The sequence below is a fragment of the Camelina sativa genome, chromosome 11 (assembly GCF_000633955.1).
Source record: "Camelina sativa cultivar DH55 chromosome 11, Cs, whole genome shotgun sequence".
Classification (NCBI taxonomy): domain Eukaryota; kingdom Viridiplantae; phylum Streptophyta; class Magnoliopsida; order Brassicales; family Brassicaceae; genus Camelina; species Camelina sativa.
Window position 1 is genome coordinate 24,095,963 of NC_025695.1, and position 52,543 is coordinate 24,148,505.

General features: G+C 35.6%; 4 protein-coding genes across 6 annotated transcripts; 1 reads left to right on the forward strand and 3 right to left on the reverse strand.

Annotated features, from left to right (window-relative positions):
• On the reverse strand, positions 1,901 to 2,883 carry LOC104728276 (E3 ubiquitin-protein ligase SINA-like 7). The gene is made up of 2 exons (XM_010447279.1): positions 2,737 to 2,883; positions 1,901 to 2,578 (listed from the first exon to the last, which is right to left on the reverse strand). Exons 1-2 carry the CDS (start codon positions 2,881 to 2,883, stop codon positions 1,901 to 1,903), a joined length of 825 nt encoding a protein of 274 aa, XP_010445581.1.
• Positions 10,659 to 11,205, reverse strand: LOC104728277 (uncharacterized protein At4g04775-like). The gene is made up of 2 exons (XM_010447280.1): positions 11,044 to 11,205; positions 10,659 to 10,961 (listed from the first exon to the last, which is right to left on the reverse strand). Exons 1-2 carry the CDS (start codon positions 11,203 to 11,205, stop codon positions 10,659 to 10,661), a joined length of 465 nt encoding a protein of 154 aa, XP_010445582.1.
• LOC104724155 (E3 ubiquitin-protein ligase SINA-like 10) lies at positions 21,411 to 22,474 on the reverse strand. The gene is made up of 2 exons (XM_010442600.2): positions 22,357 to 22,474; positions 21,411 to 22,152 (listed from the first exon to the last, which is right to left on the reverse strand). The coding sequence occupies exon 2, from the start codon at positions 22,051 to 22,053 to the stop codon at positions 21,475 to 21,477; it is 579 nt and encodes a 192-aa protein (XP_010440902.1). The 5' UTR covers positions 22,054 to 22,152; positions 22,357 to 22,474; the 3' UTR covers positions 21,411 to 21,474.
• LOC104724156 (UDP-glycosyltransferase 76E7-like) lies at positions 30,774 to 32,691 on the forward strand. Of its 3 annotated transcripts, XM_010442603.2 has the most exons (3): positions 30,776 to 31,071; positions 31,159 to 31,446; positions 31,519 to 32,691. In XM_010442603.2, the coding sequence occupies exons 1-3, from the start codon at positions 30,963 to 30,965 to the stop codon at positions 32,385 to 32,387; spliced, it is 1,266 nt and encodes a 421-aa protein (XP_010440905.1). In that variant the 5' UTR covers positions 30,776 to 30,962; the 3' UTR covers positions 32,388 to 32,691. The 3 variants fall into 3 exon arrangements, with proteins under 3 accessions (XP_010440904.1, XP_010440905.1, XP_010440903.1); XM_010442602.2 differs by having other exon boundaries at positions 30,774 to 31,446; positions 31,522 to 32,691; XM_010442601.2 differs by having other exon boundaries at positions 30,776 to 31,446.

Below are 52,543 nucleotides of genomic sequence, written 5' to 3' on the forward strand. Positions count from 1 at the left end.
GTTCAGCCCAAGAATCCATGCAATTCTCACTTAAGTTATTATCAGCTTTAATTGTCATCATCCTAGATGCCAATGATAACTTAGAATGCCCTTCTCTACATCCATCGTAGATAGGTTGATTTGCAGCATCTAACATAGTATAAAAACGTTGTGCATCTACGTTGGGTTCTTCCGTATTATTCTCAGGAAATGCAGCAGTAGTTTCATGAAATGCATCATTAACCATATCATGAAATCTATTTTCCTCATTATACCCATAAAAACCAAATTGATCAGATTCTTGATGCCCATAATTACTAGGTTGATCAACAGCATAATTCATACTACTACTTCCAACGTTACTGCTACAACCCTCTCCATGACGAAACCATACATAGTAATTTGGCATAAATCCTCTATTATAAAGATGCTTCTTCACTAGATTAAATTCCAAATAATTATCGTTGAAGCACTTAGGACATGGACAAAATATTGTACCGTTTTGACGAGCAAAGTCTTGGTTTGTCGCCTGGTACATGAAAGCGCGCAACCCATCACAAAACTCTCTCGTCACATCACCGGTCTCCGGATCTCTGTGATTGTACATCCACCGTCGCAATGTGTATATCTCATGCTGCCCGCCTCCAAACATTATTATATAATTTAAAAGTGTTTAGGTTTTTTTTTTAGCCTTTTTTTCTTTCACAATATTTTTTTTCGTATTCAAAGTGTGTTTGTTGGAAGTGTTTTGTGTTGTGGTTTCCATGGATCATAAACTTGCTATTTATAGGCCTACTAAAAATAGTTGCTATGGATTTGCTAGGAAAATTTGCAAGGGATTTGCGAGGGATATTTTAAAATATTATTTTTTTGCAAGGGATTTGCGAGGCTTTTACTGTTTTGCCGACAAAACAGTTACACTCGGGAAAAACGTGGCTGCCGACATCATCGGCCCTTGCAACTCCCTCGCAAATTTGCTACGGAAAATGTCATCGCTAATCCGTCGCAATATGCGAGGGAGTTGCGATGTTTTTGTGAGGATGTTTCGCGGAGTCGCAAATCTGTCGTAAATCCGTCGCAGATTTGCGAGGGATTTCGCCGTCGCAAATTTTGCGAGGGAATTGCAAGTACCCTCGCTAAACTAGCAAACTACTCGGCATTTTGCCATCGCAGATTTCCCTCGCAAATCGACTGTTTTCTTGTAGTGTTTTGTCCTTGGAATTCCGTCGGAAATCTGGACTCTCGGAAATTCGTTGGAAAGCAAATCCCCTTGAAAATCTCTCGGTAATTTGGCGTCCTTGGAAATCTCTTGGAAATAATTCACCCTTGGAAATTCGTTGGAAATTTCCAACGGATTTCAGACGATTTCTAATTTCCGACAAGCGGTTTCCGAAGACTTTTTTTTCTCGGTAAATTGTTAGAAAATGCTGTTTCTAAGGGACTACCGATGATTCTCTCCCTTGAAAATTGGCTGTTTTCTTGTAGTGATTTGTGAGTTGGTTAGTGAAATTTATACCCTTGATCAAACGAGGCCGGAGTTTGAAAAGAGAAAAAGAGCTAAATATATATATATTTTTTTTGGTTAAATAGAGATAGAGCCATGGATTTTCCCAAAAAAAAAAAAAAAAGGTCCCGAGTCTTTACGTACATAGCTTCCTAAACCATGATGCAAATATGATAAATACTAGCTGATTTCCCATCATCAGTCAGACCATTGTACCATTTTTTTTTTATCAAAAATATATTAAAGTATCACAATGAAAAAAACCAAGAACATACTAGTAGTAGATAAGGAACTCACGTCTTAAATAAAATAGAAATAACGTTGAATGGGAAACAAGAAAAGAGTACTGATGAATGGGAAACAAGAAAAGAACATACTAAAGTACATAACCAACATAAAACTTGTTTCATAGCCTTCTTACTCTTGGTTCAACTTGCTGATACAAATCCTCAACTTCAATGCTTGACTTCCATGCAAGAAATAGGTGGGAACCAACATAAAATCTTCTTCAGGGGTTTGGAAATTCAATTTCTGAATTTTCTTGACCTTTGGCAAATCAAACGTCATATTATATTTTTCCAGAAAGGTGGAGATGTGACAGGAGAACTCACCAACTTCCAGAGCAGAAGGAGCAATACAGCTTACAGTCACATAAACACCATGTGGTTCAGTGAAACAGTGAACAACAAACAACAGACCATCCTTACGTTCCTTCATAACAACTGAAGTATACTCAGTCAATTCAAAGTATACTTGAGCGAATTTATCTCCAAAAGTAAACCGATAACTATATCCGCGTTCACCTTTGTGAATTTTAAAGTGAGAGTATAGATCCTTATAAGAGCCAGTGTACTTGCAATTCCGTGCAGGGCATGAACATAGCGATAAAGTACATTCCTTCTCATGAGTTAATTCTTCTCCGTAAGAAAACTTCTGTTTGCAACCAAACTTGACGTTTGGACATGGTACAATGACTGCCTTGATAACCCTCTCCATTGCTCTGCAACGAATGTGACCATTGGGAAGAGCACACGAAGGACATTTGTTCCTCAATTTGTTACAGCATGTCGAACATGATATATGTCCATTGTCACACTAAAAATGCAAAAGAACAAATTTACTACTAAATCAGTATTGAAACGATTTTTAAAAAAAAAACAATAGTAAACGATTTTGAATTACCAACACGATGTCGAAAATTTTGTTAAAAATATTGAGATTAAAGTAAAAAAAATATTAATAAGAAACGAAACCTGTAAGATAGGAGTAGTAAGTGCATCAGTGCAAATGGGACAATCAAGAGCTTTTAGATCAAGCAGCGTTGCGGAACAATCATCAACGTCGTTTTCATCATTGGATGATTCACAAAGTAAGTTATTTTGATTTCCAAGCCCAGCCATGTCTATGGACAGGTACGAAGAGCTTTTGAGAATTTTCTTTTATCTTATGAGATTCATAGAAAGAAGATATATATAAGTATAAGAGATGGCTCATTAACAACTATTGCCGAAGAGTTTTTTTTTGTTTTAATTCCGAAGAGTCTTTTATCTGAATTCATCCCATATTCATAAATTCTTCTCGAAAATAGCTTGCATTCAATTGGGTGGGAGATCTCCTACGAGTTTTGTTTTTCTGGTATAAAAAAAAAAACTTATCAAAAAAAAAAAGAAAAAAATAAAAACAAAACTTAAGCAATATACTTTAATTAATGTCATACATAATAATTAATTACCTTGTTTTATTTTCTTTCGCAAATGCCATAATGATATATTCTTTTAAAATAAAAAAAAAAGACTCGATTCAAAACAAACAAATTATACAATCAAATTCTTAAGAGTTAAGACTCCCTCCATTTTTTTTCACAGATAATGAATTATCCCCTATATATTAATAAAAAAACACATTTGTAAAAATGCTGATATGTCAACATTACAGAGCTCATAACACTTTTATCAATTAATCCTCGAGATAATAATTTATTTACAGTTCTCTGCCATTATATTTATTTTTTTTTAAAAATTATAAATAAAAATGTTAAACCTAGACTTGTCTCTCCTCTCACCTATAAATACTTTTTTTTAGGGAAAATTGAAAATAAAGAAGGTTTATTCAAACATTTGTCCATCTACACTTTTTTTTAAGATTGTCCTTTATGACGAAAATACCCCTACTAATAGATATAGGGAAGTTTTTTGAAGTTTAAACCAAAAAACTAATAGAAAACACATGTTAGTAAACAACTGTGTAAAAAAAATTTTGAAATTTTTTTGTATGGGTGTCAAAAATCTGTTTGTAAATTGATGATTTCTGGTCTAAATTGTCCATAAAAGTTTTTCTACGATTTTTTCAAGTTCTGAAACATTTTGGATTATTCATTATACAATTTGTACATGTTCTACGCAGTTTAGACGGAAATATTTGTTCAAAAAACTTCAGAACCTGAATTTTGTATGTTATACAAAATTAAGAATATGTATTCTATATTTTTCTTCATTCTACATCAATTCATAATATATTTTCCACGTTTTACCCTGTATACTAAAAGAAGTAGAAGATATATCATAGACATTTTAGAATTTATAATTTGTAAAACTTATGATACTATAGAAATAGAAAGAAAATAAATTAAATAAGGAAAGTGAATATTTTTTGAATAATTTTAATTTATGGTTACGATTCTATATTTATTGTTTAGATATGTTCTAATATATTTTAGAATGTGTATTATTAATTATTTAGAAGAAAGACAAATACAGAAAAAATCGACATTCTACATGACTTAACCTAAAGTGATCGTTTGTTTACCCTCTCTTCCACCTTCCACGAAATTTTCATTTACCTGATTATGATGCAAATCTATGTTACTTGTGGTGTATGGAGATTGGATGCCAATAAGGAGTAGAGATTTATTGATGATGAAGAAAAACGTGCGTGATTACTAACTTTGCAACCCACTACGTCTCTTGAAGAGTTTAAGGTGATGGTTTCAGAAGACTATGAAATAGAGCAAAGTATGTTTGATGTGGAATTCAGTTATTTACCCTCAGAGGTTAAAGTTGATTCTCCTCCCGTTGTATTGACAAATGATAGAGGAATGAAAAATTTTCTTGCATATCTGAAAAGGAAAAACATGATTCGGTTGTTTGTTACGTTCAAAGGAATAGTTGATGATCATAGGAGCAAAGTCCATTTCGATTTGAATAAGGACCCACATGATACAAGTGATGGTGATGATGTGGGAGTTGATCTGGGAAAATCTCTCGCTATTATTTCAAGGAACTAGGTTTTGAACCCACGCGTAGCGTGGATTTATTTGATATATTTTGATAAAAATTATATATGATTGATTACGATAATAAAATATTATCTCATAAAAAAAATTAAAATTAGTACTAAGGAAAAAAATGAAATTTCAGATACACAATTTTTTAAAATATAAAAATCAGTTGTGTTATAAAATTAAATCTGATAAAAAAAATCATAAATTTAACTTGACGTCCAGGCGAGGCAAATCAAACTGATGACCTCACATATCCTAAACCATTTTCTTTGACCACCAGAAAACGAAACAATTTTATAGTCATGAATTTAAATCGTTTTCATATTTAATTGATCGCTACCACCTATATTTTCGTGTTTTTTATCCAATGTTTTCTTATTCTTCATATTCCTTCTTGTCATTTTCATTGTCAAATTTTGTGTTAATTGTCATCGTAACTTTTACCGTTTGGTTCTTCGTTATACTCTTTTCCTTCTTCTTCCTCATCAACTTCTTCACATTCTTCAATTGAAAAACCTTTTTTTAGACTACCACACAACTTGTTAACCCATCAAACTCCAAGAACAAAATCATTTATTTTCTCATAAAATTTGTGAAATTCATGATTACCAGCATAGTCAACACATGCACCCAATTATTGACAGTTTTATCCATATACTTATTTGGTTTTAGATCCACGCGTTTAGAAACTTCTCAAACCAAAATCCTTACTTGGTTTATAATATTTTAAAAACATAATAAAATATACTAATAATTATTTATTTAATATGAATCATATGATATATAGAAATATGAGTACACTATAAGAACATATTAATTATAAATAAATAATATCAATTATATTATATCATCAAATAATATCAACCGTATCATATTATCAAATAACCGTAACCGTATATAACAGTAACCGCTTGAACCGTAACCGTATTTAAACGTAACTGTTTAACCGTTTGTTAAACGGTTCTGGTTAAGGTTACAAAAATTTCTAACCATAACCGATGGTTAATAAACCTTAACCGTGACAACCGTAACCCTGGTCATGCCTATGTATAGCTAATAAAACATGTGTGTTTGTCGTCCATCTTTCTTCTTTAAACCTCAAAATTTGACTCAAACATCAAATTAAGGTCTTGCGATGTCAATCCTTCTTCCTTAGACCCAAAAATAAAAAATTAATGAAAGAATATCAACTCATCTATAAAATCATACACAAAAATATGTTTTACAGCTCATAAGAAATAAAAAGCACAAATGTAGATAAATAAGATAATTTATGTTTTGCATCAATATTTATAATATTTTAAACTTTTAAAAGGTTTCGAAATATAAAATTTGAACCTTTTAAAAATTTTCAATATTTATAATATTTTAAACTTTTAAAATTTAAAACTTATAATATTTAAAAACTTTTTAAAATCGAAGAACTTTTAAAAGTTTCAATATTTATAATATTTAAACTTTTAAAATTTTTAAATATTATAATATTTTTTTGAAACTGTTTAAAGTTTTAATTTGATCAAATAAAAAACCAGATCAAACCAAATAAAACTTTTAAACTTGGACGCCTGATAAATCAAGCTTTCCTGCTCATTCGTTGTTGGAAGCATATTAATCTTATTTATACTGGTTTTTAACTATTGTCTAAAAAATTTCTAGCCGATGTGGGATATTGTGCTTAGTTCTTTGATTTCCATAAATTTAAAATTTTCCTTTTTCTAAAAAAATCTGTAAATTTAAAAAATGTTAATGAATGACATGTCAAATCATGATAGGTTGTTTAAAATAATTCCTAATATAGAAAATTCTGGAAATTGTATAAAATGTTAATAAGTGATATGTCAAATTTCTATTGGTTGTTTAAAATCCTATGTGGACGGCTTTAGGAGCTTATAGCTCATACTTTTTATTAGTATAGACTAGGTTTTGAATCCAGGCTACGCGTGGGTTTACTTATTATATTTTGGTAAAAATGATATGCGATTGATTAAAATTATGATATATTATCTTATTAAAAAAGTTACTATTAATGCAAAAAATTCATTCAAATACCTAGTTTTAAAAATTATAAATAGAAGCTATAAGCTAAAGTAGAAGTTCATTCAATTAAACTGGTGTTGGTGATAACATACATCTAATAAATAACAAAACACAAAATCTAAATTTTCAGACTATAATCTTTGTGATTTTCTTGGCTCCTCCAACACCATCAAGACTTACCACAACCACGACATGAGTCCTAGACCCACCAATGGCTTTCACCACCTCTGCTCCGTCTCTCTCTCCGTCACGATTTTCTTTTTTCTTCACATCATCTCAACCAAGGAGCATAATAGTCGTTGCCCTCTGCTCATGTCTCTCTCTGCTAATCCATGTCCTTCGTTTCTCTGTTTTCATTCGATGGAGTCTGATGGAGAACTCACTACGGTGATACAAACTCAAAATAACGGCAACAACGCAACATACAACAACGGTTCAAGCTCCCATATGCCACAACTATAATCTCAAGTTACAAAGAGTTAGGGTTTGAGATTCTCTCCCCCCTCCCCCTCTTGCCTTTCCATGAAGACAATATATATACTGTAAACATGAGACAATTTTTATAAAAAAAGTTATGTTAACATAAATTTTTATGCTGAAATACTTTTATTAATATAAAAAATATATGAAAAGAAAAAAGTTAAATACTAGTCCATGTTAAATTCTTTTTTTTTCATAAATAAATGGAACACTAACATATAGTTTAGATTCATTATTAGAATTGACATTTATATTGATACAATGTTATCATCAACATAAAAAAGGTAGAGAAAACTTCCTTGATTGTATTAGATATACAAATGGAAATTAAGAAAAATATGGAATGATGTTTTAATCGTTTTGGTGAATATGTACATACCAAAAAAAAAAGAAATTTAACCTTTTATAAATAGCCGGCGCTGCTTAATTATTTACTTTTTATAAATAACTGGCGCGGCTTAATTATTATATCAAGGCCAATTGGTAAAATTTTCTTAAGATGTGGCCCATCCATATAGGATTTTAAATAACAAAAATATCTTAAACTGGGAACATTTACGAAAATATTTATGCCTTTCTTTTTATGATTACATAGAGTAAAGAAAGAGTTCAATTAAGTAAATTTTAGTTTTACTAAAATGTTAATAGCTGACAGGAGGTTGACATGGAGCTATGCGATAGGTTGTTAAAAATCCTATGTGGACAGCTTCAGGAGCTTTTCTTTTTCTTTAAAAATATAAATAATATATAAATTTTGGAATTTTTTTCAAATTGTTAATTAGTCAGGTGGCTAATCACTATTGGTGGTTTTTTAAATTCTTCTTTTTCTTTAAAAATCTAAATAATATATAAATTCTAGAGAAATTTACAAATATTTTATTATATAGATTTTTTTTTTTAAATTGTTAATTAGTGAGGTGGCTAATTACTATTGGTGTTTTTTTTTATTTTTTATTTTTCTTTAAAAATCTAAATAATATATAAATTCTGGAGATTTTTAAAAATGTTAATTAGTGAGGTGGTTGATCACTATTGGTGGTTTTAAAGCTTAGGTGGACGCTTTTAAAATTGTTAACTAGTGAGGTGGCTAATTACTATTGGTGGTTTTTTAATCTTTAAAAGTGTATAAATTCTGGAGATTTTTAAAAATGTTAATTCGTGACATGTCTAATCACAATTGGAGGTTTTAAATCCTATGTGGACGCCTTTAGGAGCTTATAGCTTCTACTTTTTATTAGTATAGATTCACATAAGCCGAATGATGATTTATTAGAAAAGCCTACTGATGCTAATCTTGGTGATGCTGCTGGTTCAAAGTTAGAAGATGCAATGGTAAAAAAGGGCGAATATTTTAGCAGTAAGGAAGCTTGACAGGCTACTATGGAAATGTATGCAATGAAGTATAACTGCGACTACAGGATTACAAAATCTGATAAGAGATGGTGGTGTGTACGCTGCATTGATAGTGCTTATAATTGGAGTCTCTGGGCTGAGTGTTTACAACCGTCTACATATTTCAAAATCAACAAGTTTGTGGGTAACCATACATGTTCTCCTTAAAAAAAAACTCATTTTGTAGGACTCCATCTGCAAGAACAATTGGACATCTCATTAAGCAAAGCTATGAGGGTGTGAAGGAAGGTCCTAAACCGAATGATATAATTAATATCATTCGTACAAGGTACGGCTGCGAGCTAACATATTCCCAAGCTTGGGAGTCTCAGGAGTATGCAGTTAACGAAGTTAGATGAATTCCTAAGAAAAGTTATGCTAAGATACCAAAATACTTGCACATGCTACAAGAAGCGAATCCTGGTACGTTCACAAATTATGAAATTGACTTTGATGGAAGATTCAAATATCGATTTATTTCTTTTGGTCAATCAAGAAGAGGGTTCTACAAGGCAATGCGGAAAGTGATAGTAGTTGATGGAACATTTTTGAAGAATAAATACAAAGGAGTTCTAATAGTTGCTACAGCTGTAGATGGTAACTCCAATTTGTATCCAATCGCATTTGGAATTGCTGATTCTGAGAATGATTGTTCATGGGAGTGGTTTTTTATGCAACTTAAGATGGTTATAGCGGATGAAGAAGGTTTATCATTTGTGTCAGATAGACATACATCTATTGCTAAATCAATTGGAAACATCTACCCATTGGCTAAACATGGTATTTGCATCCACCACTTGATTAGTAATGTGATGACATATAATAAGGGCAGAGGTGTCGCTGGTATGGTTGCAAAAGCGTCAAAAGCTTATAGAGTAGCTAAGTTTGAGAAAGAGTTTACACGAATTAACAATATTAGTCCTGTTATTGGAAGTTATCTAGAGGAAGCCGATGTGAGAAAATGGGCTCGCTGTCATTTTCCGGGTTATTAATATGACATTAACACCAACAATGCGGCTGAGTCAATCAATGCAGCTTTGAGGTCACCCAGAGAGTATCCAATAATTCTTTTGTTAGACAGCATCAGAGAAATGATGAGACGCTTTTTTTATGAGAGTAGAGAGTTAAGTGCAAAGAATAAAGATCCTTTAACTGTTGAGGTGGAGAAAAAGATTTCCAGAAGAATAGAGAAAGGTAAATTCATGAACGGTTATCCGATGAGCAGATACATATTACAAGTTAAAGGTAATGGAGTAGACTTCATTTTTGACTTAGAAAGAAGGACTTGTTCATGTGGAAAAGCATAGGAAAACTCCCTTGTAGACATGCTATAAAAGAAGCTTTTGATATAGGCAAGGATCTATATCCTTACGCTGATAATGTGTATACCACTACCGCATGGAGATCGCAATATGAGGAAACTATTAATCCATTAGGTGTTCCTGAAGAAGAATGGCGAGTCCCACAACATGTTGAAGATGCAAAAGTTAGACCACCTGAAACAAGAAGACATCCTGGACGGCGAAGAAAAAGAAGATATGAATCCGCTGAAGACAAGATAAAATCATCACAAAACTCACAAGGGTCAAAGAGACATAAGTGTAGGCGCTGTGGCAAAGAAGGGCATAACAAAACGACATGTGATATCGTGATATAACAATGGTTTGTGCATCAACGTAAGATTCATGTTCTTGAATTTATAGTGGATTTCATTTATATTTACGGTACTCTTTTTGTTTTCAGGTAGCCTCTAGGTTGTGTTCCACGAAGTTATGGTTGTGATGAATGATGGTGTTTGATGGTTTTGATTTTAGATTAATATATGACTCATGTGTTTTAAAATTCCTTGATGGTATTGATTCTCATGTGTTTTGAGATTCCTTGATGGTGTTTTCTTTCAATCCAACTTTCATTAAAACCAGGGTACACAAAAACAAACTAACAAAGGGTCTTAAGCATAACAACAAAATACAGAAACCAAAAATATCAGATCATCTTTCTATAAAGCCATGCCATTACGACTAGTAAACAAATCCTCTTCTTGTTCGACTTCTCCATACTCTCTTTCGTAACCATTAGCTCTTGCCTCATGATCTCAATCATATTCTTCTCCACCTTTTCTTCCATCTCCCGTACCATCTCCTTTACCATCTCCTTTTGGAGCTCCACATTGTTTGATACCATCTTTTTTAGATCCTCTAAGAGTTGGTTCTGTTTGCTTTCAACCATCCTAATCTCCTCTAGAAGAGCATCATCAACCCAACAGAACATGTGTTTCTCCTTCTTCTCCTAAAATCATTTTTTTGATAACAATATTTAAAAACTTATGAGCTATTATGGTGAATAAGAGTTTAGAAAAAAAGTAGATTACCTTCACACCTACAACACATCTATAAAATCTTTGATTGGGATTCTCTTTCGTCTTTGAGATGTAGGTCATAATCTCTCCACCACACCAGCACCTACACGGAACTCCAACCTGAGAACTTCTCGACGTTAGCCCAGACGAACCAGCCGAAGAACGTTGGCTCATGGCTCCAGTTAGTTAAAACGATAAAAAGAATGAAGAAGAAGAGAGTATCGGGAAAGAAGAATAAGGAGGGGGTATTGAACTTGGTATTTTAGAAGATTTTAGAGTATTCTTAAAATCACTTGTTATTCAACTGATGATTTTTAAAAATCTTTTAAAATCCTATGTTATTCAACTTAGATTTATGTAAAATCATTTAAAATAATTTACAATCCCTTGTTATTCAATCAATGTTTTATAAAACTTACTTAAAATCCATTATTATTCAAAATATCACAACTTTTTAAAAAACTACTACTTTGAATGATTTTAGGAGATTTTGATTTGTTTTTAGTTAAAAATACTCTCACTCAAAATCATACCCTTTAAGGTAGAATTTTACAGGATTTCATAAAAAAAAGAAAAAATTGTATTTCCTGGGAAATCAAAATTGAAGTCTCACTTCAACACATCTTCTAGCTCTTCGCAGAGTCATATATAGCGTATTTGCTCAGTTGACTAGTTAAACACATAAACGTCTTGCTCAGTTTGTTTATAAGCGTATTTGCTCATGCCTAAATGTTTAAGCGTATTTAGCGTGGGTTTAACATTAATAAGTGTTCATGCCTACCTAACAAGAGCATAATAAAGTTCATATAAACAAAAGTGCAGGTGAAGAACAGAACAAGAGACTCGACAAATGAACAACTTCAGCGTCACAAATAGTTAAGGCTCGCTCAAGCATAGGAAATGTACAGAGAGTCATAACATACCTCTTTTTGCTGTCTCAAGCGTATCAAATATGTAGACTGTTTCTTGCGAAGCTCCATAGAAAGGTTTTGGAGATCAGTAGCAAGTGATCGCTGGTATAAAACAAATAAGAATTAAAACATAAGATAATGATATATTATCACATTTTTTCTTGGGTCACAAGAGAATTTCCTTTAGGATTAAGAGTACTAGCATGATGAAGCAGAGGATGACAAGAACAGACGCACACATCACCATACCTCCTTGTCTCTGTGTACGTTCCGCCTGCGGAGATTCACAAGTGATTACGCGAAAAATTTAGGCATGAGCAAATACGCTTATATATGACTCTGCTTTCAATCAATTTCTTCAGACTTACCACATCCCTTGTTCTCATTCTTTTTTGCTTATTCCAGTAACTGAAAGAAAAAAAAAATATGTAGTAATGGATTTAACATTAAACCAATAAAAAAAAATTCTGTTGTGATGGGTTATGGGATGTGGTAAGTCTGAAGAAAGCTGCGCAGCTTGTACTTCATGTAAACAATTTTTTTGAATCATCAATACATTTGTTAGTAGTATGTCTTAGAACCTGGATCTAATGTAGTGTCTATGTATAAAACAAATGGAACATATGAAAGAGAAAGAGGGACAGAGAATGTTGCAGAGAAGATAGCAAACGGTCAGTCGAATGAAGCTAGAGCAATGCGTACAAAGGACAACACCTCCATCATTTACTTATGTTTCGATACTTCCACCTTGGTTTTTCTCTAACATTTGCTTCTTAGGCTCTTACAGACTTCATCTTCTTCCAATAAACAAGGTAAGCGATGAATTTGATGATTGAACGACGGTCAGTCTCATGAAAAATTGATGAGAAGTCGAGAGCATCTATCATCGTCATTAGAGTTCTAAAGGCAATTTTTTTTTATAAAGTATCCTAAAATCTCCCAAAATCTGAAATGAGAATCTATCCAAATCACAAAATATTTTTAAAAAAATATATAAAAACTCTAACAAATAACCAAAAATCTTCTAAAAGCTCAATAGAATCTTGCAAAATCCTAAAATATTAAAATCCCACCAAATTCCTTAAAATACAAGTTCAATACCCCCTCGTAAGAGAGTTTTGGAGAAGAAGAATCCTAATTTAATTTTTTTCTCAAATAATAAAATTAAAAATCGGGTCTGCTGTTGGTTTAAATCGGGTCTGCAGTTGGTTTAAATCGAGTCAATAAAATTAAAAATCGGGTCTGCAATTGTGTTGTTATGCTTATTTTCCCTTGTTTGTTTGTTTGTTTGGTCAACATATGAGCCTTCTATTAGTCTAAAAGCAACACCATCAAACAACATCATTCATCACAACCATAAGAACGCTAAAAAATTAGCAAAGGTCTACAAACTCATAAGAAAACACTGGAGGCTCATAAGTCTTCATTCGATTAACTATCTCAGGATCCTTTGCTGCTATCCAAAGATTGACTGCCAACTTCAAACGACCAAACTTGATGTTTTCATTGTCAATCAAATCAAAAGGTAGATTACGCATGTGACACTCGATATGCGTCAGGGCATAAACTCCACAATCACAATTTGAGCGATTTTAATTTAGGTGGCATACGGACCTCGATGATCCCATATTGAGTCAACACCGGAGCTTTCCCATCAATCTTTTTGTGAATCTCCTTCACAATACGAGGGATGACATGTGCGAATGACTCAACGTGTCTTCTGTTGTGGTATTGATTACAATCATAGACTTCAATTGTTCTTAGGATGAAGTTAATGCAAATTGAGATCCAATGATTACCGTTAGTGAAGACCGGTGCATAAATTCTGTCCAAATCTACAGCCCAAATTTTTCCTGTCTTTCCATGAGATGGCAATTCACCTTTGGCATAGTCTAACAAAAGTTTCTTCCAAGCGTGGGTTCGTCCTGCCGATCTAAACTTGAAGTAGTCGCTTTTGACGTGCACGCTAAACTGACAAATCATGAAACCAACACGATACAACTTTAAGCGGCCTAAAGATGTATGCCCCCGAAATATATACATCATTGCATCCATTTCCTGAAAATATTTAAAGAAAGAGGTTTGTCCAACTTAAAATAAGGTTTGACGTTCTTTTGGAAAATATAAAGTATGATTTTTCAAAAGATTGACATGTACCTCGTTTCCAAGCCATTTGTTGTCCATCATGACTCAGTCAAACAATTCTTGATCTAGTAAAGTTGGATCTAGTTGAATGTTTCTATAAACGTAAACCAATTGTAAGGTTACAAAAATAATTTGATAAATCATAACATGTATATAAAAATGTATGAATCACGTACTCGAGATGCCTACTCCACTCTTCAAAAGCATTCCATACATCATCAACAACAAAAGTCAACACCGCATTCGGGTCATCTATACCCGCATTTTGGGGACTCAGTGTAGGATCAAATCCGGATACAACTTACTTTTGAGATAAGTGTCATATTGTGTTCTTTAGGTAGTCTTGTGTATCTACATTAAGGTCTATCTCAAGAGGCGAAGTAAACAGATTATCAAATTAAAACGGTTCAACCTGTCAAAAAAAAATTATGAAAGGCTTTGGTTAAAGTTTACAACACATAAATTAAAAAGTATTATTTTGTGTTTACAACATACACATACAAACAAGAATACAACAAAAGGGAAAGACCACACAAAGATTACAATATAACTAGATCGAACAAGGCATTGAGCTATTTCTTACGTACCGAAGTTTTGGGCTTCACTTGTGATGGACTAGGATCTACTTGTGATGGACTAGGATCCACTTCTGCTGGTCTGGATATCAAGGCCTTGATATCTGATACATCTTTCTCCAATGTTTGCAATCGTTCCCCAAAGGTCTTTGTGAAGCTCTTGAAAGAAGAGTCAATCAATTCCTTAAAGAACCGCTTCATTTCATCTCCACAAGAACAATGTGAAGTTGATGCTCACTGAGATAGCACCATCCTTTTCTGTGTCTCTGCTCCATGATCAACTTGCTTCTTCTTCCTCTTCTTCAAGCTAGACACTTATGGGGTATTAGCTTGCTTCTCACCACTCTCCAAACCAACCGAAACTTCATTATCCCCTCCAACAGTATGAGATTGTTCTTCAACATCCTCAATATTATAATCTTCCACACTATATCCTTCGACACTCTCCCAAATATGAACTCCAAAATCATAGCCAGATCTGATCAAAGCATCCAAGTTGTCCACTTCACAATCTTTTATTTCATCACTCTTCATAAATTCAATGGACTCCAATACATCAAAGTTTCCGGTGGAGGAAATGTATGGATAAACAACATACTACCAAAACAAAAACAAAAAACCAATTCAACATACATTAATGTTCGTTTATCAATTAGTAAAAAAAATTCAACATATTCGAATATATTCATAAAATAAAAATAGTCAACTAACCTTGTTTCCAATTGACTTCTCTACAAGGAGGAGCTCATCATAGGATACTTTTGCAGCACCTTTCCAATTAGAGCATCGACCAACTGTAATCTCTTTGTCAATCTTCTCTCCCATAAGTTGTCCAATGACAGGAATGGCTTCCATAACCCAATCTTGAAGAGCATATGAGAAACCATTGAGGATGTTACTTATGGGGTTCTTCAGTTTCTTTCTTGCTTCCATTATAGAGCTAACTAAATGGTCAAAAGCTACAAGACCCCAAGGATAACTCCTAAACTTCTCAAGATCCATGACCAGCTTGATGTATGAATGTGGTATAGCTTTCTTCTCATCCTTTGCCACTTCCAACCCAGCAATTACACAAACATACATAAACCGAATCCTATCTTCTTTCTTTTCCCCAAGATAGAGCTGCTTCAAGGTGGGTCTTCATCAAACTTTGAATGGTAATGATACCACTTCTCCTCAACAATTTACTCCAAAACCCATTATCATATGTTTAATTCTCTGAATCATCACTGAAATCGTCATTGAACTTTAGCCCAGTAACTGCATGAAATTCTTGCATTGAGAATCTAAGCGGCTTCTTACCAAACACAAACCACAACTCATGTCTTCTCTTAGTCACCAACTGCCTACACATGATCTTGTGTATCAACCGAGCTGAGTACCCAAGACCATTCTCATACAATGCAAATATATTTGAGAAAACTGGATCATCCTTCACAATCTCATACTCTTCTGGTAATGCGCTCTTGATTTTGTGTAAGATAGACATTCGACAAGATTTATTTATCTGCCCAACTTGTGGCTCACTTCCATCTTTCATAAGCCGCTTAGGATAGTTCAATTGTTCCATTCCTGCCGAATATAGTAAAAGATGAATTAGTATAAATTAGCCACAACTGAAATAAATCACAATTTATAAATCATATATTTAGACATGATAACTGGTTTCAAAAAAAAATTCTAATAGAATTCTACATACCTCTTAAGCGGTGAAGATGCAACAAGCAAAGATGTGACAAGCTAAGAAGCAGTGAGAGAAGGAAACACCTCTGAAATCATAACAAAAATCAACAAAGACATGAGAAAATTATATACTAAAAAGTTCAATTTCTAAAACAAATTAATACAGATTCTTGAAACTATGATTTAAGAGCAAAAATAACTTAGATTATTAATCATTTAGATGCAAAACAAGAATTTAAAGTCAATACAGTAGTGAAAAAAGATACCAAACAAAGATATGATGATTACTCGATTTCTTGAGATAGAAAGAGTCAAATTTTCAAAAACAAAGTCACAATACAGAATCTTAAAATTATGATTTAAGAACAAAAAAACCTTGATTATTAATCATTTAGATGCAAGACAAGAATTTAAAGTCTATACAATAGTGAAAAATAAGAAAACCGAGAGCTTCATCCTCATCATTAATACATTATTAAGAAAATCATTGAAACATTGTTAATAGTACTTATAATAATACAAATTCTGGATTGAATCGAGATTACAAAAGGATAAAAGTTAAACATGCCAAAAAAAATTTCAAAATTAAACATACCCAAATTCGATCAACATGGATAAATGGTCAAGAGAAATCCAAACTGAAAATTTGATAATTTACTTATAAAGAATACTAATCTAGGTTGAAATCAAGATTAAACAAGGACAAAATTTAAACATGCAAAAGAAATTCCACAAATCAACATACCTAATGTGATCGACATGGAGAAATGGTGAAGAGAAATCCAACCGGATTGACCTTGAGATAGTGAAGAGGAGACCACCGAAACGACTAAGAACCTGATGGAGAGATGGCGGAAGACGGTGAAGATGGAGAGAGACAGCGGAAGATGGTTAAGATGGAGAGAGACGGCGGAAGATGGAGAGAGATGGAGAGAGATGGCGGAAGATGGAGAAAGATGGAGAGAGATGGTGGAAGATGGAGAGAGATGGTGACGATGGATAGAGACGACGGTGAGATGGTGAAGATGGAGAGAGCCGACAGTGAGATGGTGACGATGGAGAGAGACGGCGGAATAAGGGTTTCGATTATTGTTTTGTTTTGGCCTTCTCTAATTTTTTACCGAAATTGTTTTTTTTCTCATATGGCTATGACCCGGTTAAAATCCCACTAATTTTTCACCAAAAATCTCGATTAATTTTGTATTTTCCTTATTTCATCTACTAAAAATCTACACATTTAATCTAAATATATATTTGATATACAAATTTAATCTGAATTGTTTTTTGAGGGTATAATTGGTTTTTATTTACACCCTAAAACCTAGTTTACCAAATTTTTTTTAAAAAAGTATAGATGTACAAATGTTTTAAAAAAGCTCCTTTATTTCTAATTTTCCCTTTTTTCTATGACTATCATATACATCACCCCTCACCAGAACAAGCAAACAACTAAACATTTCTTACATCATCTACATAAACAATTTTCACATGCCTTTTTTCAGCAGCGTTTCTCAATTCAACCCAAAGTTTCAACTAAATAATGAAACCTAATTTGTTCCTGCGTCGGAAGGAGATTTTTTCCCATTCGTGAAGCTTTATGTCTGTCACTTTCCATCATGATTGGAGAGAAATAGCCAATACAAATCACCTAAAAATACATGATCCGGTTTAATAATATAATTTTCTGGATATAATGAAACATAAATTTTATACCTGATCGGGTTTAATGATATAATTTTAGGGTCAAATGAATCATATATTTTATACCGCATATATAGTGGTTTGTTAACATAAAATCCATATATAATGATGTAAATATTTATACTAATATAGTTTTTAGGGTCTAATGATTCATATATTACTAAATATAAATATTTTCAGCATAATAATTTTTGGACAAAAAACGAACAAGAATCACAACACATTACATAACAGATTATTTGCCTGTTTATTAATCAACTACTGGTAAATAGAAAACTGTTATATAAAATAACTAGGATTTATAGTTGAGGATTTACTAGAATTTACCAGAATTTAGATCTATATTAATGTTAAAAATTTAATATTTAAACAAAAAAATATAGCAATTATTCGTTTTTAGTTTTAGATAACAAAATAAAAATAGGTATAAAGAAAAATGAATATTCGTCACCTCAGTAATCTGTTTAATGCCTTTTATTTTAGGAGCAAATAAATCTTGCCAGTAAAATAAATTTAATACTAGGTTTTAACCCGCAGTATACCGCGGGACAATTATTTTTTATAATTAAATTTTTTAAATTTGAGGTTATATTTGTAAATGAAAAAACTATCAAATATGCTATAAACAATATTTTTTCTTTCCAAATGTGCTATAATCGTTTCATCCTATCCAAATGTGTCATACCAATGACAAGAGCGCAAATGAAAAAAATGGAATTAGTCTTGGTGGACAACATATTTGGCATTTTGTGGATAACTTTAACATTTGGTGGACAACTTTAACGATCGTGAACAATTTTAACCCTTTCGATAAACAACTAAAATTTTTGTGGACAATTTTAACTCTTGATAGACAATTTTGGCTTTTTTTTTATTCTGGGAGACAACAATTTATGACATAAATGCCAAATATGGCATTTTTGAAAAACTGAAAACAATATAGCACATTTGAAAAAAAATTCAAGAAATATGAAATATTTGGAAAAATCCCTTTGTAAATTTTCAATAAGTATAATTATATATATACTTATAAATTATCATCAATATGACCAATATCAATAATGTTGTTACATTTACTTTTTAAAAATTTGCTAAAAAAATATACTGATGTATGCACTTTAAAAATTCATACTTTATTGATGTTATATAATAAAAATTAATGAATTTTTAACATGTTATATATATATATATATATATATCTATTAACATGAGTGTGAAATAAAATATCCTATATTTATATAGTGATAATATAAACACAGGAACATAAACTAATAGAAAAGAAAAAGAATACAACTTCTATTGGAAATACATAAATCATATTTGTATAGTTAACGACTGTAGGTAAAAAAAAAAATTGCCTTTCTTGTCAGTAACTTAGTAAGCAGAGCCTTTAGCCATGATGTTGATGTTGATGTCACTGTAGGCATAGATGATTGTTTGTTGCATGTTATAATTGTTTGCTGGTGGATTTTTCTAATATCGTGGTTTTTGGCTTTCTAGGTGGTTGTTGCATATTTATATAGTTCTCTGTATAGGGTAGGGTTAGGGGTGATGGTTATTTCGATCATCTTGTAGAGCAAGCATAAAATCGGAATGTAAGGAATTTTCCATAGAATGAGAGTATTGTTTTCAATATAAGTTTCTATTTGTGAAAATATTCCGATTTTTGCTTTTCCATATATAAAGACTTGGATATTCATTCCCGATTTTTAAGTCAATTTGTGAAGCCAATATACATAATCTTAACCTAATGTAATTTTCCTTAAACAAATGGAGATTAATGTAGTTTCAAAACCCAGATTTATGGTTATATAATAAAACGATTTTGAAATAAATATGTTTGGAAACCGAGATTTATGGAAAATTAAAACTAAAATTATGAAGTGATATTACTTTACTTTTATATCTTACTTATTACCAAAATTACGAATTGAAATCAGCTCCAAATTGTTGATTAGGATTAAATTTGTAAATAATTTTTTAAATAAAGATAACTTGAAGGGTAAAACCCAAAATGTACTTAAAAAATGTATATATAGATTTCCAAAATCACATCTTAATAGCGTAATCCTTGATTATAGTTGCAAACAAGATATGACCTACTATGATTAGCTCCTCCAAAAGTGATTCAGTTTCAAAATGAATTTACCATATTAATAACATATAAAATAGAGATACTTCAACCCGAAAAGGAACCATATACACCACACTTAATCCTTGATTTGCGTAAAAAAAGTTAGAATCGAATCAAATAATCCGAAATCATATTAACACAAATATAAAAGTTATTAATATATTAACATAAACCATTCAACTTGATTTGCGTAATCATATCTCGCCAAAAATCCGAACTCAAATACCTAATCAAATATTTTATTTTTATTTCTAATTTGCTTAATTGGAGGGAAATAAAGTTTTGAATTTTTTTTTTAAAAAACTAATTGAAATTATTACCCTTACTAGATTTTAACCCGCGGTACACTGCGAACCTATATTTAAAAAAGTTGATCGACGCTCATGTTATGTATGTTCTAAGCATCCCTACACAACGACAGCAGTGCGCGTCCTTGACCAATGTAGGAGTTGCCTCCTACCTACAACTGGTCTGCTTTGATATGTGAAAGGAATTGGTTGCGAACATTTAATAAGTGATGAATTGGAGTTTATTAAGGAATATAAAGAAGCATTGTGTATTACATAGAGAATATGAAGTAAAGCTCTTCAGTTTCTCTTTTAGTTTCTGAATATCATATGTAAGTTGGAGAGATCTTGACGTTCATTGACAAAACTAGACTAGAATTAATTGTGTCCTGTTTTTTCAAGTCTCGAAAGATTGATGTTTTTGGTATTTTTTTCGTTTGACCATATCATAATCCATTGAAATGGAATGTCTGTACGGATGGCCAATGTGAACACGGACAAACACAATTGACAGCTCCAGTGTGACCATGGGAAGAGCAGTAAGGTTTTTAGTGTATGTAAAGCCAGTTATATGTTCAATTGGCACAGTGAAAATATAAAATCAAATTTTTTCGAAGTAATTTAGTATTGCAAAGATTTTTTAAAAAAGCAAATAATTTGACAACTCAAAAATGGTCTTTACAGTAAATTTAATTAGGAAAGATTCATAAAAAGTCTGAACATAACAATACATTTTTTTCTGCTTCATTTGACTTGTTTGACTTATCTGACCAAGCCCAATGCATTGTTCTTGCTTTGGATTTAATAAATCAGGCGACTTGTGTTAATGTGTAGGGATTATGGTCAAACTTGGTATCTGTATCTTATAAGCCCAGTTCGTCCGGTTTGATGACTACTTGCCAGAATTGGTTCCACGTCAGATTCGACATGAAACTATTTAACGTTGTTCCACAAAGGTGTTAGATTCACAATAACTTTTAAGATTCAACTTAAACTAGTTTACACAATCAGGAATGAATAATGGCATTGGCATGGCCATGGCCGATCAAAATCTGCAAATTCAAGTTCTCATTACCAGACAACAAATATGAAGGAATCAACATAAAACCATCTTCGGGCTGTTCATTCTTCACTTTCTGAATGTTCTTCAACATGAATCCTTGCTTCAGTAAGTTATCAACGGTTATCTTCGCTATACTGCATGAGAAATTACCCACTCCTGGTGCCGAAGGTGCAATACAGCTGACACTAACATTCACAGCGTGCAACGCCATGAAAACTTGAACTACAATCACATGCCCATCGTTTTCTTCCTGAAGAATCGTGGTCTTCTCGTTGAGGTCCAAGCTAATGGTTAAACGAGTGTTCCACATGAACGAGATCAGGTCATCTTTGTGTTCAGCACGGACGTGGTTGTTGAGATCCTTGTAATAGCCAGAGTAGTTGCAGTCACGTATGGGGCAGGAACAAGGGGTGAAAACACAGAACTTCTCGTGGCTAAATCGGTTTCCATAGAAGGTATTCTCTTTACACCCGTATTTGGCATTTGGACATGAGACTCTAGATGATTCTATAACCTTCTCCATGGCTCTGCAGCGAACGTAACCAATGGGTAATGCGCATGAGGGGCATATGTTCCTCACTTTGGTGCAGCACAAAGAACAAGCCAAATGACCATTATCACACTGAACACATAACCACAAACATATCACAAACAATGACAAATTCTAGAACTTAGTTAAGGCTTCTCTGAGTTCCAAAAATTCCCAATTCCTCAATCTAACACAAGTTAAGGCTCCTCTAAGTTCTATCTTTCCTAGTGATGACTCTAAACCTATAAATGGATTGGTGAAATCAGTGAAGGCTTCAACTAAGAGAAGAATCAAAACCTGAAAAATTGGATTCTTCAATGGCTCACAGCAAATAGGACAATCGAGAACATCTGGATCCAACAACGTTACAGAGAGTGGCGAATCATTGCTCGACGAAGAACTCTGACTATTTACGAATTTGNTTTTTTTTTTTTTTTTTTTTTTTTTTTTTTTTTTTTTTTTTTTTTTTTTTTTTTTTTAAAGAGAGAGATGATGATTTTGGTCACGATGGGAATGTGTGGTTTAAAATTTGGTAAATCAAAATCAAACCAAACCGAATTGAACCGGTTATAACAATTCGATGGGAAAAACGTTTGGAAGCTAAAACTATAGCACCGGTTATAAATCCCTTATAAGAATCCGTTCTGTCCTTTATCATCGCAACTTATAAGGATTATGATGAGTTCAGTAAAATTATAAAAAGTAAATAAGCTAAAGATTTTTAAAACTTGTTAGGGAGTTTTCTAAAATCATATTGATTAGGTTTTCCATAATTCTGTAAAGTCTCTAAAACAATTTTAATATTTTAATCATACTTTTTATAATTTTATTTTGTAAAAAAAAATATATAAAATCATAAACCAATAACACAATAATTAAATTCGTTAACAATCGTAGATTCTTTTGTTTTAGTTGAATAACACAATCTTTTAAATCTTTTAATGACTTTATAAATTTTTTAATCCAATAGCACCATATTCATTAAGATTGTATATGACTTTTTATAAATCACAAACTAATAATACCAAACTTTAGAAGAGTTTAACAAAATTTTGATTAAAGTTTTAAACGATAAATAAATTGACATGGTAACGACTATTACTATTGGCTTTAGAGATTTTGACTGCAGAAAATTTGGATGTAGATGTTTTGGTCATAGAAACTTTAACTGTTAAAATCTTATTGGTAATAAACAACTTTATAAGATGTACATCCAAAGTTGTTTGTTTATTATTATTATTATTACTAGAATTGATCCGTGCTAGAGCACGCGTTAACATTTATTGTATTTATATTGTAATTTTTATTTAAAGTGTTATATTTATGATTGTTTTATTTGTTTTAATTTTTTTTTGCTCAAACACTATACCATGAAATCATATGTTGAATATAACTTATGAAAATAACATCTATTTTGTAAGATCTATTCTAGTAAGTCTAGATTTTGACCCACGGTACACTGCAGTTAAAGTTAATTGATAAAAATATTAATTTATGTTTGTTAATTTTATTTGATTTGTTTAGTTTTTAAAATTATATATTGTATTTTTATTGTTAATTATATGACTTAACATACACTATACCGCATATTAATTATTTTGTTACAATATTAATTAGTCGATTTAATTAGATACGTCTATTAATCTAATATTCATATTGTTAACAAAATAATGAGATGATATTTTATCCTTGCAGCACCTAATTAATGACATTTTAAGTTTCTATTAATATTTACTCAAACATTTCTAGCCATATAACCCGTCGTGTGATATTTTAATTCGTTATACACCGCAGAAAAAACTTCATAAAAATCTAAATATATTTTTAAAATTTAACATGTTTTAATAAAGTTTCGTTTTGTTAGAAATTGAACTACTTATAATATTTGAACTTCTTATAAAGTTTAAATATTATGAATATCTTAAACATTTATAAAAATTAAATGTTTTAATAATTGAAATATTAATAATCTTTTAAAGTTTTTAAAAAGTTCACAAAATAATAAGATGATATTTTACCCGTGTAGCACCGAATTAATGACATTTTAATTTTCTATTAATATCAACTCATACATGTCCTGTCATATAACCCGTCATGTGATATTTTAATTCATATATATTATTAAAATTTAAAATGTTTGAATAAATTTTATGATTTTAGATATTGAAATACTTATAATATTCATATCTTAAACATTTTATAAAAAGATAAATGTTTAAATAGTTGAAATATTAATAATCTTTAAAATTTTTAAAAAGTTATACATTTGAATTTTTAAAGTTACTAAAAGTTGAAATTCTTTGAAATTTAAGAAAATGCATAAAATTTTTAATTTTAATATCTGATAAATCAAGATTTCTGCTCATTCATATTCAGAATCATTTTGGTATCTTTTTTTATTAATATGACTTTGAATCTTTGCCTAGTTTTTTTAGGTGATGTAGGGCATTTTGTATATTTTTTTTATTCATCAGTAGGGCAATATATGTCTGTATTAAACAATTTAAGTTACATCATATGCAGAAAAAATCATAAATTTTATTGACTAAACATATTAGATAAAAAATTAAAATAATTAAAATATAAAATAAAATAAATGTGAAAAAAGAATCACATATTTTTGTTTTAATTAGGTTGAGAGTTTTCTTATCTTTTAAATGTTACCTATAATTGATTTATATGTTACTATAATTAACTAAATCCATATTATCCTTACTTATCAAAAATCAGATTAACCCGTATATTAAGATACACCTTTGTCACAAGTTTATAACAAAAAATCATAAATATATCTATTATATAGTCTACAAAAAAAATGTCGTGTACTTCCGTTTTATTATATAGGGGATTTTGTATATATTTGAAACAGTTTGACCCATTTTTTTACTAATAATAATAATTATATAATTAAATACCCTATAATATTTAATTACAACCCAACTACTAACCAACATTAACCTAACAATAACCCAACATACACATCGGAAGACATATCAAACAACCTCCAATATATTATATACAATATCAACCCTAACCAATATAAACCAGCGATCTAGCATGCTACTAAACCAAGTTCCAACATTAAAGAAAATAACCAAAATCAACAACACATATCTGAGACCATAGATCCTCCTCCTCCTCATCGCCATGATTCCACGATCACACTTGCCTCTACATGCACCACAACACATGAGATGCGTGAGTATTTTATAAACACTCAGTGAGGCAATCCTCCCATCTACACACAAGCAATTGAGATATCTCTAACCATCAATCAACAATCAATAACCAAACTACAAACCAGGACAACGACACTGACCGACACCAACCTCTACATCGACCGACAACTACTACGGTCGCATTGACCGACACAACCTTGCATCGACCGACGCATGCTCGACATTGCATGAAATCCCTAATTGTATCGAACGACGTCTTCACATGGCATCGACCGATGCTCATAGGTCAAACTGCGTCGTCCTCGCATTGCATCGACCGACACACAAAGTGCATCAATCGACGCACCTGCCGAGCATCTTATTTCCCAAAGCTTCTCGTCGGATCTCTGTTCCTAAACCACCAAAACACGATCCAAAGCCAGAAAGAAGCTTCCGAAAGCCTCAAGTGACAAATAAACACTCTAACAAGCCAAGAAATCAACCACATAACACATAAACAAGGAAGATCAGAGAATCTCAAGCTTAGGTAAGTCATGGTCATGCACTCACCTTTGCCAAGAAGATTCTGACACCTTGACAAGAAGATCTACAATGCTAACAAGCTCCTACAACGATCCCAGCTACAGATCTCCACAGGAACAACCACAAATCTCTGAAAACTCTCAAGAACACTTAGGAACTTCTTTCTCTCTTTCTCTTTCTCCACAAACAGCCACTCTCGGCCAAACCCTCGAGTTCCTACTTTTATACTCGATTCCAAGGTTTTCCTAACCCCAAAACACAACGTTTAACTTATTTGTTTCCCGACCAAACCGGGCTTGCATCGATCGACACAACACTTGCATCGATCAACACAACAATTGCATCGATCGATGCACATCCCAAACCGGGTTTCCGGTTTGCGGATGTTACAATTCTTCCCCACCAACATAGATTCATCCTCGAATCTCGAACAACCATCCATCTGCCAAGGATATCCGTACAACCGTCACCACGGCCCGCACATCCTCCGACCGGACTGAAAACCGTCAACGAAGGCTTTTCATGCAACTGTCGCAACAATCTGCACATCTACGTGAAACAACGGTCCACATAACCCTGACCCACACCGGTCAGCCCATCCTGACCCACCGGTCAACCCATCCTAACCCCACCGGTCAACCCATCCTGACCCCACCGGTCCATACAATCCTGACCCCACTGGTCAACACTAAACCTAGGATTGAACCACCATCAACCCCGACATCTAAATTCGGTCTCTATGCTTATCCACACGTCCTAGACATTATTTGCTCTTAACTCATCCACTCTCAGGTCAAAATTTTTGAGCCATACCGATCTCACTCTCAGACCACCGTCCTCGAGTCATACCGTCTCACTCTTGGGTCCTCACCGTCGAGATCTCGGTACCAAGGGAACCACCATCCCCTCAGGAGAACCACCATCCCCCATGAGAACCACCATCTCCTCTGTCGCTCTCAGGGCCTACCACCCCTCAAGCTTTCGGTATGCAGGGGAACTACTATCTCCTAAGGAGAACCACCATCTCCTTATGAGTTGTTCAGGACCCACCGTCCCTAGAGCAAGCAAGTCTTGACGACTCCAAGCACTTTCCGACGAGAATCACCTTTCGTGGTCTGCGTAAAACATCGCAATGTCATACTAACCACCATATGCTCCTTCCCGAATACTACCATGACCACGACCAGGTCACACTGAACACTCTACCCTCAAGGTATTGTCCACACACTTTCTAAAAATAGCAAAGCTTTAACCCCCATAAAACATTCCATTTTTAGAAACTTTCTATTTATGGAAACTTTCCACTTATAGAATTCCCGAGATAATTCCTTTCCACATGACACATGAGTCAAAAAGAAAATTCCTTAAAAGAAAATCATCTTAATAAAACCTCAAAGTGCAACAATTGTTCATGATAACCAAAACAAAAAGCAAACAACCGACAAAAATAAAAGACAAGCTCTGGATTCGCCACTTGGTCCTCCCATCTCCATAGTCATGTAAACTCATGGTGCTCCTCCTGGCTACGCTCCTGGCTGTACCCCTGTTTGAGCTAGCGTCACTGTCAACGACTGCAACTTAGGACAGCGAGGCTTTACATGCCTCACCTCCCCACAGTGAAAGCACAATCGAAGATCCCCTACGGCCCATCCCTCTTGGGACAACTTGCTAGCTTTTGATCCCTGCTTTCGCATCCGAAACATCCTCGACCATTCTGGCTCGCCCCTGAAGTACCCTCCAATTTCCTCCTTTGATCTTGCTTCGGTTGAGTCTCACTCGTCTGAACTGCTGGACTAACCGTCACTGCCTGTGCCCGGATATCCTCCTCAATATGTTGCAGTCTCAACTAGCTCTTCACGCGTAACATAACTCCGTCCTCTATAGTAGACCCTCAAGTCCTCACGAATTACCCTCATGAACATCTTGATCTGAGCGTCCTTGGACTCCATCGCCCGACTACCATACATCAGAAGCCGACTGAACTCCAAGTCCAGCTTCCGCACCGACCGAGTCCCCTGAGATAACTGTAGAAACTGCACCTCCAACCGGTCTAATGCCTCTTGCGGTTGAACTCCTCGAAATAGTTAGCCCAAGAAATCTCCCTCTGCACTCTCCTAGCAGCCACTAATCTCCACCACAACTGAGCAACACCAATCAGGTTGTGGATCCCTATGTCCACCTAAAATTCCTCAGGACATCTGAGAGACTGGAAGTTACGTTCCACTCTCGTCCTCCACGCATCTGCAATTGTAGGATCAGTACCACACAAAAACCACTTAGTTCTGATATAGTTCATATCCCTCAACATACTGACATAACGAGAATGAACTCCCACATCCGCAGCCACTGGCTGCTGCACCTCATTTGCCACTGGTGGTGCTACCTGTGCCTGAGCTGGTACCATCTCCCGGTATCCGCTCCAACAGCCATGTCAACAAGTCCGCAAGATCAATGCCTACCCGAGGGGCTCAACCTGCTTGGACTCCCGCACCCGTAACCCTAGCATCACTGGCCACCAGGGCACTGATACCGCCCACACCAACTCCCTCAACGACTATGGTTCTATCGGTACCCCCATGGACCACACTCGTGGACCCCTCCTGGAAACCCTGCGACTTGGCAACACCCTCAACTGTCACACTCTGGTCCATGGTATCACTAACTGTTGGGCCTCTGTCCCTACCACGACCACGTCCGCGTCAACGACCAGCAACAACACCACCTCTAACCATCTGCCCTACCCAGAACAGAAGGTTAAGCACACAATTAAAAAACGCACACAAAGCAAACAAAGCACACATCTTACCATATAATCTCATTGAAGGCTCGAAGAGGATGATACTAGGATTCCATACCACATACAAATTGACTAACTACTCATAATTAATTCCATCACACAACATCATGCATCAACCAACATAGAGATCAATTCAACCAATTAAATCTCTAAACCGCTCTAAACCATCCGCTTAACCATCCTAGAACCATAAGGGCTCTGATACCAAACTGAAACAACCCGACCCGTTTTTTTACTAATAATAATAATTATATTATTAAATACCTCATAATATTTAATTACAACCCAACTACTACACAACATTAACCCAACAATAACCCAACATACACAGCGGAAGACATATCAAACCAACTCCAATATATTATATACAATACCAACCCTAACGAATATAAACCAGCGATCTAGCATGCTACTAAACCAAGTTCCAACATTAACGAACATAACCAATACCAACAACACATATCTGAGACCCTAGATCATCCTCCTCCTCATCGCCATGATTCCACGATCACACTTGCCTCTACCTGCACCACAACACATATGAGATGCGTGAGTATTTTATAAACGCTCAGTGAGGAAATCCTTCTATCTACTAGGCTATACACACAAGCAATTTAGATATATCTAACCATCAATCAACAATCAGTAACCAAACTACAAACCAGGACAACTGCACCGACTGACACCAACCAATGCATCGACTGACAACTACTGCGGTCGCATCGACCGAAACAACCTTGCATCGACCGAAACAACCTTGCATCGACCGACACCAACATTGCATCGACCGATACATGCTCGACATTGCACGAAATCTCTAATTGCATCGGCCGACGCCTCCACATGATCTCGACCGATGCTCCTAGGTCTAACTGTGACGTCCTCGCATTGCATAGACCGACACACAAAGTGCATCGATCGACATACCTGCCGAGCATCTTCTTTCCTGAAGCTCCTCGTCGGATCTCCGTACCTAAACCACCAAAACACGATCAAAAGCCACAAAGAAGTTTCCCAAAGCCTCAAGTGACACATAAACACTCTAACAAGCCAAGAAATCAACCACATAATACTAAACAAGGAAGATCAGAGAATCTCAAGCTTAGATAAGCCATGGTCATGCACTCACCTTTGCCAAAAAGATTCTGACACCCTGACAAGAAGATCTACAATCCTAACAAGCTGCTACAACGATCCCAGCTACAGATCTCCACAGGAACAACCACAAATCTCTCAAAACTCTCAAGAACACTTAGGAACTTCTTTCTCTCTTTCTCTTTCTCCAGAACGGGCAAACTCGGCCAAACCCTCGAGTTCCTACTTTTATACTCGATTCCAGAGTTTTCCTAACCCCAAAACGCAAAGTTTAACTTACTCGTTTTCCGACCAAATCGGGCTTGCATCGATCGACATAACACTTGCATCGATCGATGTACATCCCAAACCGGGATTCCTGGATATTACAATATTAATAATAAATATAAATTATGGTTGAATTTAATTCATAAAGCAAATTTAGTGACAAAAATAACCTTTTACGTTAATATCTAATCTTATTTAGTTATGTAAATCAGTCAAATATATGATTTATGTTGAAAATTAATTAAAAGCATACAACTATAAGAATAAAATTGGATTTTTGATGATGATGACAATATAATAATTTTTTGGAGATTTTCAAAAATATCTCTTTTCTTATGTCACTTTTTTAAAATACCCTTTTATGTTGTCTATTTTCAAAAATACCCTTTTCCAATCTATAAAACAACTAAATTCTAAACCCTAACCACTCAAAATTATATCTTAAATATAAAATAGAGTACCTAAACCTATAAAAAATTTTAAAAATTAATTTAACATATTGTAATTGTGTAAAAAATGATAAAAATGAAAATGTTCGAAAAGTACCAAAAGTTATTTTTGAAAAAGGTATCACAAAAGGTATTTTTTAACAAATTTTCATTACCTACTAGTAAAATGAATAAGAAAAGAAAGAAAAAAAAATGAGAATGATTGATTCATAAAAAAAAATATATGTAAAAAGTATATAAAAAGTTGTAGAGATAATCTTAAGAATAAGAGATAACGGGGGGAAATAAAGATGTCGGTTTGATTGTTTTAAAGTAACTATTTTTTTTTTTTAAGTAAGTTTGAAAGGTTTTTTAAAAATAGTAAAATCACCTGATTGGCTGTCAAAGCTTTAACTATTCCTAAAGCAAAGTCATCCCCCAATCATCCGAAAAATGATATCAAACAAGAGTCCTACAATTTGGGGAATCTTTTTTTTTGCTTACTTTCGATTTGATCATGATTCAGAATCCTTTCAGTTTGGTCATGAATTATAATTATTTCAATACGTAATTCGAAAAGTTCGATCTTTTAGTGATTTAGTCTAATTTCGAGGAATGGAGAAGACGAATCTTGCCATGAGAAGAAGGGTAGTGTTGGTTCCAGCTCCAGCACAAGGACATATAACTCCGATGATGCAGCTCGCAAAAGCACTTCACTTAAAAGGTTTCTCTATTACAGTTGCTCAAACCAAGTTCAACTACTTAAACCCTTCAACTGATTTGTCTGATTTTCAGTTTGTCACCATCCCAGGGACCTTACCAGAGTCTGAGTTTAATAATCTTGGACCAGGAAGGTTTATGGTTAAGCTAGCTAAAGAGTGTCATGTTAGCTTTAAGGAGTTGTTAGGTCAGTTGTTGGTTAGTGAAGAAGAAGAGATCGCTTGTGTTATCTACGATGAGTTCATGTACTTTGTTGAACCAGCAGTTACAGAGTTTAAGCTTCGTAACGTTATTTTAAGTACTACAAGTGCATCAGCTTTTGTTTGTCGCTTCGTTGTGTGCAAACTCTATGCTAAAGATGGTTTAGCTCAACTTAAAGGTAATATATGATTCTACTATTGTTTTCAAACGCCATTTTCATGTGTTCGCTTTTAACCGTATGGTTTTGCAGAAGGCAGTGGGCGGGAAGAGGAGTTAGTACCAGAGTTAGATCCTATACGCTACAAAGACCTGCCAGTTTCAGTATTTGCATCAGTAGAATATTCAGTGGAGTTGTTTAAGAATACATGTTATAAAGGGACAGCTTCCTCTGTGATAATCAACACGGTGAGGTGTCTAGATATGTCATCCTTGGAGTGGCTTCAAGAAGAATTAGAAATCCCGGTGTATCCTATAGGCCCTCTTCACATGGCGGTTACAGCTCCTCCGACGAGTCTTTTAGAAGAGAATGAGAGCTGCATAGAATGGCTAAACAAACAAAGGTCGAGTTCGGTGATTTATATAAGTTTGGGAAGCATAAATTCGATGGAAAGTAAAGAAGCGTTGGAAATGGCTTCGGGTTTGGTTAGTAGTAACCAAAACTTCTTGTGGGTGATCCGACCAGGATCCATACGTGGTTCTGAAATGTCTGAGGAAGAGTTGTTTAGTAAGATGGTAACATTGGATCGAGGTTACATTGTGAAATGGGCACCGCAGAAGCAAGTGCTTGCACATTATGCGGTTGGAGCGTTTTGGAGCCATTGTGGATGGAACTCGATTCTAGAAAGCCTTGGTGAAGGAGTTCCAATGATATGTAGGCCTTTCGCTGCTGATCAAAAGGGGAATGCAAGGTACTTGGAATGTGTGTGGAAAGTAGGGATTCAAGTGGAAGGTGAGCTAGAGAGAGGAGCGGTCGAGAGAGCTGTGAAGAGGTTAATGATAGGTGAAGAAGGTGTTGAGATGAAGAGGAGAGCTCTAAGTTTGAAAGAGAAACTCAAAGCCTCTGTTTTAGCTGAAGGTTCTTCACACAACTCACTTGATGACTTCATCAACACTTTGTGAACTTATGAATATCATGTTCCAATGGAATTTGACCTCTATGTACTGGATCTGACATACACGACATTGGCAACCTCTGCTACTGACTATCCTGGCCTACATCCGTCGACTTTGGAAGTTTTGGATCGGGCTTTGGCTTCTACGACCTCGCCCCTCTCACTCTCCATGACCTCACTGGTTCCGTCCCCAACTCTAAGTGGTGTTTTAGAGAAGAATTTGTTCTTCTTTTTCAAATTAAGTGATGTTCAAGTTAAAAACTAGCGGGCCAATTTTATCTTATTGAGTTTTAAATGGGCTGTTTCGAGCATAGATCCACTAAACCCGTTGACGTCAAAGAGGTAATGAATTGAATCAAACCCGAACCCTAATAAAAATTCGGGGATTTTTCAGTTTGATCACGATTCAGGTGAATTTAGAGTACGAGTACGAAAGCTGAACCCACGGTACGAGGTTTACGTCGGTTTTGGAGTAGAGTTTTTGCTTTTTGCTTTTTCTTTCATTGAGATATTATTAAGTTTTGATTAGGATTTGGCTTTTCAGTTTTGGTGTTTATGAGTGTTATTTCTTTATTTTTCTATGCTACAATAGTTTTGTAGGATCTTTAATAAACTCTGTATCGATTGTTCTTGAAACTCTACTCAACAACAATCACTCAAACTCTCCCAGATTCTGCACTTTACGATGTACGTAAAAAATTGTTTCGAATTCTCTTTCAGGGTTCGTTATGTCTCCGAGAGTGAAATTAGAAATGCGAAATTTTTTGCTTGCAGAAGAGTTTTAACCGGCATTAAGAGTAAAGACAATAAGGTTAAGTTGGAGTTCAAAACAATCAAACTAATAAACCCAAAGTTAGATTTGATGGTGTTAGTGAAAATTACAATGACAGAGATAAAAGATGCTGTTCTCTCTTCTTTGGTGGCGAAATTTTTTCGAACCGAGGAACCAAGACCGCTGTCGAACCGAGATTCTAATGGGTTGCCTGAAATATCCAAAATATAGTCATACTAGATTATCGTGCCGGTTTAAAAATTGTAAAAGAAAATAAATCCTTTACCTTAAACAATTTTTTGAAAATATATAAAGAAATTTTATTTCCTAAAATAAATATATAAATAATTTAAGTTAGAGAATATTTGTATTTACCTCCATACATTTATTTCCATTTATATATTTTTAATATATTATAACAATTACTACAATAATCTAAAGCTAAATTATATCCCATTAAAACTTTTGCCAAATACTCATCATTAAAAATTTTATTATTGTCAAATTTCAAAAACGTTTCACAAAATATTTTACATGCAACAAATTCATCAAAGCAACATCTAATAAATAACCACATACAATTTTACTATATATTTTACCATTAAAAATATGTTCTTACACCCAAAATTATTTTATTGTTAAAGTATGCTCTTTATCACCACTTTTAAGATGTCTTCTAAACATATTAAATAAATTTTATGTTGATTTACTTTTATTTTGGCATAATTATAGTTCTTATAATTACTAAAATTGTTTTGTGACATAATTTCTTTAACCATATGCATGAAGTTTTTTTTACTTTAAAGATATTTTGGATTAACAACGAGTGAAAATTATCTATTCGATTACAATGATTTTATGACTAACCCAATAAAAGTTGAGAAATTGAAAGAAATTTAATATAATATAATAAAAATTTGAAAATTATAATCAGGATGGTATATATAAGTCTTAGATAATTCAGATATACAAAATAGAAACTTTATATACAATTCAAAACATGACATATGTCATAATCACGTTAAGGATCAACGACCTATTTACTCTTCAGAAGTATCTAATTGTACAAAAACAACTTAAAGCTATGACCTCGTCTCAAATATTCTCGAATCAAAAATTCTCAACTTATTTTTACCCGAATAAAAATTTATCATATATTCCTCCATATACATGGTTTAAACGGTTTACGAACCTAATCCGAAAGAAACCACATAAATCCGGTTTGAAACCAATTTTAAAATGGTATACCATTCCAACTTCCCAAATTTGAAACCGCTTTTCAATTACTCGATCAAACAGTTCTTGTTTCAATACCAGAATCATCAACATTATTCAGAAAAGACAATTCTAAATTTTGACCAGAAACATCAACCACTGACTTATCTCCCAAACTTATAATGCTACTAACTGTAGAATCACTTTTGGAACCTCCATCAGTGTCTCCATCCTCGATTAAATTAGCGGGCATTATATACTTCAATTTCATTTCATTGCATCTGATAGCTTCCATTGAAAATCTCGCACGAATCAAAGACCCACACAATAGATCGGCAAAATTATATCAGAAAAAAAATCAAAGATCAAAGCTTTCGATATAAACATGTAATGTTTTGTAGATATAATGTTATTTTCTTAATTAGCTATCCTATTATGTTTCAAAAAAAAATAATTCTTTTGACATAACTTATGTTATTCTTTTTAAATTTGTTATTCACTATTTATTTATTAGTAATAATATACATGCTTAGTGAATTACTTTTTTGTTTATACATGTCAAAATCTTATTGAGAAAATACGTATAATATAAGTAACGTACAATGGAAAATAGATTAGATTTGTTAATTTTCTTTTTTGATTTAGAAATTTTTTAGATATAAACATGTAAATTTTATTTAGATTTAATGTTATTTTCTTAATTAGCTGTTTTGAAAAATAATAATTTTTTGACACGTGCTAACATCTCATCAGTTTACTTGACACGTGTCATGATCATGTTAATGGCTAATTTGAAAACCCAACTTTATATAATAAGAAGATTAGTTCAGACTTCAATTCAAACTTTTTTCCTAAGACTGTCTTTACAAATCTTGTTGCTTCCGATGAAGATGAATATGATGATGAAGACGATGATTTTTTTGAGTCTGTTTGTGCAATATGTGACAATGGTGGCGAGCTTTTGTGGTATGCTTCCTTGCTGGATATCAATCTTGTAGTTTGATTTTCTCTGGAAGTTTTTTGCAATTAGTCTTCCTCCTTTTACTTTCTTTGTTAGAATAAGGCTATGCGTAGCTTCCATTTTCGTCTGGCATTTACAAAAAATATTTTATGAAAACTGAAAATGTTTTAACAACGTGAAAGATGCAAACACAATTCCAGTGGTTGAGGCGATCGAGGCCTTCATAGGTTTCTGCAGATTCATTGTTTTATCCCGTATTGTGTGTTGCTATTTCTGTGAACACTAATTTTAACATTTTTTTCAAGCATAACTTATTTTAACACATTTAACCTTTTTATACGTTAATCACATTGGAAAGGAATAACTAATCTAAGATTATTCAGTGATTTGGGTGACTCTATAACAAGTAATTCCCATTCCAACTACCCCAACACGACTACCCCCAAATAACACACAACAACACGCAATGCGGAAGCGATAACAAGCAGGCAAACACACATGCAAGCAAGCATGCAAAAAAAACTAGAAATGACCAGACACTAGGCACTTCTAGACACTAAGCCACCATAGGCCATCACAACTCAACTCCCAAAACTCAAAGGGTAAAATTACTAGTGATGTAACAACAATTTGTACACACTAGACTCTTCCACACACACAAAACCTAGGGCCCAATGATCTTCTGTCCCATCCCCTCATACGCACTCCGCGTTGAAACCAAAGGCTACCAACCGGTTCACCACACAAATGCATCGATCATGCAATAGATTAGGCTAGTAGCTTGCTAGACACCGATTGTCCTTGCCACAAGACCACAAAGGTTCACTCGCCGGACCATCTCATTCTCTTTGGAGACATAAGTCGGTTACTAGTCCAACATGACACATGCGAACTAGCTAAACAAGTACTAATTTTAAGTCTACGACACTAAGAATTAAGTACTCAAAAATATACAAAATATTTCAAGCAAGAATCAAGCAATGCATGCAAGAAAATCACCCAAAAATTCTTAAGATGCAAGAAATAATTATTCAAGCAACTTAAGCACATCTACATGCATGCAATCGATTATATGCACAAGAAAATACTATGCATAATTTCTTAAATATATTTCTTTAACATGCATGTGAGACTCACAAAATTTTCCACCCTTTTTAACATGCATGCAACTCATTTTTAACCCAAAAATTATGCAAGAAAATTATTGCATTTTAATTCATCATATCACCTCATTTTTACTCCTTTTAATCGGTTTAAATTCATGAAAATAAGCATGCATGATCATCCTTTTCGGATCTGACCTTGCATGTAAACTCCATCATTTCTTTTAATGCAAGTCAATTTCTCATCTCAAGATCTCATCTAGATCTGACTGCACCTCCATCTTTCAAACATGCATGCTCATGTTAAAACACCTTAAGATCACATGCACTTAAATGAATGAATGCATGATGATCTACTCTTAAACCTTAACCTAGTGGACATGTAGATCTAACAAGAAAAACATGCAATACACAAACAAAAAAGAGAGATGCATGAGCTACCAAGCTCAAGCACCCTCCAACACACACAAAACCGCAACTCACAGTGATTTAAGCAAGGATCTGAGTGAGTCGAGCTCCACCACACCGCAAATTCGACAGCGCTTCGCTTCCCTTTCAGCCTCTAGCTCCGGCGAACTCCCCTTCTCTTCCTCCTCTTGATTGGAAAATCTCACAAACTTCTCTTAAGATCACTCGAAAATTGGGCAGAGTTTGAGAGAGTTTTTGTTTTGGTTTGGGTTGAAAATGAAGCCAAGAGAGTGTATTTATAGGCAAGTCTCATCCTCCATCGCATGCAACACAAGGAAGAAGAGAAGCAACACTTGGCGAGGAGAGCGGAGCATGCATCACCACGTGTTGGATGCGTAGCCAATGACGCGCGCGTGACGCCCACTTTCGCGAGTGCACAACCCTCACTCGCCCAAGACTCTTGGAATTTCTCCAATATTTTATTTGTTTTGGCCAATCAAATTTAAACATGTGGCAACGCATAACTTATTCTCACTCTCCTGTACGCTTGGTACCCACGGTTCATATGGCTCGACTACGGTCCGTACGGTCCTTTCCTGTCTGTATGGTACACAATGTCCGGCTTGGTACAGCCTTAGATAAATTTCCTCGATCTTATCTCCTTAGTTCGGTTTCCTTGTCGAAGTTATCTCCTTTACTCAACCTTCCTCTTGTCCCAACGTGCTTGGTACGTACCATGAATTACCTGCGACTGTCCTTTGGTACCTTGGCCGGTTCATTGGTACTCGGACATGTAAATTTCTATGTCCGTTCTTCATCCTTTCTTGATTCTCTCACGATGGTTCCACCTTTGTTTCCACAACTTATTACTCAAGTTCCCCCTTATTTCATCGGTCATTCTATTTATTGGCTCCGTCATACACCACGATCCTTGATCCTTGGCAACTTCCCGACTTATAGATTTTTCTCCATAACTCTCATGGTGGTTCTCGTTTATTTTTCCTTCTCCTTATTCCCACGTCTTTTCCGGGTCCTTTCTAGCAAAATTGTTCTCCAGGTTGATATTCCTTGATACGGGTCACTACACTGCTCCTTATTATGATCATATCAAGGTATTTAAGAGTTTGTGTTACACTCACACTCAAGCTCAAAAAGGAGACAAATTTTCTTCTCGAATTCAGAAATGTATCTTTGTCAGCTACCCATACGGTAAGAAGGCATGGCGATTATATGATATTGAGATACAATAATTTTCTTGTGTCACGAGATGTGGTTTTATGTGAAGAAGATTTCCCTTTTTTCAAACCTTCATCTCCTTTCATCGAGGAAGAAGAAGATTGGGTGTGGGCTTTGACTTTGGCAGCTGTAATTGCAGATGACGAAAACTGGCCTGCACATGGTCGAGCTTAGATAGGCCCAACAAAATTCAAAATCCCATCAATCTCCCATCGTTCTTAAAATCCATGGAGTTTGCTCTCTGTTTCTCCATCCCATGCGACTCCATTTTCTTCGTCGTCGTCTACTTAATCCTCGTTGTCCCAAGTTACAGAAGATGTCAGTAGCAACGGTGGAGGTTGAAGGCCAGCCAGGAGTGCAGCTTGGTGTGCAGCCGGTGGGATGGATCGAGCCAATGCCGTGTGTGTACTTGAATGTGGATACCGTGGCACCAGGGAAAAAGTGATCACATGTATAACTTCTGAGACTCGAACTTGGTCAATTCAATAGTTCAGATTTTATGTTTATTTTGCTTGTGAAAGAATGTTAGGTTCTCAACACATGAAGTTTGTGTAGGGACCTTGTTGGTGGGTGGGTTTACGTCCCATATATTTTTTGATTCTGGAGCTACCCATAGCTTCATTACTCCAGAGTGCGCAGAGATTGCTAATATCAGAGGAGATCCCTAGGAGTGTGCAGGGGTTGTCAGAGTTGTGGGAGGCAAGTTTCTGAGAGTCCTTGGCTGCGTGAGGGATGTGGATATTCAGATTGCAGGAGAGTCGAGGCCAGCGGATTTGATTATCAGTTCTGTGGAGTTGTATGATGTCAACTTGGGGATGGATTGGTTGCATTGTCAAAGGTCCATCTGGACTGTTACAGGGGTAGAATGGTCTTTAAGTGTCTAGAGGGGAAGTTGGTTTTTGAGGGGGTGAGACCGACTTCGGGGAGTCTCGTGATCTCGGCTGTGCAGGACGGGAAGATGATTGAGAAGGGGCGTGAGGCCTACTTGCTTACGATTTTGATGTCGGAGTCGGTAGGGCATTCTTCTGTTAGAGGTATTTGGGTTGTGGAGGAGTTTGAGGATGTGTTCTAGTCGTTGTAGGGGTTACCACCATCTCGTTCTGATCCCTTCATGATTGAGTTGGAACCAGGGACAACACCCTTGTCTAAGGTGTCCAACATGATGGCCCTAGCAGAGATTGCAGAGCTGAAGAAGCAGCTGGAGGATTTTTTGAGCAAGGGATTCACCTGTCCTAGTTGTTCACCGTGGGGCGCACCGGTGTTGTTTGTTAAGAAAAAGGACGGGGATTTCCGCTTGTGTATCGACTCTCGGGGTTTGAACTAGGTCACTGTAAAGAACAAGTACCCTCTCCCGAGGATGGATGAGTTGTTGGATCAGTTGAGGGGTGCTACTTGGTTTTCCAAGATTGACTTAGCATCGGGTTATCATCAGTTTCTGATACATGAGGCGTATGTGTGGAAGACTGCCTTTAGGACGATATATGGGTATTATGAGTTCGTGGTGATGCCGTTCAGTTTGACAAACGCGCCAGCTTCGTTTATGAGATTGATGAACAGCGTATTTCACGAGTTTCTTGATGTGTCTGTCATCATTTTCATCAACGATATCCTTGTATATTCCAAGAGCCTTGAGGAGCATGCAATACATCTAAGAGTAGTTCTGGAGAAGCTGTGGGAGCAGAAGTTGTTTGCTAAGCTGAGTAAGTACAGTTTCTGGCAGCGTGAGATAGGGTTCTTGAATCACATTATTTCTGTAGATGGAGTTTAGGTGGATCCCGAGAAGATTCAGGCCATCAGGAAGTGGCCGAGACTGCAGAGTGCCACTGAGAATAGGAGTTTCCTGGGGTTGGCGAGTTACTCCAGGAGATTCATTCCGGGTTTTGCGAGTATGGCACAACCGATGACTAAGCTTATAGGAAAGGAGGTTTCACTTATGTGGTCACCAGAGTGTGAGGCGAGTTTTGCAATCCTCATGAAGATGCTAACTACCACGCCGGTGTTAGCACTGCCAGAGTAGAACGAGCCTTATGTTGTTTTTCCAATTCTTCTAGGGTTGGATTGGGTTGTGTACTGAAGCAGCAGGGGAAGGTTATAGCCTATGATTCGTGGCAGATGTGGAAACATGAGGACAATTACCCTAGCCATGATTTGGAGATCGCAGAAGTGGTTTTTGCCCTGAAGATTTGGAGGTCTTATTTTTATGGCGGGAAGGTTCAAGTATTTACAGATCATAAGAGCTTGAAGTACATCTTCACTCAGCCTGAGCTGAATTTGAGGCAAAGGCGTTGGATTGAGTTGGTAGCGGACTATGATCTGGACATAGCTTACCATCCTGGTAAAGCTAATCTGGTTGCATATGCTTTGAGTCGAGAGCGGGCGGCTTCGGCTCAGGAGCATGATATGAAGGCGTTAGTGGGTGAGATTAGTGCATTGAGGCTGTGTGCTATCTCATAGGAGCCTTTGTGTTTGGAGGCAGTTGATCGAGCGAAATTGTTGAGCAGAGTGCGGTTAGCTTAGGAGAGTGATGTTGGGCTGGGGAATGCCTCTAAGGCTGCAGGTTCAGAGTATCAGGTCTTTGTTAATGGAACTATCCTAGTGCATGGTCAGGTCTGTGTGCCCAATGATGATGGTCTGAGGCAGGAGATACTGAGAGAGGCTCATTCAAGGAAGTTCTTTATTCATCCAGGGAGACGAAGATGTACCATGACCTCAAGCGGTATTATCAGTGGGTTGGGATGAAGAAGGATGTAGCCGATTGGGTTGCAAAGTGTGACGCCTGCCAGCTGGTGAAGGATGAGCACCAGATTCCTGGTGGATTATTGCAGAGTTTACCCATTCCAGAGTGGAAGTGGGATATGATCATGATGGACTTCATGGTGGGATATCCTATGTCGAGGACGTTTGATGCGATTTGGGTCATCGTAGACCATTTGACTAAGTCTACACACTTTCTGGCCATCAAGAAAACTAATAGAGCAACGGTTTTGGCTAGGAAGTATGTGAGGGAGATAGTCAGATTGCATTGTGTGCCTGCTAGTATTGTGGCTGATAGAGATTTCAAGTTCACTGTGGTGTTCTCGAGGGCGTTTCATGCAAGGATGGGCACAAAGGTGCATATGAGTACAGCCTATCATCCTCACACGTACGGTTAGTCGGAGAGGACGATCCAGACTTTGGAGGATCTTCTGAGGATGTGTGTGCTAGACTAGGGTGTTCATTGGGCATATCATTTGAGATTGGTTGAGTTTTCTTACAACAACAGTTACCAGGCTAGTATTAGGATGACTCCTGGCTCCTTATGAGGCGTTGTACGAGAGGCCATGTCGTACACCGTTATGCTGGACTCAGGTGGGGGAGAGGAGTACATATGGTGCGGACTTTGTTCAGGAGACCTCGGAGAAGATCTGGGTTCTTAAGATGAACATAAAGGAGGCTCAAGATCGGCAGAGGAGTGATGCTAATAAGAGGTAACAGAGTGTACCTCAAGATGGCCATGTTGCGGGGTCCAAACAGGTCATTGGCAGAGACTAAGTTGAGTCCAAGGTACATGGGTTTGTTCAGAGTGGTTGAGCGGGTGAGACAGTGGCATACAGGCTGGAGTTGCCTAAGGTTATGCGTGCGTTCCACAAGGTGTTTCATGTATCGAGGCTGAGGAAGTGTCTTCACGAGGGTGATCATTTGTTGGCTAAGATTCTTGAGGATCTTCAGCCCAACATGACTTTGGAGGCGAGACCGTTGAGGGAGCTCGAGAGGAGAGTCAAGGAACTTTGGAAGAAGAAGATTCCTTTGATGAGAGTCCTATGGGACTGTGATGGTGTAGAGGAGCAGACTTGGGAACCAGAGGCAAGGATGAAGGCAAGGTTTAAGAAGTGTTTTAAGAAGCAGGCAGCGACTCGAGCTTGTCTAGCCTGGTCCAAGTTGTAGTCCGTGGCTAGAGCGGGAATGAAGTATTCCAGCCCATCTCTCTTGATACTTGGTCGCTTAGGGGTGGTTGTTTGTGCGACTAAGTACCAAGATGAGGTGGTGTTCGGGATATGAGTTTCCGTGAAGGAGCACTCCTAAAAGTGGAAGCTTTCTAAAAATAGAAGTTTCTAAAAATGGAAGTTTTCAGAAATAGAAAGTGTTGAGGTAGATCTAGTCGGGAGATATTCGATGGCATCAGACTCGTTTGGTCAAGGCCGTGTGAGCCCAACTCATGTGATACCGATACCTCGATGGACTATGTGGCCAGAGAGTGAGTGGTATGTTTGCTTCGGATGATGATCCGAGAGCGTGCTTTAGGGTGACAAACCAAGAGCAGGATTTTGATGTTTGCTTTGGATGATGATCCGAGAGCGTGCTTTAGGGTGACGAACCAAGAGCAGGATTTTGAGACTCCTTGGATACCGTAGCTGTGAGCCGCCGCTCGGCAGTGAGCCGGTATGTCTCGTGGGTTACGACTTGAGAGCGGAGGGAGTGGGTGTGAGTGACTTCCTGAATGCTGTAGCTTAAGGTGGTTAGCCTGATAGCGAGCCAGAATGATTCGTCACCCTGAGCCAGCATGGTTGCGATCGCGGACGGGGGAAGCACTGAGTTGTGAGCAAATAACGCCTAGGATGTGAGTATATTTGATAGAGGGAGACCTTGGGGGTTCATTCGAAGGTGTACATGCTGTTGCTACAGTTCCACGGGAAACCTTGGCTGACGGTGTTCAGTCCGGTCGGAGGACATGCGGGCTTTGTTGACGGTGGACGGTGCTGCGGGATTTGAGGACAAATCCTTGTTGGTGGGGAGAATTGGTAACATCCGCGAACAAAAATTTGCGTTTTGGGGGTGGGTGTCGATCGACACCAGGGGGAATGTCGATTAACATCAGCAATTTCTGGTTCGACCCGATTGTTTAAATTGTCGATTTTGGGTTGGTTTGATTTAATTGGGTGGTCCAAACTACTTATTTAAGCGGAGGAACGACCCAAGTCGAGGGTTTGGAGTGTTTTGTCGCTGCTTGTAGAAAGAAAAGAGAGAAAAGAGAGAGCTTGTGAGTGATACTAGGATTTTGGTGTCTCTATCCTAGTAGATTCAATTAACCTTATGCATTGTAGTACTTAAGGTGTCAATTCAAATGGGATGATGCTAATCACAAAAGATGCAATCAAGATAGTACAAGTTAAGCCAATTCAGATATGGGGTGGTATTCTACGAACTTAATGAAACAGAAATGTAAAATGCAAAATGTAAAGTACTTAAACAGAAACTAAATGCAAGATAAATAAATGAAAGCAGTGCAGAACATAAATAAGGAAGAGTAACAAAAAGCAGTAAATAAACAGGATGAAAACTAAATTAAATAGGAAATAAACAAGAACAAACTAGAACAGAACAATGCATAAACAAGAAAGTAAACTGGTGCTCGACCTAGCACTCGATCGAGCATGGTATGAACCAAGGTCGAGTGATGCAGAATAGAAGATTAAACTTAAAACTAAAAGCAGAAACAATAAAGCAGAAAAAGACAAGTAATTGCAGAAGAAAACAAGTAGCAAATAGATCTAAAGGATGGGAATTATTGGTTGGTATTAAACTTAATCTATCTAGGTTGCTTAACAAAACTCAATCAACAAAGAGCTAATCCTTAGACAATGATCTTAAGGGCTTACCAATCCACTCTCATGACAGATGTAATCAAGTTTAGTAACATCCTAACCCAACTCTCATTGGTGAAACCATACTAAACAGGCTTTAAGAATCAGATCATTAATGTCAAAAATCACTTTAAACATCTAATCTCTTAGCATGCTTCATGATAATCTCTAGACTTAGCTTTATCTAGCAACTTAGACATTGGTTTGATGCTAAGAAGCTTAAGATCTATCCTTACCTTCTCAGTATAAGAATAGCATAGAGCATATCTAATCTAGAAAGGATTTTATGGAATTCAAGCTTAAACAATCCTAAACAAACTAAGTTCTCTACCAACCTAACCCATCCTTAAGAATCTATCTCTACTCAGAATCTAATAAATGAGATGTAAGAACACAAACCCAGAAAATGATGAAACAGACATAATCATAAAGATGATGATAAAATAAGATCCTTTGTAGAAGAAATGAAATGAAAATACTTAAAGGATCAAAAGTTATGAAGATTACAATTTTTGGTGGCTAGACCTAAAAAAACGAGATTGTTCTGTGGCCAGAGTTAAGAGACCTATTTATAGAAAAGAAGGAAAGCCCTAGTTAGATAGGAGACAAAATAGAGAGGCGGCTCACAATTAGACCATGTGCTCGGTCGAGTGCATGGTCGAGTGACCTCTTCTCTGGCTTCTTCCAACGGTCGAGTCCTCGATCTGGGATGATATCTGTTCAATAAATTCGGGATAACGTTTGCACCATAACTCCGATCGGCCTGATACCACCGGCATTGGAAATCTTACTCGGTTGTCTACAACTTTCGTGAAGAACCTGGAAGCTGAGTGCCAACGGAAGATCTTTATACGGGTAGATCTTTGAGGGACTTGTTTTGAATCCGACCGAGTGTTCTTTGGCAAACGGTCGAGTGTGCTTGACTCCATTGTCGAGTGATTGCTTTCCTCCTATTTTGAGCCTTATTCCCTTGCTAGATGTACCCTTTTGATCACAACTTCTCCTTTGTGCTTCCAAATTACCTAATTCACCTGTTTATGCACACAAATATGCAAATGCAATGCAAATTCTATCCTAATGCATAAACTGAGAATAAAAGACATAAATGTGCTAAAGCTAACTCTAAACAATGCAAAACAGGAGATAAATGCATGCTAAAAGATGGTAAAATATAGAGTTATCAACTCCCCCAAACTTAGTCTTTGCTTGCCCTCAAGCAAACAATCATGACATAAGAAGGAAGAGAAGTTTGAAGATGGGAACTCATAAACAAAGAGAAATAACAAAGGATTCAAACCACAGCCCTTAAATGCAATTCAATGGTGCAAAGAATCAGTCAAAGTGTTTACAAATATTTTCCTAAGCTTATCACAATGCACCATTCTAGTTCAACTCCTATCTATTAGTAAAGACTTGCAATCCCATTGAACATGTCTTTCACATTCATTAAAGTGTTTGGTGTAACCTTGCAAATGGAACATGAATCAAGCTCAATTGGTTTAAGGGTAAGGCTTTTGAAGGTAGGCTGATAATTGTGTTTTTAGGGTGGTTAACTCTCAAACAAGAAGGAATACTAGACAGTTGTGAAACCAATCTAAGACTGAGAACAATTTAGGCATACAAAGCTTAGCTCTTGATGTTCTACCCACCTAGAAGCTTTTCTACCCTTTTCTCATCCTTCTTTTCTTTATTTTCTACCCAAAAACTCAAACTTTGATCTCTTGAACCCCTTTTTGTAACTTCTGGTCTTATTCTTTTTGTATATCTCTAAAGCTACTGTTCATTTTAAACACTAGCTCCTTCTCTTTCTTATTCTTTCTTTGCTATACTCCCAATCTTATTTAACTTTTCTTTACTCTTTTCTTTTTGATTCTAGGAAATTATAACAATACTTTCTATACCTTTTCTTTGAGACTTAGAGCTTATAACCAAACTTAACCTTAGAGACCTTTCTTTTCTTTCTTTTGACCAAGTAAACCTTTCTTTCCCTTCTTATTCTCTGTTGTTCCCAAACCTGAACCCAAATCAACATTCTAACCACCTATTTCTTTCAAAACCAATCTTATTGGCTAGTTCTAATGATTCTAAACCTAGCTAAAGCAAGAGCCAGTTCTTTGTCGTTCTCAATACTCTCAAGATTCCACATCCTATAGCATTATCAACAAAGAGGTCTCACTCTAAAAAAATCAGTACAAGGCTTGAAAGAAAAGGCTGGGGTTTCAAGGTATGACAAGAGATTGGGTTAAATGAATAGAGTGGTAAAAAGAGAATGTTAACCCAATTCAAAGTTCCATGAGCTAGCATTCATAGTCCATAAGCAAGATATTTAATGATTATATTAAAGTCCAATATTATAGAGATGCAAAAAAATGTTCAAGAAAGTTTCACACAAGAAGGAGATGCTTTCAAATGACACAATGCTTTAAACATAGATTTTTCATTTTTTTCCAAAGACTGAACTAGCAACAAAGAAATATAAATGAGGGCTGTGGGTTCAATCCTAAGAATCTACTTCTAACATGGTAGATTTAATCATTGTTCCCCAATGCATATGTACAATCCTATATGCAATATACTAAAGACAATCCTAGAATGCAATGCAACTACATGAACACTCTGTTTTTGTAAAGATTTTTTTGAAAAAATTTCAAATTTTTATGGTTTTTCTATGCCTTAGATGCAATGCAGAAGCTTGTATGATTATGCTAAAAATTTGAAATAAGAAAACAGAAAACAACATCAAATGTCATCTCAAACCCTCCCCCAAACTTAAATTACACAGTCCCTTGTGTAAGAGAAATTTGAAAGAGGATTTAAGAATCCAGAAACAAGATAAAAACATGGAATGCAATGGTATAGACAATGATTAGGTGAAATTGGTACCTCAAGGCTGCTGGAGAAGGGGGAACTCGATCTCATACCCGGACATGCGCTCGGTTGAGTGGGCTGGTCGAGTTGGTCTCTGATCCTTCCTTTCTTGATAAGATTAAACTCTCTTGCTTCCCTGACCACCAAAACACTAAAACAAGATCAAAATAACAAAAACTTAAACCAGTATATACAAGGATACCTTAGGGACTTCCTCCCTAGTGAGCTTGTTTAAAGTCTCTAAGCTTGACTTGACATACTTTAATGCTATGAGAGGTCATAGAGAGGTGATGAGGTCCCCTCTCTTCCCATAGAACAAAGTAGAGAGTAACAGAACTTAATCTAGCACATCTTGAAATCTTAAATATAGCAAAACAGATCCCAATTGGCAACGACGCCAAATTGATACTAGGATTTTGGTGTCTCTATCCTAGTAGATTCAATTAACCTTATGCATTGTAGTACTTAAGGTGTCAATCCAAATGGGATTATGCTAATCACAAAAGATGCAATCAAGATAGTACAAGTTAAGCCAATTCAGATATGGGGTGGTATTCTACGAACTTAATGAAACAGAAATGTAAAATGCAAAATGTAAAGTACTTAAACAGAAACTAAATGCAAGATAAATAAATGAAAGCAGTGCAGAATATAAATAAGGAAGAGTAACAAAAAGCAGTAAATAAACAGGATGAAAACTAAATTATAATAGGAAATAAACAAGAACAAACTAGAACAGAACAATGCATAAACAAGAAAGTAAACTGGTGCTCGACCTAGCACTCGATCGAGCATGGTATGAACCAAGGTCGAGTGATGCAGAATAGAAGATTAAACTTAAAACTAAAAGCAGAAACAATAAAGCAGAAAAAGACAAGTAATTGCAGAAGAAAACAAGTAGCAAATAGATCCAAAGGATGGGAATTATTGGTTGGTATTAAACTTAATCTATCTAGGTTGCTTAACAAAACTCAATCAACAAAGAGCTAATCCTTAGACAATGATCTTAAGGGCTTACCAATCCACTCTCATGACAGATGTAATCAAGTTTAGTAACATCCTAACCCAACTCTCATTGGTGAAACCATACTAAACAGGCTTTAAGAATCAGATCATTAATGTCAAAAATCACTTTAAACATCTAATCTCTTAGCATGCTTCATGATAATCTCTAGACTTAGCTTTATCTAGCAACTTAGACATTGGTTTGATGCTAAGAAGCTTAAGATCTATCCTTACCTTCTCAGTATAAGAATAGCATAGAGCATATCTAATCTAGAAAGGATTTTATGGATTCAAGCTTAACCAATCCTAAACAGACTAAGTTCTCTACCAATCTAACCCATCCTTAAGAATCTATCTCTACTCAGAATCTAATAAATGAGATGTAAGAACACAAACCCAGAAATTGATGAAACATACATAATCATAAAGATGATGATAAAATAAGCAACTTTGTAGAAGAAATCAAATGAAAATACTTAAAGGATCAAAAGTTATGAAGATAACAATTTTTGGTGGCTAGACCTAAAAAAACGAGATTGTTCTGTGGCCAGAGTTAAGAGACCTATTTATAGAAAAGAAAGGAAGCCCTAGTTAGCTAGGAGACAAAATAGAGAGGCGGCTCACAAATCGACCATGTGCTCGGTCGAGTGACCTCTTCTCCGGCTTCTTCCAACGGTCGAGTCCTCGATTTGGGATGATATCTGTTCAATAAATTCGGGATAACTTTGGCACCATAACTCTGATCGGCCTGATACCACCGGAATTGGAACTCTAACTCGGTTGTCTACAACTTTTGTGAAGAACCTGGAAGCTGAATGCCAACGGCAGATCTTTATACGGGTAGATCTTTAAGGGACTTGTTTTGAATCCGACCGAGTGTTCTTTGGCAAACGGTCGAGTGTGCTCGAATCCATTGTCGAGTGATTGCTTTTCTCCTATTTTGAGCCTTATTCCCTTGCTAGATGTCCCCTTTTAATCACAACTTCTCCTTTGTGCTTCCAAAGTACCTAATTCACCTGTTTATGCACACAAATATGCAAATGCAATGCAAATTCTATCCTAATGCAAAAACTGAGAATAAAAGACATAAATGTGCTAAAACTAACTCTAAAAAATGCAAAACAGGAGATAAATTCATGCTAAAAGATGGTAAAATATAGAGTTATCAGTGAGTTAAGAGTTTTTGGCTTGTTCTTGGTGGTTTTTGGTGAGATCTGTTGCTGTGGAAGGGAGTGTTGTTGTTGGGAACAAAGGAGAAGCTTCTTAAGGTGTTGATTCCATTGTTTTTGAGCCAGATCTTCCTCCAAAAGAGGTGAGTGTTTGACCATGGCTGATCTAAGCCCGAGATCTCTTTTGTTTTGGTTGTTCTATGTCGTTTGTGGTGTTTTACTTGCTTGGGTTGGTTGTTTTCTTGTTTCCATATGTTTCTGAAGCGTTTAGAAGAGTTTGGGATGGATTGGAGATGGTTTGGAAATAGTGGTTTGAAGTTCGACTTTAAACTCAGAGACCCCATATGTGCCATTAGTTTATTGGTTAAGTATTGTTTTTTTTTTAATCTTTTCTTCCTTTTCTTCTCACTCTCTTTCGACAAAATCAAAACGATGAAACACGAAATCAAAACGATGGAAGTTCTGATCGGTTTCCAAAAACAATAGATCTCACCTCGTCGTCTTCTTCTTCCTGAGACGTTATCGAGATCGGTTGATGAATACACTCGAGAAAGAGATCTCGCCTCGTCGTCTTCTTCTTCGATTCGATCCAAGTATTCTACTTTTCTCTTTTTATTTTCCACGACTTCAATCCTAAAGTTTTTTGTACTTTTTTTTTAATTGAAAGCAGAACTTGTTGTATATGAGAGGTCTCATCGATTTGGTAAGAGCTGCTTTTGTTGAATTCCGGAATTTTTTTTTGGTTTTGTCGTTGTGGTTTGTTTCGCTACTTGTATCCTTATTCCCTTTGCCTCTGCTTCTTCTTCTTCTTTTGTTCATTGGCAATTCATCTGTGTGTGATGTTTTTATGCAGGTCAAGTCTTTGATTGATGATCCTAAATCCAGCACCCCGACAAAAGGCTATCCCTTCTTCTCTACAGTCTCCTCTGAAATCAGTCAGGGAACCAAAGCGTCAACTCGTTCCTCAGGTTTGATTTTATATCCAACTGCTCCTTATATGAGAAGGCACTACCTTTGCTTGACAGTTGACATCTTGATTAATTTGTTTTTAATATGTTCACATAATTGTTGAAACTAGATTGTAATAACTTTCTAAGTAGATGTAGAACCATGATAACTAATGTAATAGAAACTACTTTCTTCTTCAAGTATAGCTTAACATCAAACGAAGTTGCGGGTTTAGTAGTTGGAGCTCTGCTTCTCGGTGCCACCATCGCTTGTCCTAAATTTGATGCTTTCATCGCTGCTTCTCATAGAAGGTAACATTAAAGAGATTTTTTACAAGTTCCGATTGATAGTTGACATTGATTTCTTGTTTGATTTGTAGTATTGTAAAATGGTAGTAAGCTGTTTGATTTCCGATTGATTGTTGACATTGATTTCTTGTTTTAAGTCTTGTTTGTAGAATAAAAAGGTATTACTTTATTTATGGGTATGTTTTAAGTCTTGCTTGAAGTCTTGCTTGAAGTCTTGCTTTGTTGTTGACATTGATACCTTCTTTTGTCACACTTCAACACAAATTGGTAGGTACTTGTAATAGTTAAACACTTATTGTGAATTAGTTCTCAATGCTTGGTAGTGAAGCACTTACTCAATGCTTGGTAGTGAAGCACTTACTCAATGCTTGGTAGTTGTCATTGATTGCTTGTTATCAAACTTAAACACAAAACACATTTTTAAACCTTACCTAACAGCTTTACCATATACCCAACTACCAAACTCTTCCTTCTCATTCAAGGTTTAAATGGTCTTGGAGATTTTCTATTTATGTCGCTTCTATGGTTCTCTATCCCTCAAGCCAATTAATCTTCTCTCCATCTTTCATAGACTGGGTATGGATTCTAGCAATTCATATAGGTTTTCTCTAAACTTTATAGACCTCTTGACTAGCCGACAAGAGGTCACTACAAGAAAACATGGAATTACCGACTACAAACACAGTCACTATACAGTCACAAACTACCTAGTATCGACTGATTGGCGACTGATGTACGTAGTCGCTAAATAGAGCGTCGCTAAAATAATCAGTCGCTAAAGAGTCGACACGAAGCTACTAATTGGCGACTGATAGGTTTGGTCGTTGTTCCCTCGCCGAACAGTCGCTAAAGATGGCGACTGAATTACAACGCTTTAGCGACTGATTTGGTTACTCATTTGCGACTGTTTTGGTTACTGATTTGTGTACGTTTTGGTGACTGTTTTACGACTTATTTGTGTAGGTTTAATTATCGATTTATCAGGTTTTTTTTTTTAAATCTGGTAAAATTGAATTATTTGATTTTGTAATACCAAACCTGATTAATAAAACTATAACTAAAACATAACACACATGAAAATAAAAATAGATATAAGTTTCAACATACATAAGTTCTAGAAAACATCCAAACAACCATTCAAGGAGTACAAGTACAACCATTACAAAAGTTTTTTAAGGTCATGAGTGAAGGAGGGATAGTGAAGGAACCTAACTTTGAACATCAGCAGGGTCGGGGTCATTGGTTTGAGACTCGAGGAAGGAGACATAGTTTGGGTTAGTCTTGAGGAAGCTCACCAAGCGTTTGATCTCTGCTTGTTTCTCAGATGCAACCCGTAAAGCCTCAGCTTCAACCCGTGAAGCCTCAGCTTCAACCCGTGAAGCTTCAGCTTCACGCTCTGCTTGTAGAGCTGCTTGTTGCTCTATTTTGCGGTTAGCTTCTTCTAGCTGTTGTTGCAGGCTTGTGAAAGAAGAAGAGCTTCCAGGGAACTTCCGCTTCCCGTTGATGTAACTCACTAGGCTTCCAACTCCAAAGTATGTACCTCTATCGCTTATGAAAGTAGACTGCATAACAAAACAGAGAGAAAAAGTTAACATAATTACTTAACAATGAAAAACTTAATAATAACTTATTAGAAAGAAGCAAACTTACCTGAAGAAAGAGCTCATCCTCCTCCTCGTGAGATAGCTCTGATCAACGTGGAGTACCATCAGAAGACTCGTCATTATCCAGAGCAGCCAACTTAGCTTCCCTTTTTTCTTATATGCTTCACGAACTGCTTGCGCTTTATTATCCACAAAAGTACCATCTTTTTTGGTATGAGTCCTGAAGAAAACTTCAGGAATAGTTGGCGGTCTTCCCAATTCTACTTCCTGAAAAGTTATACAATGAAAAGGTTAGGAACCATCTGATGTAAATATTAAACAATGAAAAGGTTAGAAACCATCTGATGTAACTTATTAAACAATTAAAAGGTTAAATCACCATCTCTTGTTCAATTTGTAAGTAAGACTTCGGCCCTGATACATGTTTGTGAGGGCCAAGACCATTACGGTCAGCTGATGTGGTTGCACTCTTTGCCATGGCTTCTTCTGTGTTCCAATAGTCACACATTTCTTTCCAAATAGTTTTCTCAATCCAAGTCGGTTTCACTTGATCTCGCTGAGCTGACGCCTTGGAAACCATGTCTTTCATACGGTTTTGACAAATGGCATAGAACTTTTCTTGGCTAGTGAGGGATCCCAGGTGTATGTTTTCTACAAAAGAAGACTAGTGTTAGTGATCAAAAAACCAAAAAAAAACTATAAATACAGAAATCAAATTGAAAGGAGTAGAAGTTTACCGCGAATTCAAAGAAGTATCTTTCTCTTCTTTGATTAGAAACACAACCCCAACTGTAATATGGCCCATCAAACTTGTTTGTAAACACTTTTGTAATCTTTCGCGTAAGTTTTGACTTGTCCTTACCAAACCTTTAAACACAAACAAATCAAAAGTAAAATTAGAATCAAACACAAACAAACCTTCAAACAGAAACAAATCAAAAGTAC

Coding starts and splice junctions, on each gene's coding strand:
- LOC104724156 (XM_010442601.2), top strand. CDS start 30,963: ATGGAGAAGACGAATCTTGCCATGAGAAGAAGGGTAGTGTTGGTTCCA. Junction 31,447..31,518: donor TGGTTTAGCTCAACTTAAAG/GTAATATATGAT, acceptor ATGGTTTTGCAG/AAGGCAGTGGGCGGGAAGAG.
- LOC104724155 (XM_010442600.2), bottom strand. CDS start 22,053: ATGGAGAAGGTTATAGAATCATCTAGAGTCTCATGTCCAAATGCCAAA.
- LOC104728277 (XM_010447280.1), bottom strand. CDS start 11,205: ATGAGCCAACGTTCTTCGGCTGGTTCGTCTGGGCTAACGTCGAGAAGT. Junction 10,962..11,043: donor GATGTGTTGTAGGTGTGAAG/GTAATCTACTTT, acceptor AAATGATTTTAG/GAGAAGAAGGAGAAACACAT.
- LOC104728276 (XM_010447279.1), bottom strand. CDS start 2,883: ATGGCTGGGCTTGGAAATCAAAATAACTTACTTTGTGAATCATCCAAT. Junction 2,579..2,736: donor TTACTACTCCTATCTTACAG/GTTTCGTTTCTT, acceptor TTGCATTTTTAG/TGTGACAATGGACATATATC.